Source organism: Miscanthus floridulus, chromosome 9, assembly GCF_019320115.1.
Source record: "Miscanthus floridulus cultivar M001 chromosome 9, ASM1932011v1, whole genome shotgun sequence".
Classification (NCBI taxonomy): Eukaryota; Viridiplantae; Streptophyta; class Magnoliopsida; order Poales; family Poaceae; genus Miscanthus; species Miscanthus floridulus.
Genome location: NC_089588.1, coordinates 100,512,584 through 100,584,672, shown reverse-complemented (window position 1 = coordinate 100,584,672; position 72,089 = coordinate 100,512,584). Strand labels below are relative to the sequence as shown.

At 42.8% G+C, this 72,089-nt stretch overlaps 1 long non-coding RNA gene and 2 pseudogenes across 1 annotated transcript; 2 read left to right on the top strand and 1 right to left on the bottom strand.

Annotated features, from left to right (window-relative positions):
* Positions 1-13,496: 13,496 nt before the first annotated feature.
* Positions 13,497-14,471, bottom strand: LOC136480406 (uncharacterized; annotated as a pseudogene).
* Positions 14,472-35,223: 20,752 nt separating this feature from the next.
* LOC136482470 (uncharacterized) lies at positions 35,224-36,464 on the top strand. Its single transcript, XR_010765081.1, has 3 exons — positions 35,224-35,292; positions 35,553-35,692; positions 36,341-36,464. It is a non-coding gene; the product is annotated as an uncharacterized lncRNA (long non-coding RNA).
* A 15,673-nt stretch (positions 36,465-52,137) lies between these two features.
* LOC136482469 (T-complex protein 1 subunit theta-like) lies at positions 52,138-71,332 on the top strand (annotated as a pseudogene).
* Positions 71,333-72,089: the final 757 nt, after the last annotated feature.

Here is a 72,089-nt window from a genome sequence, read left to right as displayed (position 1 = left end):
AAATTATAGCAAATCCGTACTAGTTGAACTTGCGGACCGTGTTCAGCTCGGCGAGCATGTTCTCTGCCGAGCGGTAACGGACGTCAAGGAGGAGCTTTGATTCTACGAGGGAGAGCGACAACGGTCGTGGAAGACCGTGTTCCCTTCCTCGTAGAATCGGAGCTCTTCCTTGACCAAGTACGGTGCCGTCCGGTGGAGAAATGCTCGTCGAGATGATCACTTAAGCAAGGTCAGCTAGTACGGATGGTTATTTATTCACATGTCCCGATATTGTCGCAGTAGTCTGTCAATCACCGTACCTAAACGTAGTATATATAAATAAAAACTTAGAAAATAGTTAGAAAATTATAGAAAATCCGTACTAGTTGAACTTGCGGACCGTGTTCAGCTCGGCAAGCATGTTCTCTGTCGAGCGGTAACGGACATCAAGGAGGAGCTTTGATTCTATGAGGGAGAGCGACAACGGTCGTGGGAGACCGTGTTCCCTTCCTCGTAGAATCGGAGCTCTTCCTTGACCAAGTACGGTGCCGTCCGGTGGAGAAATGCTCGCCGAGATGATCACGTAAGCAAGTTCAACTAGTACGGATGGTTATTTATTCACATGTCCCGATATCGTCGCAGTAGTCTGTCAATCACCGTACTTTTTATTTTAACTTTTTATGAAATGAAAAACTTAGAAAATAGTTAGAAAATTATAGAAAATCCGTACTAGTTGAACTAGCGGACCGTGTTCATTTCGGCGAGCATGTTCTCTGCCGAGCGGTAACGGACGTCAAGGAGGAGCTTTGATTCTACGAGGGAGAGCGGCAACGGTTGTGGAAGACCGTGTTCCCTTCCTCGTAGAATTGGAGCTCTTCCGTGGCCAAGTACGGTGCCGTCCGGTGGAGAAATGCTCGCCGAGATGATCACGTAAGCAAGGTCAACTAGTACGGATGGTTATTTATTCACATGTCCCGATATCGTCACAGTAGTCTGTTATGTGTGTACACTCCCATTCTTCTGTTAATTTACGGAAATATCATGTGAATTACTTACCTGCCGCAGTAAAAGACGAGAACACAATGACCATTAAAAATATCATTGTTTAGAGATCTAGATAATTTTATAGTTTGTTAATTTTATTTATTTATAAAAGGAGAAATTTATAGTGTATTAAAAAATGAGTATAGAGAGTAGATGGCAACTGCTTCCGGGTCCTCGGCCTCTCATGGGTTTCCAAAGCGACTTAGGCCGGGCCTTCCTCTCATTCCATGTGGCAAGTGTCGTGATGAGACGAAGATTGTGATGGAGTACCGAGTGAAGAAGGAGGGTCCCAACAAGGATCGTATCTTCTACAAGTGTCCGGATCGCAATGTGAGTTATTTTATCGTATTTAATGATTATGGTTAGTTTATACCTATTTTCATGATGGTTGTGATTAAAGTTCTAATTTTTTGTTTTAATTTCAGTGGGATGGCAGTGGACGATGTTCAAGCTTCTACTGGGAGGAAGAGTATGTTGAACTCGTGCAAAAATATCTTGCACAACAGGCAGATACGGCGGTTAATGAGGCAGTGATCCAGCCGAAGAAGCCCAAAGATGTTGCACAATCGGGGGATCTGTCTGTTTTAGTTGAGATTGGTCGCGAAATCCTTGTGCTCCTGAAATGTATTTTAGCTTTAGTTCTTTTAGTGGTAGTTGGGATTGTCTACATTGTAGCGATGCTTTCATAAATTTGTATCTTTTGTGGTGGCACGCATGTTGTATAAATAATTAATTATGATCTAGGTTTTAATATGATATTTATGTCATGTAATGCAGATGAGCCGTCGTTGGATGTATAATGCTGATCGCCGCTCCCAAGAGTTCATTGACGGCGTGCATTCTTTGTTACGTGCGGCCGAGGCAAACAAACACGACGGTTTCATGTGCTGCCCATGTGCCATATGTAAGAATACGGTGGAATATCCTTACTCAAGGACTCTTCATTCACACTTGTTCAAGTTGGGTTTCATGCCAAACTATATTTGTTGGACAAAGCACAGAGAAACCGGTGTTGTAATGGAAGAAGGTGAAGAAGAACAATGGGACGACAATGATATTATTCTTGATGGTGCGTGCTTCAATGATACTGCAATGGGAGAAGCTGAAGAAGAGGTAGCCGCAGAAGATGAGCCGGCTGATGATCTTTGTCAGGTCATTCGTGATGCACAAAGAGAATGTGAAAGTGAAAAGGAGAAGATCAAGTTCGAGCGGATGCTAGAAGATCACAAGAAATTGTTGTACCCAACTTGTGATGCAGGGCAGAAAAAGTTGGGAACCACACTAGAATTGCTGCAATGGAAGGCAAAGAATGGTGTATCTGACAAGGGATTTGGAGAGTTACTAAAAATCCAAAAGAAGATGCTTCCGAAGTACAATGAATTGCCCGCCACTACCTACGAAGCAAAACAAGTTGTCTGTCCTATGGGGCTAGAAATAGAGAAGATACATGCATGTCCTATTGACTGCATCCTGTACCGTGGCAAAGAGTACGAGAAATTGGATGCATGCCCGGTATGCCATGCGTCGTGGTATAAGATCAGGCGAGATGACCCTGGTGATGTTGAGGGCGAACGTCCGCGTAAGAAAATCCCTGCCAAGGTTATGTGGTATGCTCCTATAATACCACGCTTGAAACGTCTGTTCAGAAACAAAGAACATGCAAAATTGTTACGATGGCACAAAGAAGACCGTAAGGTAGACAATATGTTGAGACACCCTGCTGATGGGTCCCAGTGGAGAGCAATCGACAGAGAATTCCCGGAGTTTGCAAATGACGCAAGAAACTTAAGGTTTGCTTTAAGTACAGATGGTATCAATCCTTTTGGAGAGCAGAACAGTAGTCATAGCACTTGGCCTGTTACTCTAAGTATCTACAACATTCCTCCTTGGTTATGCATGAAGCGGAATTTCATTATGATGCCTGTGCTCATCCAAGGCCCGAAGCAACCTGGCAATGACATCGATGTGTACCTGAGACCACTTATTGACGAACTTCTCATTTTGTGGAATAAAGAAGGTGTATGTGTGTGGGATGAGTACAAACAGGAACACTTTGATCTGCAAGCATTGTTGTTCGTAACAATCAATGATTGGCCTGCTCTAAGTAATCTTTCAGGACAGTCAAACAAGGGATATAATGCATGCACACAATGCTTCGGTGATATTAGAGGTGTATTCTTGAAAAAATGTCGAAAGGTCGTGTACCTTGGCCATCGTCGATTTCTTCCTGCAAATCACCCCGTAAGAAAGAAAGGCAAGCATTTTAAAGGGAAGGCAGACCACCTGACCAAGCCTCACAACCGAACCGGTGAGGATGTACTCGATATGGTCAATGATGTGAAAGTCGTCTTTGGAAAAGGACATGGAAGCCAACCTATTCCGAAAGACGCTAACGGTCACGCACCCATGTGGAAGAAGAAGTCCATATTTTGGGACCTACCCTATTGGCAAGTCCTGGAGGTCCGTAGCTCGATCGACGTGATGCACCTGACGAAGAATCTTTGTGTGAACCTGCTAGGCTTTATGGGTGTGTATGGAAAGCCTAAGGACACATTTGAAGCACGACAGGACCTGCGTTGTTTGAGAGAAAGAGACAACCTGCATCCAGAGAAGATAGATGATGGACGCCATTACTTACGTCCTGCTAGCTACACTCTAAGCAAAGAGGAGAAGGAAATCATGTTTGAATGCTTAAACAACATCAAGGTACCATCTGGATTCTCCTCGAATATAAAGGGTATTATAAATGTGCCAGAGAAGAAATTCTGTAACTTAAAGTCCCATGACTGTCACGTTCTCATGACGCAATTATTTCCAGTTGCATTAAGAGGAATTCTACCTCCAAATGTACGTCTAGCCACCATGAAGCTATGTTCATTCCTCAATGCAATTTCTCAGAAGGCAATTGATCCAACTGATCTAGCTAAACTACAGAATGATGTGGTTCAATGTCTCGTCAGCTTTGAGTTGGTGTTCCCTCCTTCCTTCTTTGATATTATGACACACCTCCTAGTTCACCTAGTCAAGGAGATTTTCACTCTCGGTCCTGTGTTCCTACACAACATATTTCCCTTAGAGAGATTCATGGGAGTCCTGAAGAAATATGTTCACAACCGTGCTCGCCCAGAAGGAAGCATCGCCAAGGGCTATGGAACAGAAGAGGTCATTGAGTTCTGTGTTGACTTTATTCCCGACCTTGACTCGATTGGTGTTCCTGAATCGAGACATCAGGGGAGACTAAGCGGAAAGGGGACACTAGGGAGGAAAACATATATTGGTACGGATGATGATTATTTCAATAAAGCGCACTACACAGTTCTACAGAACTCCTCTTTGGTAGATCCGTATATTGAGACACACAAGGATCTCTTACGATCCGAGTTTCCAGGGAAGACTGAAGCTTGGATTACGCATAAGCACATGGAAACTTTCGGCGGTTGGTTGCGAAAAAAATGTCAAGGTGATGAGAGCATCCATGAGCAACTGTATTTATTGGCTATGCAACCATCATGGCATATCGTCACATACAAAGGGTACGAGATAAATGGGAACATATTCTACACAGTAGCCCAAGATAAAAGGAGTACCAACCAAAACGTTAAAATGATGTGAAAACAAATTTCCTGTCCAAAACCAATAGTTTTAATAATTTTAATTAAACACTACATTTTTGCATTAACGAAATAATAAATATTAGTTACATTATGTTTTATAATTCTAACAAAAAATAAAAAAGTTACGTTATAGATTTTTCCTATGTGCAATAAACAAAAAGAAAATTCATATTTTTAACAAAATAATTTTATGCCTTTTATTTAATTTACTATGTATTTAACAAAAACTATTGCATTTCTATTGTATTTAACAAGACTATTGCTTAAAACAGGCGGGAAACGAAACTGCAGGCCACCTTTACTCCCGGGTGGGAAGCCCGCCCGGGAGTAAAGGTGGGCTGCAGTTTCGTGGCCCGCCAAAAAAAATCCTTTACTCCCGGTTGGTAATAAGCACCGGGAGTAAAGGGTTTTTACTCCCGGTTGGTGGCTGGCACCGGGAGTAATTCTCCCTGATATATAACCTCCAGCGCCTGGCGCAGATCGATCCGCTCGTCTTCTTCCTCGTCGAACACCGCCGCCCTCTTCTTCCTTGCGCCGCCTCCACCGCGTCCGTTCGCCTTCCGTGACACCGGCGCCGCCCTCTTCTTCCTCGTGCGGCCTCCACCGCGTGCGCCCGTGCCCCTCCTCCGCGCGCGCCCGTGGCCCTCCACCGCGCCCTCCTCCGCGCCCGAGGCCCCTCCACCGCGCCCGTGGCCCCACCGCGCCCGAGGCCCTCCACTGCTGAGCTCGAGGTGATATGTTCGTCAATCTCTTTGTACATTCGCCCGATCCCTCCACTGCCGAGTTATAGATCACGTCGAAAACTACAACTTTGGTGTAAGCCATGTCAACGCTCGAGGTCGATTGAAAATTCCAAATTTTGAATCACAAAATCTAGGAACTAAAAATGAATATTTGGAACTCTATGCAGCGAGCGAGGCCAAAGAGAAAAAGATGGAGTTGTCAAGCTCACATCTCAAAACCATATCTTAACGCAAGTTTTGAATATTTGGATATTATATGGATAAATTAGCAAGTTTAGAGTGTCAAAAACTGCATTTTATGGTACTAAAATACATTTTAAGATCACTGGGACCTGAACTCATGACAAGTTTAATTAAGGACCACCAATGAAATTACTTTAGAAATTAATTAGATCGATGTAAATCCATGGCTTGTATAATAAACACGCTATATATTATTTGGAAACCATTGTCGTTGTCACTAAAGCTGAAAATGATCCAGCCCATCAACCGTCATATATTCATCACTATATGATATGCCATTATTCCAAGATGCAGTTTCAATAGAAGAATTTTTTCTATCTTCATAGATCAATGTTTGTTAATGAAATTTTATCCAAATATATTCATGTAGGGTCTTTTTTTTTGAAGGATTTGTTGTAGGATATATAATGGTCAAATTGGAACTCAATTTTGATACCCAGTTTGTAAACTAAGCGTTTTTTAGTTTATAAAAAATATCACATGTGATGATGTAAGCAGTTTTGGTTGGACTTGCATGCATGGCTACAGACAAATGAAGGAAAACTTCAACGTTTCTTCATTTGTGAACTTTGAATATACAGATATAATATATTAATGTTGCTAAAGTAATATGAGCATTACATATTTTTTCCGGGAAGACTATCTTCAAACTTTATATCATAGCATCAGAGATCACCTGTAGAAGAAGAAAATAAATTCTTATCATTTTGGAAATAGTAATGGTTATATTAGCAATAAGACACATATACTTACATTTCATAATGACTTATACTTACATTATCAACATAGAATTTTCTCATATGATGAATGACTACATGGTTCACATGGTACATAGGATCACAACATCACGCCGCCCTCGTTCGTCCATGCGTTTCTATGTATACGGCGGAGCACCGCCGTCCTCGTTCACCCATGTGTACAGACATATATACGGTGGAGTGGAGCACCGCCACTCTTGTCACACCGCCCTTTCTCGTGGCCTAGTTGATCAACATTCGTATTATCGTTATCATTAATGCTAAACAATCACACCAGGGCGAACCGCGCTGTTGATGTCACCGACGTGGTTCGCCCTAGTCACCGACGCAATTTGCCCTCGGCCGTTTATGTATAGCCCTAATTCGCCCTAGTACCGACGTAGTTCGTCCTAGTGTGGCGAATTGCGTCCGTGACCGAGGGGCAAGATTTAATAATGCATATTGTTCGTAGATTTTACGCATGTAAGCAAAGATTTGACGTACTATATATTGGTTTTGTTTTTTGAAGCTAGATGGCCGACCCGAGAAACATGGATGAGGAGGAGTTGATGATGAATTTGATCAACACTGGCACTCAAGTTGCCGGCGATGATGGTGCTAAAAATAACGTGCAAGAGGATGCAGATGACGGGAGTCAGTACTTAGCTCTTGAACAAAATGAGCAACAACAGATTGGCCAAGTATATATTTTTTATTATTAGCTATATATATTATCATATGTCTTATGTGTGCTCATGACATTAAAAATAATGTTTATGTTTTGTAGCCCTCTGGATCGACATCAACAACTACAACGAAGAGTAAAAATGTTCTAGGTCCCAAAAAGCCATTGGAGGGCCGCTGCATCATCTCGGAGTTCAATGTGGATACAGGAGAACCGGGGGGCCGAATAAAATGAAATTTGTGCACCACTGTGGTTACCTTGTACGGGACTGGCTCCCGATTAGTACCCATGAATGGAAGAAGAAGACCAATGCTCCTCATATCAGTTTTGTCTCCGATCATGACAAGGCGTTAATTTGGAATGATGTCTTGGTACATTTCACGCTCCAAACAGATGGTTATGATGATATAATAGATGGTGATGAATTGAAGGAGCGAGTTAGGGATTGGGCAATGAAGAAGATGGCCACCCAGTTTCAGACTTGGAAGAAACACCTATACACGACGTATGTCAAGAAGAACATAGCACCAGATTTTACTGTCCCAGGCCCGATCTCAAAGCAGAGGCCCTATTGGGATGAGTTTGTACAGTACAAGACTTCGGAAGAGGGTGTGAGTCGGGTGATAAAGAACCAACGTAATGCCCAACAGAAGACATACCACCATACCTTGGGATCAGGTGGCTACCTGACTGCCATTAAGAAGTGGAACAAAATGGAAGCAGACCTTCTTGCCAAGGGTATCAGACCAGAATCACTCGAGTGGGGAGAACGTGCAAAGAATTGGTTTTTCGGTCATAGGGGAACACTAGACCAGGAGACAGGGAAGTGCGTTTATGGCGCAAGATTGTAAGAAGCAGCAGAAAGATTGTTTTATGCTCAGAGAGCTACTGCTAGTGGTGCGTTCAGGCCCAACAGAGAGAAGGATGAGCTGACATACGCCATCGGGACTATTGAACATGGTGGCCGAACTAGAGGCAAAGGAAGTGTCTCGTGGGAGCATGGATTCCCTCAGGACAGACCTTCCTACAGAAGTCGCCAGAGAAAGAAGGAAGAAGAGGCACAGCGGCTCCAGAGGTTGGAGGAAGCGGTGCGTGAAGCACAGGAGCGGGAAAAAAACCTTGAAGCGAGAATGCAGGAGGAAATCAGAAGGCAAGTGCAAATAGCAATGAGTGCAAGCAAGCAGGCATCAGAGCCAGGAATCAACATTAGCCAATCTGTTCAGTTGAAAAGCAGCTGCGCTTCCACGGAGATTCCAAATCAAGGGGACACAGGACTGCGCTTCCCTGTGGATGACGTCACTGAACCTTGTACAACGTGTGAGCTACACATTCCGAAGGAGAATTCCACAATCAAGGTGGCTATCGGTCTTGTTAATCCTATCGACCGAACCAAGACACCAAGGATTCATGGGAATATAATCCAAGAAGGATATGCTACCATCTCGGTAGATAAAGCTGAAAAAGGTTTTAGTGATTTGCCTCTTGACATTCCTGGAGGTGATGGCGAGAAGACTCTAGGAGAAGCAGAGAAGACATTCATTCTATGGCGCAAGCGCTACATCATCATTCCAGGGATGTCGGCTCCACCTCCTCCTGAACTACCTCACCATAGGTACGTGCGGATGAAAACACTACATCATTAATTTGTATTGGCTTAAATAATTAACAATCTGCTCATAATAATATGTCATTCCTTTTTTTGTAGCAGATCCTCCCCCAACCTAAATCCCCCCGCTAGTTGTTGGTAATGAATATGGTTCGAATTTAGGATTAATGCATCAGGCAAACATACCTCCGGATGTCGATTTGGATCACCTTGGTGAATTTCTTGATGAGACTGGTCTCGACCTTTACCAGATGTTTGGTGATGGAAACATTGAGAGTGCGGCGGAGGTTGATATTTGGAAGAAAAAATTTGTACTAGGCCAGAGTCTATACAACCCTCAAGCCTTATCTGATCTGGGGACGCAAATGTACCTGCTAAATAAGTGGTACATGCAGGCGTCTACCAGTGGAGACTTCTGCGTTGGTGTCAGAATTAGAGACGAACATTGGTTCCGTGGCGATGATGTTATGTATGTTGACTTTGCAGAATTTCATCAACTATGCCACCTGACCTCTTTGGACAAAGTTATCATTAGCTGCTATTGCCTGTAAGTAATAATTCTTTTGATCTATTATTAAACTCATCATATGTGTGTATATGTATATAAATTATCCTAACAAGTACTATATATATGCAGATTTACAATGACAGAGCTCAGAAAGGAAGGCTGCAATGAAATTGGTTTTGTTGACCCCCATATAATATTCAAAGACCCAATTACTCCAAAGACTAATTGGAAGTCTGAGTCAGAGAGTAACCTCATGAACTTCTTAGTGAACCAACGCCACAAGAAGGATATACTCTTTCCCTATAACTTCAAGTGAGTGTTAATCATATCGATCATATCCTTAATGGCTCATATGTTGATTCTAGTTAATTAATGAGTGTTATGCGTTATATCCTATAAACACATGCAGCAATCACTGGATATTGATGGACATCGATTTGGTGAAAAGTCACTTGATAATCTATGACTCGATGAGAAAACCACAACAAGACTACCAAGATATGATAGATATTATCTAGAGGTAATTTCGGGATCTCTAGCAACTATATATACACACAAACATGATGATTAACTATATCTGATGACGTGGCAAATTTTTTATTGGGCAGTGTTTGGAAAACCTTTATTAAGAAGCAACACATGGAAAAATGCAAAGCGCCACTGAATGTAATCCCTTTGAAAGTAAGTCCCCTGAATCGCATCATCTTTATTAATTAAACATATAGCTTTCACCGGATCACCAGATTGGATGACAAATCTTTTTCTCGTAAAGTGGTGTCTGAGGCAGGAACAGAGGAACAACTACTGTGGTTACTATGTTTGCAAGTTTATCAAGGTGCTCTCCCAAAGAACTCCTACAGAGAGACTCAAAGTACGTTAAAAATACACTATATATTCATTTAATTATTATTATTGATTGTGTTACTATGTCTTTATATATATATATGTACATATATTAATTTATTTTCCTTTAATTCAAACCCGTAGACTCGATGGTTGGAGGAAAAGGTCATACGGCAAGACCAAATCAAAGCAATTCAAGAGTCTATAGCTGGATTTTTTAATGAGCAGGTCATCGATTCCAAGGGCGAGTTCTACTTCGACCCAACACTGCCATTGAAGCCAAGCTAGAGGATGAGAGAAAACTTGTTATGTCACAACAACTGTAATGCAATCTTTTGTAATATATGCACATGAAATAATATAATGTAAAATACACATATGCATGCATGCATGTAAATATATATATGATGCATGCATGCATATATATATATATATATATATATATATATATATATATATATATATATATATATATATATATATATATATATATATATATATATATTTCTATGCTTGAATTGTGTGATTTAATACGTTCATTGTGCTTGAACCGAAACATACTATATGCGCGTATAAATGTATAATTAACAGCGTACAATACGACTTCGAAAACCTATTTTGAAAAGAAAACAAAAAAATGAAAGAAAAGAAAAAAGAAAAAAACCTTTAGTCCCGGTTCGTATTACCAACCGGGACTAAAGGTGCCGGCCATCGTGGCATGTCAGGAGGCACCTTTAGTCCCGGTTGGTGTTACCCACCGGGACTAAAGGTCCTCCTTTAGTCCCAGTTCCTGACCCGGGACTAAAGGACCCCCCCTTTAGTCCCGGATGCTTGCTCCCAGGTGGGGAACCGGGACTAGAGGGGGTTCCCCACCGGGAGTAAAGCTCGGTTCTCTACCAGTGATAATTATTTCATGACCGTACGCAACTAAAACAGACAAATCATTCGTCTGTTGAATATCAATAAGCTTCTCCTGCTGGCTCACTGCCTCATCATCAGCAGCCGCTACCTCAAGCGCACCCAAATTTTGCACGTATGTAGCATAATCTTCCTCCCAGTACCAACCATCGCATCCATTGCCCTCCCACTGAAATTAAAGCCAAAAAATATTTAGTCAAAAATATTCAAGAAAAACAGGTCAATTAGCCATAATAATCAAATGCGTAAGAAACTCACATCGCGATCCGGGCACTTGTAGAAAACACGACCCTTGTTGGGTCCCTGTCTCTTGACTCGGTACTCCATCACAATCTTCTGCTTACACTTGCCGCAGATAATGAGAGGGAGTTCTGGCCTTAGTCGTTTCGAAACTGAACGAGAGGCCGAGGATCCGGTACCAGTTGTCATCTACTTTCTATACTTATTTTTGCAAACTAGTGTAAATTTCACATTTTCTAAAATAATATATTTAAACAAAACTAAAATTATTTATTTATCTAACTAAACCATGAAATATGTACTATGTATAATAGTAACATTTGTAGATGACATTTGTAGGTCTAAAGTTATTAAATACTCATCAAATTATAGCTCAAAAACATGTTTCAATAAATAACCATCCGTACTAGTTGACCTTGCTTACGTGATCATCTCGACGAGTATTTCTCCACCGGACGGCACCGTACTTGGCCAAGGAAGAGCTCCGATTCTACGAGGAAGGGAAAACGGTCTTCCACGACCGTTGCCGCTCTCCCTTGTAGAATCAAAGCTCCTCCTTGACGTCCGTTACCGCTCGGCAGAGAACATGCTCGACGAGATGAACACGGTCCGCAAGTTCAACTAGTACGGATTTTCTATAATTTTCTAAGTATTTTCTAAGTTTTTTCATTTCATGGAAAATTTAATTCTAAAAAATAAAAGGCATGATTTCTAAGTATTTCATTTCATGGAAAAAATAATTCTAAGTGACCTGCTCGATATCGGCGAGCTCGCGGGCGTTTAGGTTGCCGAGGATAGTAACATTTGTAGATGACATTTGTAGGTCCGAAGTTATCAAATATCCATCAAATTATAGCTCAAAAACATGTTTCAATAAATAACCATCCGTACTAGTTGACCTTGCTTACGTGATCATCTCGGCGAGCATTTCTCCACCGGACGGCACCGTACTTGGCCAAGGAAGAGCTCCGATTCTACGAGGAAGGGAACACGGTCTTCCACGACCGTTGCCGCTCTCCCTCATAAAATCAAAGCTCCTCCTTGATGTCCGTTACCGCTCGGCAGAGAACATGCTCGCCGAGCTGAACACGGTCCGCAAGTTCAACTAGTACGGATTTTCTACAATTTTCTAACTATTTTCTAAGTTTTTCATTTCATGGAAAAATTAATTCTAAGATCACGTAAGCCGCCGGGGACGAGGATGGCGCGTGCTCCAGCGAGGACGAGCGAGGCGTGATTTTGATGAACTAATTTAACTTTTGTTTATCCAAACATATATACAAATCATCGTGTGATTTTGAGCTAAAAATGACATAAAATCATAATAAAGTCCAACATATAAAGTTACACATGCATCTACATCGCAAAATGAGATAAGCTACTGATAAAACATAAGAGGATTAAGTTTGTTACCTCCAAAATCAAAGAGCAACACCAATGGAGGGGGAAAGAGCAAGAACAACAGCAAGCTGAAGAACAGAGGCAGTGAGTTTGAATGGAATGGCTCGGGCTCGGGGAGGAAGAAATGAGCTGGTCTATAGGCCGAGATAATTAGTCCCGGTTAGGGGGCCAAACCGGGACTAAAGATTAATCTTTATTCCCGGGACATCACCGAAATCGGGACTAAACGCTTTAGTTCCGGCTGGTATTAGCAACCGGGACTAAAGGTGTTGGTAATACCAGCCGTGACTAAAGATCCCTGCCCCGCGGACGACCGTTGGGCAGGAACCTTTAGTCCCGGGGGCAAAAAATGCCGAGGCTAATGTTAAATTGGGGCATCGTTCTAAAGTCTGTTCTCTAGTAGTGGTTGTTACTGCGAGTGAAAGGTCTCTTCAGAAGCCTGTCTACCATTGCACCTTCTCAATTTAGCTTCTGCCTGGACACATGCTCTCTTCTGTCGTGCACCATTGGATGTGCACTGAGCTGCGCTTGCACGTCAGGAGAGAGACAATCTCCTGCTATGCACCCATCTCAATGCATATCCAGCTGTGCACGGTAGGAGAGCGAGCACGCTTGAAGCAACAACATTCTGAAAGCTGAAATTGTAAAGAGTAAAATTAACTATCTTCTCTAGTTGAACCTAGGAATTAATTTTTGTAGGAATTTTGGTGAGAGGAATCAAACAAAAATCTTGCAAATTCCCTGGGATTGTGTGCATATATAGCTATACCCTGATGGGGGTCCAATCAGTTCATAGTCTAAACCCTCACGGACTGCTCGAAGAACGCCCTGACCACTAGCGTCTCGGGGTGGCCGTCGGCAACAAGCAGTGGCCCTCAGCATCACGAGGAGCTCGGGCGAGCTTCTTGTATACCTTCGGGTCGATCTCCATGTACTTACTTGGTGTCATTAATCCGGCGAGGCACGCCGATGCACGAATCCTCGGCCTCGACGACGACGTCGGTAGCCTCCCGGAGCAGCTCGAGCGCGGCGCCATAGCCATACAAAGAGTACCCAATCACGGAGCGTGTGGCGAGCGGTAGCGCGGAGCTCGTGATGAACCGCGCGAGTTCTGGCGGCGGCAGCTCGACCGACAAGTTGGGCGCCTCGAACCAGCTGAACAGTTCGGGCGTGCCCACGTGTGGTCGTCGGAGTGTTGCGGCGCGCCCCCACCCTGCTCGACGATGGTCTCCACGACGGCACAGCCGACTCGGCCTGAGCCCATTTTGCGGCCGAAGGCCCGGAACACGCCGTGCACGGAAACACACCCAGCCGGTCCGCGTGCTCTGCCGGGCGATCCCAAGGCGCAGCAGCGTTGTAAGTGCATTTTGCTCGACGCGGCCGGTGTCCACTGGCGCGCGCAGCGAGGTGCCTCCCAGTGCAGCAGCGTGAAGCACGCGTATAGGAGCTGGACGAGGCCCGGGTTGTGACGCACCGCGGCGTCGTCCTTGGGTGACCACGTCGGCGCCCGGTGCGGCGCGTCGCTCATCGTTTGCGTTTCTCGTAGCTCGGCCGGAACGACGGCGATCTCGGACAGTATTCAGCCGACCGCAGACCTTCTCTTGGATGTCCCTAAGGACAGCCATGTCCTCGTCTCTAAACCTTCGTGCGCCCATCATGAGATGCATGGAGGTGGGCGCGTCGAGGTTGCAGGCTGGGGAGCCGCCGAGGGGCAGGAGCTCCTTAATGGCGCGGCCATCCCACCAGTCCCTCTCGCTCTCGAGGTTGTCGACGACGACAAGGTAGGGTATGTCGCGGGTGAGCTCCTTCTTGATCTTTGCAATTGCTGCTCCCTCGACCTCGGTCTCGTGGAGGCTTCTGGCCCGCTCTGTCATCGTCGTCTGTAAGACATTGTCGCCGACGACGCCCATGTGGTCTGTAAGACATCGTCGCCTCTAATGAACTATAAGCTGGACTATCGACCATACTGTTTGGATCAGTTAGAGCTTTTTTTAGCAGCTAATAACTTATCCTAATCTATCTAAAAAGGGCCTACGTCAAGAAGGCTAATGCATTCAAGACTTTATTGTGCAAGCATCCAATGGGCAGATTAGTATATCACTCTAATACGAAGTTAGTTTTTTTTATGAGAAACGTCAGGGGGGGGACCCTAGTTCTATATGTATGCAATTTTGTTTACTAAAATGACAAGCTACATACGAGTAGAAAAATGATGAAAATATAGCAGAGAAATGAAAAGAAAAAAGAGAAAGCCAAGAATATTGTAGATATTATTCTAGCTAAACGAACTAACTTTATTTTGCTCGATGCATAAGCAAGGCAAAAGTTTTGCTAAAGATTGCATGGATTAAAGATAAATTAATGCAATAATTCTTTCATTTTGTATACTTCATGTCTAGTTAAGTAAAGGGAAATCAACTAGAGACAGTTACAAACACATACCTTAGGGATGTAGATACCAGAAGAGATAATGTGAGATCCAATTCTAACAAACCCATAAATAATACGAAAATCCCTTCTTAAAATTCAAGTGTCGTTATATGTATTTCCATGGTCTTCCTTTGATCACCCACTGTGCCTTCTTGAACTGTGCAAATGTTTACAGATACTTTAAGAGTTGTGGCTCATGGTTGTTAGCCAGAAAATACTAAGCTTAAAATTTTGGTTGCAAGCTTTTTAGGCAAATATACGTACAAATATTGTAGAACTAAGTAAATAGAAGGCATTCTTGAATTGACACAAGTATGGGGTTGTTTTTCTTATTGGCATGGGTTAATTTCTGCCCAAAAATTGGGCATTCATCCATCACAGACATATGCTGCATCAATGATGTGCAGCTCCACTACCAATGGTACTAACCTTTGTGGCTACCATTAGCGCCTGTTGTTGTGAATGAGCAAAAGGGCACACATAATCGACACTTGATGGTGTGGTCGTGGGATAGTGAAGTTGAGACCAATGCATATTAGAGGTTCACCCATTTAAACCAGTGATCCCCACATCATGCAAAAATAACGTGAAAATTTGATTCCACTACCAACAGCTACAAAAATTTGTCTTCGTTCTGTTCAAGTTATTAGACCGAAGATGAAAGGATGAGATTGCATTGAAGAAAAAAGTTGTCTTTGGCAGTTTGGCCACAAAGTTCAATAAAATTGACTTATGTACGCTTGTTGCAATTGTCCATGTTTATGCATGTGAATTTTTTCTTAATTTAGAGTGCATTCATGATGAAAATCCAAAAAGGTACACTGATAAATTAATGTTTTAGTATTCATTTGATTGTCCATTTAGAGTTCACTCATTGACCCTTTTATCCCCACATGGCGCATATAACAAGGACTTATAAGTATATTTTTTTTATGACTTCTGAAGCTTGCCTTCAAGATTTGCACAATCAATGTTAAATGCATATTGGTTCTTATCTTTTATACACTTTATTAATAGATAAAAAGTATTAAATAGCGAATCCAAGTAGCTAGTTAGAAAGATATACCTCATATATGTGGATATTAGGAATCAACACCATGAGATAAGATTGATTCTAACAACTTCATAAGTCATAAAAAATTCTCCATAAAATTGGAGTCCCACATGATTTGGCCATAGCCTTCCTAAAACAACCGTACACCCCTTGCTGAACAATAAAAGAGTTAGCTACTTTTAGATTCACGAAACTTTGTAAGGATAAAACATAACAAACTTGATTTTTTTTCCTGAATAACATGAAAATTTATCACTCATCTATTGAGGCTAAAATTTGTTAGCAAATTGGCAGAAAGGAGTAATTTGAACAAATTATCAAAAGAACACATGCAAGAAGGATAGGTTCCTTAGAACATAGACAATACCTTAGCATAGATAGTCACATACTTCTTCCATCATATGACCCGATCTTGCTATCCTCTTTTGTATAGGTTGTCTCCAGCACTTGGGATGATATTCAATAGACAAATTCAAACCTATTTAGCCTTCCAAATCATCATGTTACCAGAACATAAGATACATACAATTAGTAATTTTATACCTATTTGGATATATAAATACATATTGAGTATTTCTGTTGCTCAATAAAAAAGTTGTTCACAAATCAATTCAATGTAATAGGGATATATGATCATCTACAATGCACTCCATAGCCTAAATCTTGTCGTTCTACTTTTGATGAGCATACCTTCATATCCTAGCCTTATCCAAAAAGAGACTAGATAAAAAGTACAAATTTGCATGCTTTCCAATATAGGGAGCAGAGGAGAGAGGACTTGATTTGGCTCTCCTGCTTGGGAAAGGTTCACTAGCTACCCCTTCATCTTTGAAGCATGGTTTGCTTCAGTTAGCCTAACAAATCTCAATGTCGTTCACTATGCCAGTAGATTGAATCGGTCCATCAAAGTCAATGCGCAACAATACCTAATTTGGTGATAGTATAGATTAAGGTTAGTCCACATGTCCCTAGCCGAGTCCAAGTTGCCTAAATAATAGCTTCCATCCTTCAAAATAATCTCGCATGCCCAAATCAAGAGTCCCTATTAGAAATTGAGCTTGTTTACCTAACACATCATTATTTGGGAGATGAACTAAAGGGTGGAAATGAAAGCAATACAAAACAAGACAAGAATAGAGTGCACAAAACCAAAGAACAAAGGAAATATTGTATTTCATTGCTAGGAGAACAAAGGAGAATTGGATGAATCAACCATAGATATGTACATGTGCCTGGATCTCACCATCCTACTTTTAATGAACATATAGATCCAAGACAAATCAAAAGGGAACTAGATATAAAATCATAGATCTTTACCAATTGATTTACAATATAAATAAAGAACACAAAGGGGAATGAAAATATAGAATTATGATAGAACAATTTCACTCAATATTGATCCTCACTACAAATCTGTGTTTCTAGTGGATATAGTTTGCATAGATGCTTGATCCTAAAAAAATAAAAACCCAAGACATTGAAACAAAAAGGATTTAGGTGTAACTTCCCTATGCGCAAGTCTTCATGGTGTACAACAGCGTTGCCAACCATTTTGGGGGCCATCGTTGCCTTGCGCGTAATGCGATGCGGCCACACATGCTAGTCACAGATAGCCCACAACCTCGTATCAAAGCATTCAATGTTGTGGCCAAGCCTATGAATTGAGTTGAAGCATTCGCAATTAGAGCCACCACACACACAAATCTAGATGTAGAGCCGCCGGGGGAGGAGGCCGTGCACCACTACCGGATCCGCCCTCTCCCGCCATGGCCTGCCAGATCCGATGGCGGAGGCCACCACTAGGGGAGGAGGTTGCTCCCTCCACTGGATCCGTCCTCTCCCGACATGGCCGCCAGATCTGATGGGGAGGTCACTGCTGGGGGAGAAGGTCACGCGCCGCCACTGGATTCGCCATCGCACTGACAATCCAGCCGCTCCACCACCAGATCCGGCCATGCCACCAACGAATCTACCACTGGGAGCAGCGGGCGGCCACCGCTGGTCGTGCGAGCTCCGCCTGCTGGGCTTTGGGACACGAGATCCATCACCGGCCGAGAGAGAGGGAGGGGAGAGAGAGGAGGGAGGGGAGGGGAGGCGCATCGGCCCACTACATGGGGGAAGAGGGGGGCCATCGCATGGGGTAGGAGCGGTGCAAGCCGGAGGAGAGATGTAAAACCCTCGGTGTTACGCCCTAAACCAACTACTAAATCATGGCACGAGCATCGTGTTTGTGTAATAATACATGTGATAGAAGGTGTTGATAAATTTCTTGTAGCCTAAAATAATAAATAAAAATGTTAAATCAATGTTGATGCAATAGCTCATGTATATCTGAAAGCATCTAGGCCCCTAGATTGGATTTCGGTGATTAATGACAATATAAGATTACTATGACTAACGTGTGTTTTGCAGAGGCAAATAAGTTAGGTCATGGTAATGGAGATCGATTGGGCGATCAAGGTTGTCATGCCCCTACGATGGAAATTGTTTCGGTTTTCAAAGGATGGACGACAAGGTTAAGGATGACTAGTTCTAAGTGTCTATTGGAGTTGGAGTGACACTTAGAGTAGTTTAGGACTTTGTTTTTTCTTTGGCCGTACTATTAAGGGGGGTATGGATGGGTAGCTTGACCTAGGTGAGTCTATTGAGTTAGGTGTGGTGCACACTTGTTAATTCTAGCACTAGGTAGCTCCTACAAAGCCCTTTGATCCGATGGAGCAAACTTCATTCACAATTGATCGAGAGTTGGAAGTGAATGGAGGGTCAAACACTGACCGGACGCTGGCTCCGGTGCCACCAGACGCTGGCCGCAAGGTCCAGTCAGTTCATTTGACTGAGGTGAACCAGTCTGGTGTGACCGGACGCTGGAGTGGTCAAGTGACCGGACGCTGAGAGGCAGCGTTCGGTCAACTCCAGTAAGGTTCCAGAGAAGAGAATCTACGACCGGACGCGTCTGGTCATTACTGACCGGACCCTAGAGGTTTAGCGTCTGGTCGAGTACAGTAAGCATCCAGTGAGGGACAAATGCGACCGGACACGTCTGGTCAGTGGTGATCGGACCCTGCCAGCGTCCGGTCAACACTTAAACACTGGTCAGCGGGTTGAACTGACCGGAGCGTCCGGTCAACACGACTGGAGCGTCTGGTCACCCCGCAGAAGCTCATAACGGTTCGTTTTTCAGGCTGCCTTATAAATAGAAGCTCCACTCGTGTGTGGAGTTACTTTTGCTCATTCCAACAGCTGAGAAACATGTTTGTGAGTGCCAAGAAGAGCAAGGTCCTAGTGAGGTGATTGAGATTCGTGAATCCAAGAGAGTAGCCTTATTAGTGAATCAAGAGTAGCAAAGTGTGCATCCACCGTTCTCATTAGGCTTCGAGTGGTCAAGTGAGAGTTTGTGCTTGTTACTCTTGGTGATCGCCATCACCTAGACGGCTTGGTGGTGATTGGGAGCTTGATGATCACCCGGCGGAGCTTGTGGGTGACCCAACTCAAGTTGTGAGCGGTTTTGGGTGATTCGCCGTGACGGAGTGTCGAAGAATCAACCCGTAGAGAGCACTTGATCCTTGCGCGGATCAAGGGGGAGCTACACCCTTGCGCGGGTGCTCCAACGAGGACTAGTGGGGAGTGGCGACTCTCCGATACCTCGGCAAAACATCGCCGCGTTCCCCTCTCTCTATTTACTTTGAGCATTTACTTTGAGCATTTACTTTGAGCATTTACTTTGAGCAATTCAATACTTGTCTTTACATTCATAGAATTGCCATACTAGAGTAAGTTTGGAACAAATGTTGCAAGTCCATTGTGCGTTAAATTAATAGAAACACTTTTCTAGGCACAAGGGGTTAATTAGGCTAACCGCATGATTTAATTATTGCAAGAAAATTTAGAATTAGCCCAATTCACCCCCCCTCTTGGGCATCTTGATCCTTTCAATTGGTATCAGAGCCTCGTGCTCATGTTTTTAAGCTTAACCGCTTAGAGCAAGATGTCTCACGGGGATGGACCTCCTCCTATCTTTGAGGGAGATGATTTTCCATATTGGAAAATTCGCATGGAGGCATACCTAGAAGCTCTAGACGTAGGAATACTTAGAGCCGCCTCTCATGGGTTCCCAAGACCTAGGAATCCCGCACAACTTCAAGGCGATGAAGTAACTATGAAAAATGGAATGCAAAGGCTTGCAACACCATCTTTAGAGGCCTTTGCAAAGATGTGTTCAACCGTGTAAGGAACCACAAAGACGCCCATGCACTATGGTCGGATATTTGTGCGCTCCATGAGGGAACTAAGAGTGAGCATGAGGAACTGCTATCATCTTGTTATTAAAAAGCTAAATTCATTTGAGATGCTTCCTAAAGAATGTGCTAATGAGATGTATTCATGTTTGAATGTTCTTGTAGAGGAAGTCAATGGGCTTGGACTAACTCAAATGTCACCATCCGATGTTGTGAGAAAAATCTTGAGTGTCCTCCCCATTGACAAATATGGCCATATTGTGACCGTGCTACACCAAGGTGATCTTTCCACCGCTACACCGACACAAATCTTGGGAAAGATCAATGCTCATGAGATGTACATGCACATCACACCTCAAGATGGTTCATCCTCTACAAAGAAGAAAGAAAAAGACTTAGCATTCAAAGCTAGCCAAGAGAAGGGCAAAGCAAGACTTGAGTATGAGAGCTCAAGTGATGAAGAAGATGATGATGAAAGCCTTGCTCTCATGGTAAAGAAGACCGCCAAGATGCTAAAGAAGCTAAACAAGAATGGCATCAAGTTTGATGGCAAGAAGAAGAAGTTCTTCACTAGCTCAAGAAGGAAGCCAATCTCCGAAATGGATTGCTTCAATTGTGGTGAGCTTGGTCATCTAGCACATCAATGCACAAAGCCCGAAGAAAGACAAGTACAAGAGCAAGTACAAGGGCAAGAAAGATGACTCAAGCAATGAAGAAGAAGATGAGAAGAAGAAGAACAAGCCATACAAGAAGAGAGATGGCAAGAAGAGGGAATTCCACAAGAAGAAGAAGAGTGGAAAGGCTTACATTGTCGGTGATTGGCTCACGGACATTGATTCATCTAGTGGATCCATCCGATGATGATAGTGACAATGAGAAGGTGGCCGCCATTGCTATTGATATTTCATCTTCACCGCCACCACCACCATCATCCTCTACACACCTATGCCTTATGGCCAAGGGTGAACGCAAGGTATCTAATGATGATGATAGTAGTGGTGATGAGCATGCTAGTGATGATGATAGTGATAGCGATAGTGATGATGATGACTCACCTTCTTATGATGATCTTGTTAAAATACTAAGAAAATATACTAAGATCATTAGAAAGAGAGGAGCTAAAATTGAAAAACTAGATGCTAAGAATGATTCACTTTTAGCAAAACTGTGATACAATGGAAAAGGCTAATGATTGAGCTTAGAGAAACTAATGATGCTATATCATCCAAACTCAAGGAGCTCAAATCTTCTAAGAAAGAGCTTAAAGATAAACATGATAAACTTGAGTGGGTGCACAATGAGCTCATCACTAGCCACAACAAGCTAAAAGATGAGTATACAACTCTTAAGATCAATCATGATACTCTTGTTATTGCTCAAGAATTTTTACCAAATGAGCCACATGATGCTACTAACCATGTTGTTAAGATTGATATAGCTACATCATGTGATGATTTGATTGATGAGAGCATTGAGCAAGGATCTAGTGGCAAAGGCAAGCAAGTGGTTGAGTGCAATGACTATGATGAATATGTCAAGCTCAAGAACACAAATGAGAAGCTCATGAAAGATCTTGAAGAGATGAAAAGCCACAACACCATTGTGCTAGAAACTCTTGAATCATGACAAAGAGTTGATCCTTGAGAATGAGAAGCTCAAAGAAGAAAACAAGAAGCTCAAGGAAGAGAAGAAAGATGATGCTCTAAAGGAAGAAAATAAGAAGCTCAAGTTGGAGAAAGAGCATCTCAAGATTGGGTTGAGCAAGTTTGCTAGAGGCAAGCACCTCCAAAGTGAGCTACTCATGAACACCATCATGAAGATGGATAGAAGTGGCATTGGATATGTGGCAAGTGTAGAGAAGAAGAAGGCTCAAGTTCAACAACAACAATCAAAGCCAAAGCCAAAGCCAAAGAGATGTTTTGAATGTGGACAAGAAGGCCACTTTGCTCATGAGTGCCAAACTCCACTGCCACAACCCTTGCCCAAGCATGCTAGACCCTTTGCCTTCAATGCTCACTACATGCTTAGAAAGGACTCTAGTGGAAAGATGAAAGTCATGTTCTTAGGACCCCCTAACAAGAATAGGCCTAAGAAGATTTGGGTGGCTAAGTCACTTGTTGAGAAGGTGAAGGGCCCTCAACAAGTTTGGATTCCTAAAGCTTGAATCTCTTGTGTGTAGGTGAACTACAAGACCGGTGGAAGTCATTGGGTTATTGATAGTGGTTGCACTCAACATATGACCGGTGATCCTCGTATGTTCACCTCACTAGATGAAGAGGTAGATGGACAAGAGAAAATAACATTTGGAGATAACTCAAAGGGCAAGGTTAAAGGATTGGGCAAAGTGGCAATATCAAATGATCATTCCATCTCAAATGTGCTCTATGTTGCTTCATTGAGCTTCAACTTGCTATCCGTTGGACAATTGTGTGATCTTGACTTCCAATGCTTGTTCACCGAGAAGGAGGTTGTTGTATCCAAGGTTGATGATAATCAAGTGATATTCAATGGATTTAGATACAACAACTTATATCTAGTGGACTTCACCTCCGAAGATGCAAATTTGAAGACTTGCCTATTCACCAAAACAACACTTAGGTGGCTATGGCATAGAAGACTTGCTCATGTTGGTATGAGTTCACTCAAGAAGCTTATGAAGAATGATTTAGGTGAGAGGGTTGAAGGATGTGAAGTTTGAAAAGGACAAGCTTTGTAGTGCATGTCAAGCCGGCAAGCAAGTTGCAAATACCCATCCAACAAAAGCTTTCATGTCAACCACAAGAGTGCTAGAACTCCTACACATGGATTTATTTGGACCTACAACATACAAGAGTTTGGGAGGGAATCTCTATTGTCTTGTGATAGTTGATGACTATTCAAGGTATACATGGGTATTCTTCCTTCATGACAAATCCGAAGTTGCATCGTGCTTCAAGAAGTTTGCCAAGAGAGCTCAAAATGAATTTGAAGTGAAGCTCAAGAAGATAAGAAGTGACAATGGAAAAGAATTTGACAACACAAACATTGAAGCTTATTGTGATGAAGTTGGGATCAAGCATGAAGTCTCCGCAACTTATACTCCTCAATAAAATGGTGTAGTTGAGAGGAAGAACCGGACTTTGATCACTCTTGCAAGGACAATGCTAGATGAGTACAACACCCCCGAAGCTCTATGGGTGGAAGCAATCAACACCGCATGCTATGCATCAAACCGCCTATTCCTTCAAAAGTTCCTTGGCAAGACACCTTATGAGTTGCTCAATGGGAAGAAGCCGAACGTCTCCTTCTTTAGGGTGTTTGGTTGCAAATGCTACATCTACAAGAAGCGGCAACACCTAGGGAAGTTTCAAAGACGTTGTGATATTGGTTTTCTTGTTGGTTACTCATCAAAGTCCAAAGCATATAGAGTATTTAATCATGCCACCGGCTTGGTTGAAGAAACATATGATGTGGAATTTGATGAATCTAACAGCTCCCAAGGAGCACATGAGAATCTTGATGATGTAGGTGATGAACCATTGAGGGAGGCTATGAAGAATATTCTGGTGGGAGACATCAAGCCAAAGATGATGAAGATGATGTACAAGTCATTGATCAACCTTCTTCATCAAGTGTGCCACAAGATGGTGAAAAAGATGGGAGAGTAGAAAATAAAGATACTCATATCTCCCATGAGCAAATGGTGGTACAAGCACAAGATGTTGATGCTCCACAACCTCCTCCTCAAGTGGTCAATAGAAGAAATACACCTCTCCTACAAGATCATCCACAAGATCTCATCATAGGGAGTCCATCAAAGGGTGTAATGACTCGATCTCAAAAACTTACTTCATTTATTGCTCATCACTCTTTTGTCTCTTGCTATGAGCCTACCAAGGTAGAAGAAGCTCTAAAGATCCGGATTGGATCAATGCCATGCATGAAGAGTTGAACAACTTCACTCGCAATGAAGTTTGGACTCTTGAAGAGCGACCAAAAGGAGCAAGAGTCATTGGAACAAAGTGGGTGTTCCGCAACAAGCAAGATGATCAAGGTGTTGTTGTGAGGAACAAGGCAAGACTAGTTGCAAAGGGGTTCTCTCAAGTTGAAGGTTTGGATTTTGGAGAGACCTTTGCACCGGTTGCAAGATTAGAAGCCATCCGTATCCTACTTGCATATGCATCACATCATGAATGAAACTATATCAAATGGATGTGAAAAGTGCATTTTTAAATGGCTTTATTAATGAACTAGTCTATGTTGATCAACCTCCCTGGGTTTGAAGACCCTAGATATCCTAATCATGTTTATAGGTTGTCCAAGGCGCTATATGGGCTTAAGCAAGCCCCAAGAGCTTGGTATGAGTGCCTTCGGGACTTCCTCATTGAGAAGGGCTTTCACCATTGGGAAGGTCGACACCACACTATTCACCAAGAAGCTTGATGGGCATATCTTCATTTGTCAAGTGTATGTTGATGATATCATCTTTGGATCATCAAATGAAGACTCATGCAAAGAATTTGGTGAATTGATGTCGAAGGAGTTCGAGATGTCAATGATTGGAGAGCTTACATTCTTTCTTGGTTTTCAAGTCAAGCAAATGAAAGAAGGCATCTTCATCTCTCAAGAGAAATACACAAAAGATCTTCTCAAGAGATTCAAGATGGATGAATGTAAGCCAATCAAGACACCAATGCCTACCAATGGACATCTCGACCTAGATGAGGGAGGATAACCCGGTTGATCAAACTCTCTACCGTTCTATGATTGGTAGCTTGTTATATTTAACCGCATCTAGGCCCGACATCATGTTTAGTGTGTGTATGTGTGCTAGATTTCAAGCTAATCCTAAGGAAACACATTTAATTGCCGTAAAAAGAATCCTTAGGTATCTTAAGCACACACCAAGCATTGGCCTTTGGTATCCCAAAGGAGCTATATTTGAATTGGTTGGCTATTCCGACTCGGATTATGCCGGTTGCAAAGTTGATAGAAAAAGCACATCCGGAGGGTGCCATTTGCTTGGTAGATCACTTGTGTCTTGGTCCTCCAAGAAACAAAATAGTGTGGCTTTGTCCACCGCCGAAGCGGAATACATTGCCGTGGGTGCTTGTTGTGCACAAATATTATACATGAAACAAACTTTGCTAGACTATGGTGTAGTTCTAGAAAAAGTACCTCTTTTGTGCGACAATGAAAGTGCGGTAAAACTTACAAACAACCCGGTTCAACACTCTCGCACCAAGCACATAGATATCCGCCATCACTTTCTAAGAGATCAGTGTTGCTAAAAATGATATATCACTAGAAGGTGTAAGAACCGAAGATCAATTAGCGGATATCTTCACTAAACCACTAGATGAGGACTACTTTTTGTAGATTGCGGAATGAGTTCAATGTACTTGATTTTAGTAACTTCACTAAAAGATGAGCTTGTGTTGTCCCTTGCATTCATTGTAATATACAACATGTTTATTTTTGGCAATGCATATAGGGCTTGTCTAACATGGTTAAGATAACCGCCGGAAAGCGTGTGAAGAAGCTTAACCTTGGATCAAACTTGACAAGCAACTAGATTTACTTACAAGTATTGCATATGCATGAATGTTGTTTTGTCATTTTGTTCCATTTGCCCTCTTATTGCCTATTTTCTTAAAAAGAATTATAGCCTAAGGCAAAATATTTTGAAAAATATGAGGGTTTGAGAGAGGTCACTCACATCAGTCCCAATTGGTGTTTATTTGGATCTTATTCATGATTGGGACTTGATTGGGAATAGGCAGCGTGAAGGAACATTGAAGATTTGCTAGAAAAGAGTGACCGGACGCTGCACCGGACCCTGTTGTCCAGCGTCCGGTCAGTTCACAGGAGGTGAACTGCTGCTGAAGGAGTGACCGGACTTTGTGTTTCCACGTCCGGTCAGAAGACAACTCAGTGTCCGGTCATTTGAAGAAGAAACAGGCTGAGTTGACCGGACCCTGCCTGCATCCGGTCATGGACCACCGGACTTGTCCGGTCGTGATTCCAGAGGAATTGGACCTCTCTGGAATCGACCGGACGCTGGGTGGTAGCGTCCGGTCGCTACCACCGGAGCATCCAGTCAGTGGATCTCGTGCGGCATCAGGACTCTTTTCGGTTTCCTTTCTTGTCGCGTTGGGGGACCTATTTAATCTAATCGGCCATACCTGCTAACCTATTCCACCGCCTAGCCCTAATCGCCGACGAAGCTTCACGGCCCGCCACGTCCACGAGCTTCCCGTGCGCCTCCCGTGCGCCCGACGCCGCCAGCCAGCGATCCAGCTCCACCGCGCTGATCTACCACGCCAGCAGTGCTCGAGCTAGCCTTCAAGCGCCACCGCAACCACAGTTCCCGTGCCCTACCTGGCCTCCGCCGCCATGGTTGCACCATCCAAGCCCGTACCTGCCGTGCCCTAGCCCTGCCTCCTTGTTGGTAAGGCCATAGCATCCTCTTTGCTTGATCTTGAACCTTTCAATTTTCAATGCATTGACCTAAATCATCCAAGGCCATCGGTTCATCGAAGTGCTTCGCAAACCCTAACCCTAGCTGGTTCCGAGGTTCCCCACGTGACGTCTCTTCTTTTCTCGGATCACCGGTTCATCAGGTAGAAAGCCCATCACTTCAATTTTGTACCTACATTGCTTGCTTCCTAGGGTTTTCGTATCTTTTAGATATATCGTATTTACTTGTATATCCATCTATTCCATCGTGCAGCGAGTCGGTGCCGTTGTGGTTCCTGTGGCAGTTGTCAGACAACTTGGGGCCAAGCTCGTGACTACGGATCGAGGCCAAGCCTCGGGAGTGTTAGTTTGACAGTTGATCTTAGTCAGTGGCAGTTCATCTTCTTGTCAGATCAGATGGCTTGCACCAAGAACATTGGTGGTGGTCCAGGAGATGACGATCGGAGGCCCCCGCCTCGCTAGCCTATAGGACCAAAAGGCAAGGCGACGAAGCAGGTTACATCTAAGAAGCGCAAGTACCCCCAACGCAGAGACAGCAAGAGCAGCAGCAATCGCTGAGGCCGCAGAGCGTGCCAAGAGAGGCGGTGCTCGTAGTGGTGTTGTCATTGTAGATCAGCAGCTTACACTAGCACAGAGGGTAGCAGTTGAGGAGGCTGAGCGTCGTCATGGTGGTCCACCTGGGACTGTCATGATGGCAGGACGTCATCTGGCTATTGAGGAGCCATAGCCTCAGGGGGAGTCCCAGCAGGAGCCACAGCAGCAGCCCCCACCAGCAGAGCTTCAGCCAGCTCAAGAGACTCAGGAGGGCCAGTAGGCCAAGGAGGCCAAGGAGACCGAGCAGGCACCCCAGCTACACCGCTCTGGTCGTACCCGTGTTCCAGTCTCACCGAGGCCGCCGACACAGCGGAGGGGATCGCGTCCACCACCTAGACCACAGGGTCTGCCTCTAGTGGTACATCTTGACTTGAGGGCCGCCACGGCCAGGCAGGTTCGGCAGCTGAAATTTGTAGAGTTTGAGGTGTGGTTTTCCTCCGAGGAGGGATGAGAGAGCAGCAGAGGGTTTCTACACGCCACTGCAGGAGGATTTCTACAATGCTTATCTCAATAGTGGGGCAGTGTTTAGATCTCAGAGAGTCTGCAGTATTGAGGCTATTGTAGCAGCAGCCGGAGAGCATATCCGCCCTTACTTATCATATTTGTTGGGGCTGACAGATCTGATTGGCCGAACTGGACTGTATGTACCATCTTGGGTTTGGCAGTTTTATGCTTGCTCTACGTTGACCCACAGCATAACTTCATACACTTTGCATTCAACGGCAGAGACTATAGGGTGATGAGTTTCAGGGCCAGGGAGATACTAAGGCTACAGGAGCAGCCTGTCAAGTTACATGAGGTATGTTATGGACAGTAGGAGCCTCCCAGGCGTCCTCATGGAGGTTTAGTGCCCCCTACTGATCTTGTGCGACATTGCTTCAAGGAGCCATTTGGTGAGGGGTCGAGGAGGAACCCCAGTGACCTTACTCCTATAGCTCATGTGCTAGAGGCTATCATTAGGAGGACACTACTTCCTAGGTTGGGAATACAGAGAGGGTCTGACTCGCCTACAGCTTTGGCTCCTCAATGCCCTAATGCAGTAGACCGTGTTCGACATTTGGGACCTCCTTCTATCAAAGATGGACGATACTATAGCTGAGGGTTTCAAGGTCATAGGCTACTTCCTTATGCACACTGGATCACATTTCTTATGCTCAAGGCTATGCAAGTTAGGACCCCAGAGATGGTTGCTGAGTACCGAGGTGCCACCACAGAGTTTCCTGCTTATAACATGGCATAGAGGATCAGGCATAGCACACCACAAGCACCCACTCAGCCTCACCATCACCCAGATATACCAGAGTCAGCAGCTCAGCAGGACGAGATTATCAGAGGCATAGCCGCTACTAAGGAGGAGCAGCTTGAGGCTCAGCAGGAGGTGACCGAGTCTAGTGAGAGTTCGGATGACGACTACCGACCTATTCCTTAGATGCCTCCACGCAGACACGATGCAGAGGCCGGCAGTTCCAGCTCAGCTCCACCTGCACCACAGACGGATCCCGCTTTGATTGCTATTCTTGAGCGGATGCAGCAGGATCAGGCACGATAGGCTCAGGAGACAGCTACAAACTTTGCACAGTTTTAGGCTCGATAGGATGAGTTCCCAAGCCAGCAGTAGCTCCTCCAGCAGCAGCAGCAGCAGATGCATCAGCAGCAGTTACTTATGCAGCAGCAGCTCCATGGGATTCATGCAGCATGTAGTGACAGCTCTTGGGGCCCCACAGCCACAGTTTTTTGCCCCCAGCTTTGCTCAGGCCTTGCCCACCACTACGACTACTACCAGCAATACAGCCCAGTGGGCCTCAGAGTCAGGGATAGGCCTCCAGCTTATTTTGCTTCACCTCTAGTACAGGTTGTCCCAGCTGGTTAGCCTCACCAGTGGTTAGCCTCGCCAGTTCACATCCCACTCTCAGACGGGTTTCCACACCGGCCCAGTCAGCCTCGGCTATTTGTGCCTCGACACGTTAGTCTCCAGGAATCTTGAGCCATCTTTCAGCGAGTTGACCGGGATGCCCACACTGCCACATATGCATGCCGCGGTCCTTTCTTACTATAGCTCCCGTCGCATTTGTGCCGACACAGAGGCTTCCTAGCTCAGTCGCATCATCAGATCCTATAGATGTACCAGTAGTGTCACAGGCAGCACCTGCCCCAGCTCAGACCCAGACCGCTTCAGAGACACTTCCAGCCATAGAGGGTCAGTCTGTACAGAGCTCAGGGTCAGATGATGATGGAGCCCAGTTCTAGCTTGCCCCTCGTACCTCAGCGCCCGGCTCGTCCACTGCAGCCCCGCCGACCGACCCTTAGGTTTTAGTGTTTGACGCCAAAGGGGGAGAGGGTTCGAGTATGTAGACTCAGGGGGAGCGACATTTAGGGGGAGCTAGTTATCTATTATTAGCTTATTATATACATTTGGAGTCTTATTTGTGTGATACACTATTACTATCATGCATTTGTGTGTTTACTTTCATGCATACTATTATATCTATGTGATAGTGACATCTACGTGATTGTGATTAATGACATGTGTGCTCTCTACTTTGGATTCCTTTATATGTCATATCACTTGTGTTACGCTCATTTGCCTTGCTTCCACGTTTATACTCCGATGCAAATGAGCTTTATTACTTGTACTCATGCTTATTTCATATCTTTTGAGTACATTGTGTTGGCTTGGGTCATATAAGCTTGCCTAACCCTTTTGTTCTTATTGACAAAAGCTTATATGAACCAAGCATATCAAAAACCTCACTCTTTTACATACTCGAGGTGGTATTGTCATCGATCACCAAAAAGGGGGAGATTGAAAGCATCTAGGCCCCTAGATTGGATTTCGGTGATTAATGACAATATAAGATTACTATGACTAACGTGTGTTTTGCAGAGGCAAATAAGTTAGGTCATGGTAATGGAGATCGATTGGGCGATCAAGGTTGTCATGCCCCTACGATGGAAATCGATTTGGTTTTCAAAGGATGGACGACAAGGTTAAGGATGACTAGTTCTAAGTGTCTATTGGAGTTGGAGTGACACTTAGAGTAGTTTAGAGCTTTGTTTTTTTCCTTTGGCTGTACTATTAAGGGGGGTATGGATGGGTAGCTTGACCTAGGTGAGTCTATTGAGTTCGGTGTGGTGCACACTTGTTAATTCTAGCACTAGGTAGCTCCTACAAAGCCCTTTGATCCGATGGAGCAAACTTCATTCATAATTGATCGAGAGTTGGAAGTGAATGGAGGGTCAAACACTGACCGGACGCTGGCTCCGGTGCCACTGGACGCTGGCCGCAGGGTCCGGTCAGTTCATTTGACTGAGGTGAACTAGTCTGGTGTGACCGGACGCTGGAGTGGTCAAGTGACCGAACGCTGAGAGGCAGCATCCGGTCGACTCCAGTAAGGTTCCAGAGAAGAGAATCTACGACCAGACGCGTCCGGTCATTACTGACCAAACCCTAGAGGTTCAGCGTCCGGTCGAGTACAGTAAGCATCCATTCAGGGAGAAATGCGACCGGACACATCCGGTCAGTGGTGATCGGACCCTGCCAGCGTCCGGTCAACACTTAAACACTGGTCCGCGGGTTGAACTGACGGGAGCGTCTGGTCAACATGACCGGAGCATCCGGTCACCCCGCAGAAGCTCATAACGGTTCGTTTTTCAGGCTGCCTTATAAATAGAAGCTCCACTCATGTGTGGAGTTACTTTTGCTCATTCCAACAGCTGAGAAACACATTTGTGAGTGCCAAGAAGACCAAGGTCCTAGTGAGGTGATTGAGATTCGTGAATCCAAGAGAGTAGCCTCATTAGTGAATCAAGAGTAGCAAAGTGTGCATCCACCATTCTCATTAGGCTTTGAGTGGTCAAGTGAGAGTTCGTGCTTGTTACTCTTGGTGATCGCCATCACCTAGACGGCTTGGTGATGATTGGGAGCTTGGTGATCACCCGGCGGAGCTTGTGGGTGACCCAACTCAAGTTGTGAGCGGTTTTGGGTGATTCGCCATGACGGAGTGTCGAAGAATCAACCCGTAGAGAGCACTTGATCCTTGCGTGGATCAAGGGGGAGCTACACCCTTGCGCGGGTGCTCCAACGAGGACTAGTGGGGAGTGGCGACTCTCCGATACCTCGGCAAAACATCGCCGTGTTCCTCTCTCTCTATTTACTTTGAGCATTTACTTTGAGCAATTCAATACTTGTCTTTACATTCATAGAATTGCCATGCTAGAGTAAGTTTGGAACATACGTTGCAAGTCCGTTGTGCGTTAGATTAATAGAAACACTTTTCTAGGCACAAGGGGTTAATTGGGCTTACCGTAGGATTTAATTATTGCAAGAAAAATTAGAATTAGCCCAATTCACCCCCCCCCCTCTTGGGCATCTTGATCCTTTCAATATCAAGTAGGGTTTAAAACCAATTTTTATTAAGCAAAATACTATAGAACATGTGTGTGATACTTAAATAAAGTTGGAAGTGCAAACTTTGTAGATGGCAATGAAATACTTGCTGTTGAAAAATAGTATTGCTTAGTAATATTTTCAATAGCTTAAAAATGCAATTTGAAATAAAGTTCAACTCACAAAAACTTAGAAAAATTTCAAGCTTGTGTACACCTGGACATTGCTAAGTTTAGCAATTTATTTAGAGAGATTGGGTCAGAGGGTGATGCGGTGTTTTAGCTCGGCTGAGCACCTCATGTATCAGTTTGATCGTGGTGAAGTTGGTTTTGGTTTATAGACAATGGTTTAGTGGTAGTCGTTGCTTTAAAATCTGTGCCTCTGGGCTGGGCGCAGTCACCAGGCCACGGGGACGTGTCATCGTGGCGTTGGCCGGCCTGGTCGCCCTGACCCAACCATGATGAGCCATCGTTGCTGTGGCTTGCCCAGCTGAGCGGCGCTGCCCCTACCCCATATGCTACTGCGCCGCCAACCCACCTCACGCCGCGACGCAGCCACTGCTGCTGCTGTCGCATCACGTCATGCTCGCGCCTGTCCACTACATCGCACTACGTCGCCTGCCGCTACACCACGCTGCGTCACTGGCCCACTTTGACGCTGCACGCACGTGGCCGTGTCACCGTCACCTTGCCATTGATGGCACTGCGGCATGCGGGGCATGCTGGTCGTCAGTGTACATGTCTGTCGGCTAGTGCCTGGTTGTAGGCTACGCTGGTCGCGCCAACCGCATCCCACCAAGGCATGTCCTTGCTGAGTCGCTGGCTGCCCCTTCCCCATTGCTCCCTAACTCTCTGTCTATGTTCTCGTCTCCCTACCGCCATCGAATCGCACAGGCACCGTAGCTATGAGGGGTCACCTCTCATCAATCCCTCTTGTTCGTGCCTTTGCCCTCACGTCCCCTCTCCTATCGTCCCCACCCCGCCTTGATTACGGCTAGGCCGAGCTCCAATTTTGGAGCTTTGCTCCTGCCATCGTGCCATTAAGGCCTAGCCCGCCTCACCGTGGCTAGCTCCAACCTCGCCATCTCTCATCGAATTGACCGCACCACTCGCCCCGCCTAGAACGCCTCTTTGTTGTGCACACCCAAGTTGAAGCCCTATAGCTGCCTTCATGCCACTGACATGGCCGTGTCGCTGCGGTTCATCGTTGAGCCTGCCGTGCTCACGCGGACAGACTTGCTCGAGGCATCTTCGGCCAGGCCACTGCCACGGGTAGGATAGAGGTGCATCACTGATGCTTACCCATCACTTCTATTATCTATTGCACGCTATAGCTCACCGAAAGGTGATTGCCACCGCTGCAGGTCGCCCGCCACCAAGGAGAGCCCGCTGTGCTTCACCTCCATTCGTACAACCATCGCCCATCATCGTGCGTCGACCCATAGGTGAGCATCGGTCCCATCACTACACCACAACACCATATCACCGTCAGACATCTGACGCTAAAACTTTTTTTTATCGATGGATGATCTAAAGCTAAAGATAACTCATAGACAATCTGATGCTAATTCTCCATTTAGAGATTAACTGTCTATCGCTATAGGTAATCACCTTTAATGTCATACTATCTGTCACTGAAAACAGTTATAGTATCAATCCGTATGTCGCTAAAAAAGGGCCCCACCTTGCTCATGCGCCCACTTACATTGAGCTCGTGTGCCCACTTACAGAAACCCTAGACCCTTCTCTTCCAAATCCCAAATCTAGAGAAAGAGGCGCCACCCCGGTCACGCCCCAGCTCCCACCCATTCCCACCCTCTCCTCCCTCCCACCCCAGCTTGCTCCCTCCCCGGATCCCACCGCGCTCCTCCCTACGCCCCACCGGTGGCCGGCCCCTCCCTCTCCTTCCCCGGCGTCACCCTCTCTTCCCCGGTGGCCAGTCCCTCCCTCTCCTTCCCCGCTGCCCCCTCTCTCTCCCCGGATCCAGCCAGCCCCTCCCTCTCCTTCCCCGCCGCCCCCCTCTCTCTCCCTGGACCGGATCCGGTGCCACCGCCTCCCTCCCCTCCCTCTCCTTCCCCGCCACATCCCTCCCTCCCCTCTCCTTCCCCGGCGTCACCCTCTCTTCCCCGGTAGCCAGCCCCTCCCTCTCCTTCCCCGCTGCCCCCTCTCTCTCCCCAGATCCGGCCGGCCCCTCCCTCTCCTTCCTCGCTGTCCCCTCTCTCTCCCCAGACCAGATCCAACGCTGTTGCCCTCCCTCCCTCCCTCTCCTTCCCCGCTGCCTCCCTCCCTCTCGGATTTCCCCGGATCTGGCCACCCCGCCGCCCCTCCCCTCCAGATCTGGCCCCGCTGCCTCCCACCATGCCCACCCACCACGCCCACCACGCCCACCCACCACGCCCCATCGCGCTCCTCCCCGTGCCCCACCACGCTCCTCCCTGTGCCCCACCGTGCCCACCGCGCCATGGACGGTGGCGGGAGGCACTCGGCGTGGTGGCCCGGCACAGCGACCCCAGGCGCGATAGCGATGGCACAGACGGGGATCCTTGGGACTAGAATCTCCTACATATCGTGGACATTCTTAAATTGAGTTCATATATAATTAAACTATATTTTTTTCATTTTAGTAGTTTCAACATTGAGGAAATAACTAGATAACTCGAAGTATCAGATTGCACACCCAGTGTCTATGTGGGACTGATATACTAACCATTGTGGTCACTCAGTACAAGAAATGCCAAACCATTCGTCTTCCAATTTAACAAATGTATTTACAGCAAACTAACTGATGAAAGTCTATGCTCATAGTTTTTCTAGACCAGATTTCTATCAACCAGCAACCCCCTAGTGTATACCATTCTTCAGCACTAATCTCAAGTGTTGTTAAATATGTGGACCATGGGCTGCGTGTGCTTTTCCTTTATGTTACCCTAGTACTACAGCCATCAATTTTACATAGATGAAATTTGAAAGTTCATGTCGATCGGTCACTTTGTGTTAGTGTTACTCATGCAGCTACTTTGCTATGTAGTTTAGTATCCAATTTTTTATGCCCCGTACTAAAGGTCACAGCTTTTCATCTTCTGTTAGCCGTTTAGTCCATGTAGTGTTAGTCAGGCAGTTGCTTTGCTACTATCAAGGACAAAAATGACCTCTCTGAATAGTGAATACATTGTGTTCATAACCTGACCATGCTAATCTCATTCTCATATACTAACATTATTTGGTTCATGGTTGTTGACCTGTGGTGCTAGGCTCAAATTACTAAACTTTAGCTTTTGTTGTTTCTCTGTTCTTGACTTATATTTGGATGAAGCCATTTCTCTTTAGTACTATCATCTTGAGGAACTAATTGGAATGGTTGTCCTCCCACAGTACGTGATGGTTGTTCTCAAGGGTTCGATGCCTATGGCATTTGGAGGTACCCAAGAGCCCGCAGCTTACGGTGAGCTGGTTTCCATTGGAGGCCTGAACCCTAATGTGAATAAGAAACTGAGTGCTGGCATTGCTTCTATCCTAGAGTCAAAGCTGTCCGTACCCTAGTCGCGCTTCTACCTCAAGTTCTATGACTCAAAGGTAAGCAACCACTATTCCTTATTGATTGCTCATTCATGGGTCTTCATAACCATCATCATGTTCTCATTGGAATTTTGCTGTTTGTTAGGCCCATCTGGCACAAGAACATGCTCAATGTTTGCATGCTTTGCATCAAGAATAGATCATGTAAATAACCATATCTGACTGGTTCATTGTGTTTATATTATTAAACACACACTGACTACTAGATAACATTTGGTTGGGTTCCTGGTTGACACTTGGGTTGGATTGGATTGCAGCTCATGTTGTCAGGAATAATAGAATGATGGACATCTGTTTTTGGCCACACCAGCAATCTCAAACCATTTGTAGAATTGCAAAGAGTGCTGATTGACAGTTTGTAGGGAAACAAGCAGGTCGACATCAACATTCAGTAAAGGTGTAGCTCTCAACTTGTAATTAAATTCTAAGCCAATGCATATACAGGTTCCACATTACTGAATTCTGAGCAAATGCATATACATGTCCCACATTACTGAATTCATATGAATACTCCCTGCTACTATGATCTGTACTAGTTAGATTTCATGAGCTCTGTTTCTTCTGCTCTTGTGTAAACTATAGACCTATAGACCAACTGCACATGGGACCTTTACATTTTATTAATACATGAGCAATGGACTGTAGATTAGTATAACTTTATTACCAAATACCAATACTGCCCCTTCCTTTTTTGTGCTTATTCACTACTAATTGCATTTGACTCTTTCTTATGTAGTGCCATTTAATTTGCTTGCAAGCAAATATCAAGTACAGATTTATCATTTTCTTCCCTTAGTTTCAGTAGCAGCATATTATCTTAAATTTCTGTACTTGAAATCCGCTGGTGGCTAGAATTTGGAAAGACAATGACCTGTATGCTTTCAAGATAAAGTTTCGAGTTTACACACCACCAGCTGCACTCTCAACTCTGAACTGTATTCTTTGAAAACAAAGCCACATGAACTGTTAGAATGATTAAATTAGAATGCTACCTACACATCAGGGATTGGTTCTTCATTCTCACATCTTGTATAAATTTTATCAGGTTGCTTGTTTACAACAATCTCTAGAGTTTGAGCATCACCTGGACGATGTGAAAGATCAGTTCTGGATGGTTGACACTTGATAGCGAAGTGGGGTCCATGTCTTGCAACCTACAAGGTCGATGCAGAGGTAATCTGCAATTTTCTTAAGAGACCCAGAACCTACTATATCCATAGATGTGTCTTTTCTTGTTCGCGACCTACTATATCTAGTCAACTACAAATGATCCCATAAGAGGAATGCCATCTTGTTAGCTTTGTTGCTCGTCAAGGTTGGTTGTCAGAAGCTAGTCTGGTCACCTTATGTAGTTTGGCTGTGGCACGACATAACAAGAAGTCTGATACTCTGTGAGTTACTTCTAAGATCTGTTACATCCCAACAACCTGTATCATATGCATTCTGTACCGTCTTCAGAGACCCACTTGTACTTGGTGCCATCGAGCTAGTAGTTTCTTTCTTATGTTCTTTGTTAGTATATGGCCATGATAAGTTGCAATTCGGTACATTTGGATTCCGCGAATCCAAAATTCGGATCCATGTTGCTTCTCTCTTCAACAGATCGTTCTTATGTATAGAAGCAGTGGAAGATGATGCCCTACCGATCAGAAGGCAAAACATCTTATCTAACTCAAAGCAACCTGGCATTAGTTGAGCAAATATACTATGCTTTTCATCTAGTCAACTACTTAGACGAAATCAATAATATTTATATCCTGTAGTGAAAGAGTATAGACTTGTTGATTGTGCAGGTTTATAATTTTTACAGGCATGTAACTTTGCTTCTTTTGAAAGCAGTGTTTATATGCATCTAAAATGGAGTGATTCCTACTTTTGTGATAATACATCATACTGAAGCATAGTAACTTTATCTGATCATGGATCTATGTTTCAGGTTCAAGAATGAATCTATTTGTATGAGAAATGTGCACAATGATGTTACTTTTGTATTAATTTGCAACCAAATGGCCTTTTATTTTTTTTTAAATGCATTTAAATGATCTCGTCAAACCATCAGTCGCTAAAAACATTTGTAACTTCAAATTGTTTGTCGCTATAGAGTACTGGCAGGCTATCTGATGCTAAAGAGTAGCAGCAGACTATCTGTCGCTAAAAAAATCAGGGCAACAGACTGTCTGACGCTAAAAGTACTTCAAATTTTTAGCGACAGGACTTACAGCGTCTGCAAAAGTCTGTCGCTATAACTTTTTAGCGTCAGATTGTCTGTTGCTGTAGCCGCTTTTAGCGTCACACCGTCCATCGCTAATCTTGGTGTTGTGGTATAATGCATAGCTAGGTCTACAAGGGTCCCGGTTGGCCGGCATAACAGGGCCGTATCAGTCCATGCCATGTCGGCGAGCTTAGGGTCGCGGGGACCTCCCTGATGCGAAGATAGCTTCTCTCGGGGTCTTTCGTGCATAAGTTCAGACTGAGTAAATATGACAAATAGTTGCTACGAGAATAGTAGGAAGCTCGAGGGGTGTTTTCGCTAAAACACCAGCGCACGCGCGGGCTCCCCGCCGTCGGCCACCTCCGCGCGTGGGCCGCGCCCCATGTGGGCCGTGTTGGGCCAGTTTAGTTTGTCTTTTTAGTAAACAATTAGAAATGGTTTTATATTTTTATTTAAGAAGCAATTTTGTGTAGTTAATCTAAAATCATGTTGGTGTCTAAAAATTATGAAACAAATTTTGTTAGGTTTCTAAAATTGTTATCTATCTACTAGTATATTTTGTTCACATAGTTTTGTAATATTTCCAGGAGTTATATAATTAATTTGAGATGCTTAATATTATAAGATATAAACTTGAAGGAATTTTTATAATAAATTGGTGATAGAGTTGGCTCTGAAAATTTCACAGTAAATTCCTAACATTATTAGGTGCTCACTGTAATTTTTATAGCTCCATAATAACCAATTTGCTAGGGTAGCTAAATGAGCTCTAGTTCGAAAATATATATTTAATCAAGAAAATGCCGAAACACCTTAAGAGTTTAGAACTAAAACACTTGTTGGGAAACAAAGCCTTACTTGACAACATGGAACGTAGCCTAGTATGTTAGTCGTTAGAGCTAGCTCGCAGCTTGAGAGGCGTAGTCGTATTTTAAGAGTTGCGGTTACCATTGATTAATTGCGTCTCTGCGTTGCATCCACGTATGTCATAATAGGAACAACAATGGATCATGGAAATGACTGAGGTAGCAGAAAAGATGGTGCCTTGATGATTGTGTCACCATTATGGAATGCTATCTTTTGGTTATATCTTACCCAGGCAAGCCCCAGTGCATAACCCCTATTATTTTGCACTTTATTTTATGCTTGTGCATTAAGTTTTAAGGACTTGAATGAAACCCACTTGCATATATATATCCTTTTCCTATGAGCCCTACTAGTATGTCAGGATCGTGTAGATTGCTATGCTATAGGATCGGGTCGAAGTCGAGTGATTACCTGTCACTCGCGAGAGATAGGAAAGATATTATGATTGTTATTATATTACTGTCACATGGAATATATATGAATGATAATTGGAGCTGGGTGGAATGGTACTTTTATCTATACTTGGTTAGGCATTCGAGTGAGGCTCTGATTGCACTTGTTCTGCCTGTGTTGATTGAGGAACATCCATTGTTGTGGATGGTAGTCAGGTCACAAACTTATTATCCTAAGCACATACTTACTTATGGGAGCGGGAAGGCTCGTTGCTCTCTTGTCGTGGGTTCTGGCTCTCTCTGGACCGACTGATTGGAGGCGGGAATGGTGGAGGTCCAAGCACCACACTAAGTTTGGGACTCAGAAGTGGGGGCTTGGAGTCTAAGTTTGGACGGGGACCTAGACCCCCTGACAGGAGAGTGGTGGGTTAGTCTTACTTGTGTCTGGGGTACAAGCGGGGCGTGTGTTTCGGGGTACCCAACTGGGATACATTGGTTCACGAATCGCCATGTGATACGGTACGACTTGGCTATGGTCTAGCACTGTAGTAAGAACTAGAATATGAAAGATGGTAAAATTGTTCTGATTGCTTACCACCTGCCTAAAAGTAGCATAGGTGCTTATACAGAATGGTTAGTTAATGAACTAATGATGACTGCTAATGAAATTGAATATAAGAACGCACATTTAGTAATGCTTCCTGCAGATGCAATAACCCACAAGCCAAATAAGCCTTGCATATCCTTGGAGTCTTTTATTTTTCCCCTGTTGGGTAAGACTTGCTGAGTACAATTGAGTACTCAGGGTTTTAATCCCCCTATTGCAGGTGATCGGAGGATACTTAGAGCTGACTCTTGTGTGTGGAAACCTCCTGGTGGGCTCAGAGAGGATTTCTTTCACGCTTCGGCCGTAGTGCTTATTTATAACCCTCACAAAAAGTTTTTTATAAGAAAAGATATAAAATCTGCTAGCATCTCTTGTATAAAAATGTCCACTATGTTAATGCTCCACCATGTCATTAAATTAATCCTGCCTCCTCTGTAACTCTAATAACATTGTTATATTCCGCTGTTATAATCAATTGAGGTAATATTTTGTTACTGTAATAAAGTGATGTAAGAAATGACTTAAGAGAATGTTGTAAGCTTTATTCAATCATTTATGATCCTGATGAAAAAATGTAGATTTTCGAGTTCTCCCTTTGGGTGTGCTCGATGGAACTACGTAGTTTAGTGTCCTCTCTTGGGTACTTAGTGTCTAATGGAAGACAAGTACTCCTGGGAGGCATTAGATTAGGCGGTTCTGCCACAGGTGGTATTAGAGCATAAATGAGGAAATAAAGCTTCAAAACTCCTTTTCTAAACTAAAATTTGACAACCTATTTTTTGCAAAAAGTTAGGGCATTTAACTACGAAGTATATAAGTAGCCCTATTGCTATAGTTGAACATCCGGAATAGGTTTAACTAGGTTCTCTCTGGTGGACTGCCTCTCGCATAGTATACGGTCTTTAAGTCAGTCGCGCTAGTAATGCCTTAGTCATCGTGACCGTATTGCTGGTAGATGCGCCCTTCAAAGATGTCATGCGTGTCGTATTGTGCATGACTGACCCATCCTTGTTCTAGAGTTATTACTGCACTGTGACTTCATGCTCCGCATTCGCCTATGGTTCACGCTTGCCGTGACCCACATCTCCCCATAACCTTTTCTACGCTCTTGTCGGACCCTTACCCTGCAACCGTACTAGTCATTAATGGCCTCGGACATCGCTCGCCTTGAACGCGCGAAAAATTCGATCGATTCATTTGTAGTGGCCCGCGTTGGAACTAAGGGTGGACTACGCTAGGACCACTGACCGCTCTGCCATTATAAGCAGAGCCTAACCTAGCCATTGGTACCACCACCCGGTGCACTCCAGCTCACCTAGCTTTCCTTTTGAGCAAGCTTTTCGCTCAATCCTTCCTTACAACCACCCACCAAGAATGGCAGGAGCCTGGGTTAGCTATTACTGCCTGAACACTGAGAGTTTTCCCAAAATCTTGTATGACACCTTGCAAAAACTCAGGGTCAAGGATCGTCTTGAGTATGAGGGCCGTGAGTATGAAAAGCATGGCACTAAGTGGTGTGAAGTTACCGTCTATATTGGAAAGAGTGAGGCGTTTCCCGACATCACTAAAGCCTGGAATGTGACCACAACCGGGTTTTGCTTCGTCGACACCTACCAAGTTATGGCCCGCAAAGCCTTGTGGCACCTTTGCTAGATCTATGAAGAGCCCATTGCTCATACCCCCATGAGGTTCTTTCCACCTTTGGATAAAGAATCGACGGGTATGAAGGGATCGCATGAGGCTTTGTAAGGGTGGGATGCATAAGAAGATAGTCCAACCATGGTGCACTTGACCATGTACCTACTTGCTCTAGATGAGCAGTATGAGCCGACAAGCCTCGGAGCTAAGGAAGTGCCTCTGGTGAGCCAAGGAAGCTGAGATGTTCTCTAGGATGCTCCAGATGCAGCTTGCTGAAGCGCAAGCCAGTGTGGCAGCCACAAAGAGTTGGGAGGCTGCCATGTCAGGAAGTCCTAATGGAGGCCGAAGATTGGCATCCCATTAGTTGGGAGAGGCCTACCTTGTCACCAGGACCAAGTGGAGGACACTGGCCGCTAAAAGGCAGGATCCCTCGACCTTGAAAGGAATCCCTGTCCACCCGCTGGAAGAAGGAGAACCGGTGTTGCAGTACCGCTAGCAGCCCCACCCTCAGAAGTGTTAGAAGTAGAGCCCTTGCTTTCCCTCACTCAGCCACTGCCTAGAGAGGAGGCAGATCCATAGTCTGGATGGTAAAAGAATGCGTCGAGCCTAGGGATGAAGATGTGTTCTAACAAAGTAGATTAGTTGCCCTAGGAAGATGTGCCTATAGTTAGTGGTGTCCTTCATCGCTGTCCTCTAGTATTGTAATCTTTCTGTTGTATTTCATCCATAGTTGTTGAGATTGTCTGATTGTAGGGAAGGTGAACGATGTGTCGAGAAAGGGAGAGTGAATGCCTATATGTTGTACCAGTATAAGGACGTTTGGAATGTGCATTTTATTTCCGTCGTTGTGCTTGTTGCGTCCATCTATCCTTAGGTCTCGTTAGATGTGCTAAGGGTTTTCAAGGGCGATGTTAAGTGGGTTACAAGAGAGCCACCATTTAGATGCCAGCAGACCGACCATGATGGGATAATGTAGGACACTGTATCAACTAATTGCGGATGTCCAGTAGAGCACTTGAATCTCTTAAATCAAATCTGTAGTGGGATTTGAATTCCTTGTCCCTTGTTGCGAAAGGAACCCTTGTTGTCTGAATCTTCCTTTGCAATATTCTTCTGATTCTGTGGTCTATGACCCCACCGCCTTCATTGCGTGTAAGTTGGTAATAGTTGCCTGGTTAATAGCTTATGGTGCCACGACGAAACTGAGGGCCCCTGTGGAACAGCTGCCACATGGTGACACTGCTCGGCACGCGCTGGTATCAAGGTTGTTGACCAAGCACCTTTATCCAAGTTACACCATCCGTACCGCTTTTGATACAAAATATTCTTCTTGGAAATATTCGGGTGTTCGAATGGAAATCCACAATGGGTTGATGAAATAGTGTTCCCCAAAGTAAACAAGAGAATGTGGTTTTGGAGGAAGCATGTATGTCGCAATCTCAGTTCATACAAAAGGTTGGCGCATATTGTGTAACAAGGAAGGGAAGGAAAAGAAAAACAACAAGGAAAAGTTAGCCCTCAGGTAGTATTGAGTGATTGGAAAAGCCTGAGTGGATGTCATGTGCTAAGCACTATGTCCAGCTTGCCTGCACTACGCACGCTAAGTCACTATTACCACGTGCCCTATGGACGTCGTCAGTGTCAGGGTCCACTAGCAACCTATCCTCGCGTAACCACGACATTATGTTGCATCCACCGTACTCGTGCACTGTGCGCTTCTCCTTTTCCAGGCATCCGGTTGGCTCTTGATCTTCGCCCTCGTCCCCATACTAGACCCTCCTCCTATTTTCCTCTTTTGGGGACACAGCCGCCACACGCCTTCCTCGTCGAGCGAACCCCCTCTCCTCTCTTTTTTCCTCCCTCCACTCAAGCCCGCGCAGGGAGCGCACCATGGCTAACGTTTTTCCCACCTCATGACAGCCAGTGTTTCTCTTCCATACCACCTCCACTTTTGGTGCACTGCGCCCCACCTCCGTTCACCACTATAAGATGCCCTTGGCGTTTGCTCTCCTTCTTCATCCCCATCCCCTCGAATCCGAAAGCAGAGCTACAGATCCAGTCGTCATTCAAGGAACTAGGTTCGTCAGTCAGAGGTGATTGTGTAATCTGAGAAGAAGAAGGGATCTTAGTTTTCATCGAAGAAGTTCAAGTCTACCATTGGTTAGTTGGTCTTAGGTACGATGTTTGAGTTCTCAGTCTCTTATTTCTGGATCTGTTGGGCATACACCATGTTTTGGAATAATCATTTTCTTATTGTTCCTCCATTGTCCTCAGTCTATCTCGACTTCTGGATTAAGCCTTGGTTATATTAGGTTGCTCTTAACCCTGTATCTCTAAATCCCTGTATGGTTTAGTGTTCGACATAGTGTGATCTTTCGTGTAATTTTAGATCTATCGAAGTGTAATCGTATATTTCCCCTTCTGATTCATGTTTCAAATCTCGGGACAAGATTTTGTTTAAGGGGGGTAGAGCTATAACACCCTTGGTGTTACGCCCTAAACCAACTACTAAATCATGTCATGAGCATCATGTTTGCGTAATAATGCATGTGATAGAAGGTGTTCATAAATTTCTTGTAGCCTAAAATAATCAATAAAAATGTTAAATCAATGTTGATGTAATAGCTCATGTATATCAAGTAGGGTTTAAAACCAATTTTTATTAAGCAAAAATACTATAGAACATGTGTGTGATACTTAAATAAAGTTGGAAGTGCAAACTTTATAGATGACTAATGAAATACTTGTGTTGAAACATAATATTGCTTAGTAATATTTTCAATAGCTTAGAAATGCAATTTGAAATAGAGTTCAACTAAATTTCAAGCTTGTGTACAGCTGGACATTGCTAAGTTTAGCAATTTATTTAGAGAGATTGGGTTAGAGGGTGATGTAGTGTTTTAGCTCGGCTGAGCAACCTCATGTATCAGTTTGATAGTGGCTGAAGTCGGTTTCGGTTTAGACTTAATGGTTTAGTGGTAGTCGCTTGCTTTAAAATCAGTGCACATCACGTTCTCGGGCTAGCCCTCTGGGCTAGGCACGGTCACCAGGCCGCGGGGGCACGCCATCGTGGCGTTGGCGCGCTCTGCGTGCGTACACGCACTGCCACGCTTGGCCGGCCTGGTCGCCCTGACCCGACCGCGAGGAGCCACCGTTGCTGTGGCTTGCCCGGCTAAGCGGCGCTGCCCCTACCCCGCGCGCTGCCGCACCACCGACCCACCTCGCATCGCAACATAGCCGCTGCGGATGTCGCATCACGTTGCGCTCATGCCTACATGCTGCATCGCACTACGTCGCCTGCCGCTGCACCGCGCTGCGTCACCAGCCCGCTTTGACGCTGCGCGCACATGGCCGTGTCACCGTCGCCATGCCATTGATGGCACTGCGGCGCGCGGGCCACATCGGTTGCTAGCGTACGTGTCTGTCAGCTAGTGCCTGGCCACGGGCTACGTCGGTCGCGCCAACCGCATCCCACCAAGGCACGACCTTGCCGTGTTGCTGGCTGCCCCTCCCCCACCGCCCCCTCACTCTCTCTATTCTCATCTCCCTACCGTCGTCGAATCGCACCGGCGCCGCGCAGCTACGAGGGGTCACCACTCACCAATCCCTCTTGTCCAAACCTCCACCCTCACGTCCCCTCTCTAGCTGTCCCCACCTCGCCTTGATTACGACCAGGCCGAGCTCCAATTTTGGAGCTTTGCTCCCGCCACCGCGCCATTAAGGCCCAGCCCGCCTCACCGTGGCCAGCTCCAACCTCGCCATCTCGCATTGAATTGACCGCACCACTAGCCCCGCCTAGAACCCCTCTTTGTCGTGTGTACCCAAGTCGCACCCCTATAGCCGCCTCCATGCCGCTGACACGGCCGTGTCGCTGCGGTTCGCCATCGAGGTCGTCGCGCGCACGCGGCCAGACTTGCTCGGGGCATCTTCGACCAGGCCACCGCCACGGGTAGGATCGTGGTGCGTCACTGATGCTTGCCCATCACTTCTATTATCTGTTGCACGCTGTGGCTCACCGGAACATGGTTGCCACCATTGTAGTTCACCCGTTGCCGGGGAGAGCCCGTTCTGCTTCACCTCCATTCGTGCAACCACCGCCCATCATCGCGCGTTGGCCCATAGGTGAGCATCAGTCCCATAGCTAGGTCTGTAAGGATCCTAGTTGGCTAGCGTAATGGGGCCGTACTGGTCCATGCCGCACCGGTGAGCGTGGGGGTCGCGGGGACCTCCCTAATGCGAATATAGCTTCTCTTGGGGTCTTTCGTGCATAAGTTCTGACTGAGTAAATAGGATGAATGGTGGCTGCAAGAATAGTAGGAAGCTCGGGGGCATTTTCGCTAAAATGACAGCGTGCGCGGGCTCCCCGCCGTGGGCCGCCTCCGTGCGTGGGCTGCGTCCCGTGTGGGCCGCGTTGGGTCAGTTTGGTTCGTCTTTTTAGTAAAGAATTAGAAATGGTTTTGTATTTTTATTTAAGAATCAGTTTTGTGTAATTAATCTGAAATCATGTACGTGTCCAAAAATTGTGAAACAAATTTTGTTAGGTTCCTAAAATTATGATCTATCTGCTAGTATATTTTGTTCACATAGTTTTGTAATATTTCTAGGAGTTATATAATTAATTTGAGATGCTTAATATTATAAGATATAAACTTAAAGGAATTTTTGTGATAAATTGGTGATATAGTTGGCTCTGGAACTTTCACAGTAAATTTCTAACATTATTAGGTGTTCACTGTAATTTTTGTAGCTACATAATAACCAGTTTGCTAGGGTAGGTAAATGAGCCCTAATTCAAAAATATATATTTAATCAATAAAATGCCGAAACACCTTGAGAGTTTAAAACTAAAACACTTGTTGGGAAATAAAGCCTTACTTGACAACGTGGAATGTAGCCTAGTACATTAGTCGTTAGAGCTAGCTCGTAGCTTGAGAGGCATAATCGTATTTTAAGAGTTGCGGTTACTGTTGATTAATTGCGTCTCTGCGTTGCATCCACGTATGTCATAATAGGAACAACGATGGATCGTGGAAATGATCGAAGTAGCGGAAAAGATGGTGCCTTGATGATCATGTCACCAATAGAATGCTAATCCTTGGTTATATCTTGCCTAGACAAGCCCCGGTGCATAACCCCTATTATTCTGCACTTTGTTTTATGCTTGTGCATTAAGTTTTAAGGAGTTGAATGAAAATCCACTTGCATATATATATATCCTTATCCTATGAATCCTACTAGTATGTCAGGATCGTGTAGCTTGCTCTGCTATAGGACCCGGTAGAAGTCAAGTGATTACCTGTCACTCGCGAGAGATAGGAAAGATATTAGTGTTGTTATTATATTACTATCACATGGAATATATATGGAGGATAATTGGAGACCGGGCGGAATGGTACTTTGGATCTGGACTTGGTTAGGCATTCGAGCGAGGATCGGATTGCACTTGCTACGTCTATGTCGATTGAGGATCATTCGTTGTTGTGGATGGTAGTCAGGTCACAAACTTATTATCCTGAGCACATATTTGCTTATGGGAGCGGGAAGGCTCGTTGTTCTCTTGTCGTGGGTTTCGGCTCTTTCTGGACCGACTGATTGGAGATGGGGATGGTAGAGGTCTAAGCACAACACTGAGTCTGAGACTCAGGAGTGGGGGCTTGGAGTCTAAGTTTGGACGGAGACCTGGACCCCTTGACTGGAGAGTGGTGGGTTAGTCTTGCTTGTGCCTGGGGTACAAGCGGGACGTGTGTTTTGGGGTACCCAGCTGGGATACATTGGTTCGTGAATTGCTGTGTGATACGGTATGACTTGGCTATGGTCTAGCACCATAGTAAGAACTGGAATATGAAAGATGGTAAAATGGTTCTGATTGCCTATCATCTGCTTGAAAGTAGCATAGGTGCTTACATAGAATTGTTAGTTAATGAACTAATGATGACTGCTAATGAAATTGAATATAAGAATGCACGTTTAGTAATGCTTCCTGCAGATGCAATAACCCACAAGCCAAATAAGCCTTGCATATCCTTGGAGTCTTTTATTTTTGCCCTATCGTGTAAGTCTTGCTGAGTTCGATTTAGTACTCAGGGTTTTAATCCTCCTGTTGCAGGTGATCGGATGATACTTAGAGCTGACTCTTGTGTGTGGAAACCTCCTGGTGGGCTTAGAGAGGATTTCTTTCACGCTACGACTGTAGTGTTTATTTATAACCCTCATGAAAAGTTTTTTATAAAAAAAAGATGTAAAATCTGCTAGCATCTCTTGTATAAAAATGTCCACTATGTTAATACTTCACCATGTCATTAAATTAACCCTGCTTCCTTTGTAACTCTAATAACATTGTTATATTCCGCTGTTATAATCAATTAAGGTAATATTTTGTTATTGTAATAAAGTGATGTAAGAAATGACTTAAGAGAATGTTGTAAGCTTTATTCTCTCATTTATGATTCTGATGGAAAAATGTGGATTTTCAAGTTCTCCCTTTGGGTGTGCTCGACGGAACTGCGTAGTTTAGTGTCCTCTCTTGGGTACTTAGTGTCTAATGGAAGACAAGTATTCCTGGGAGGCATTAGATTAGGCGGTTCTGCCACAAGAAAGCTGTGAGAGAGGGGCTATGTGGATGAGACCCTAACTCCTCAATTTATATAAGCCTGGTAGAGAGTTGGCTGTGGGCTTTGGCTGGGCCTCTGGAATATTTACAGAGGCGGGCCTTTTAAGAGGTTCGCCTCTGAAAATCGTCTTCATTTTTGGAGATGGACCTCTTAAGTGGCCTGCCTCTGTAAATTGATTTTAGGAGGCGGACACTTTTTGTCCGCCTCTGTAAATCGATTTTAGAGGCGGTCAATTTCTGACTGCCTCCGTAAATAAAAGGTCTGCCTCCGTAAATGCATTTTGCGAGTTGGTTAGTTGTGACCGCCTCCATAAATGAAAACGTCCGTCTCCGAAAATTCTTAGGCATTTTACGAGACGGATGGATTTTGTGACCACCGCCTCTGTTAATGTTTGAGCAGTGTCTTACAAAATCATTTTTGTAGTCGTGATTGCCTTGTCACTCCTGGAGTTTACTGCATGGGAACCATGAGCCCTCAAAGGAGATTGTGAACAAGGGTCAGTTCGATCTTGTGAGAGGTTTTGTGCATACCTCACTAGAGTGGTGAATTGCAACTCTAGTGGATCGAGGTTTTGGAAGCTCATATTGCTTAACAGGCTCAAAATCCAAGTGCTTGTGTTGAAGAGCCAATCCAGTGTGATTGAAAGGCTTGATAGAGGAGCGGTTGCAATCTTTGAGTTTGCCTCAACATAGAGTTGAGATGTCTAGCCAATCACCGAGATGACGGTAAAAATTTTGGTGTCTCCATTGTGGTTTATATACTTGAGCTCATTTACTTGTGTAATTTAGATTTAATTCATCTACTTTCCTAGAATCTATATGTGTTATAAAGCAAAACCCCACTACCATATTTTTCTACAATTTTGTGAAGCCATGTCACACTAAGGGCCCCACTAAGCCACTAAGATCATCCGTTGAGTCTCAGCACCATCCATGCATTGGATATGTCCATCTCTTCCAGCCGTCCAGCTTCTATCGAGCACACACCGGTCCCGCACCACCTCCACCCAGCAGCCCCAACCTATGAGAGGCTCCCTCGCTTCAGCTTCCGATGCCCCCATCATGCATCGCTACGTTACAACGCTGCAGACATGCAGTATCTTCACGATGCCAAGGAGGCGAACCGGCGGCATGCAATTCCTCCCCCACAATCTATTGCTCAACACTGATGCATCTGAAACGGCTCCACAATCTACTCTACTACATCGTTCCCACACCTTCCTTCAAATTCAATTTTCATCAAATGAATTCATTGTCTAACAGTTCCCGAATCTGATTGTTCATATAAATCACCATCCGTTGGTGTTTGATTGTTCAGACTCCGATCCCATCGGGTTTGGAGAAACAATTTGGGCGGTTTGGCCTAGCTACCTGTAAGGCACGTCCGTCGTCCACCCACCCTCTCTCTCCTGTTGCCACTTGCCAGTACTCTCACCTTGGTCTCACCTTGGTACCTTTGTTTCTTTTGCAAGGAGGCAATCCATTTCTAATGTCAGACGATACACGTGGGCATCGATTACCACGCTGTCCTCTACATTTTCTCATCATAACCTTCTCCTGGTTCTTTTGTTTATATTTCTGCATCTTTCTTCTGTCATTAGGTGTTTGATTAGTCATTAGGTTTCTAGCTGATTATTGGTTTCAGCGTTGTACTTCCGATGATATGTTTTGTAATTCTTTTTTTTTTTGCGACGAGATATGTTTTGTAATTCTATAATACTTAAATATATCCGGCAACAAACAATCAGAAGGTATTCACCAGTCACTACCTCTGTCCTTTTGCTATCTGATGAATACGTGAGTCCATATAAACTTATATTTTTTCCTTGATTGGTTAGCTTTTCCATCAGAAGTACAGAAATGGTAGATGCTCAATTGATCTGGATGTGAAAACATGTTTCATTTAATCATTCTCTCAGTTCTTGCTTTCTATTTTCTTTGTTAGCCCAAGTTCTCAGTTGATAAAGGCTAATGTTATTTCCCATCATACCTTAATATCTGAAACTCTCCTAGTTTATGCAAGATTCTGCTACTTAATGCTTTCATCATTATTTCTGAATTTCCCGCGGCAACGCGCGGGGAATTCACCTGGTTTATAATCATTTGCGCGCCACCCTAGGATGACAGACCTTGACTTAGACATAGGGTGTTTATCCACACTTAGTTATTGTGACATTGTTTTTTTGGGTGTAGTAGTTTTAGTCGATTGTATTAATTCCCCACTTTTATCGACTAAGTTTTGCTATAAATTTTAAAACCAACTTAGAATTGGTCGAAGTTAGAAAAATTCATCCAACCATATATCTATACTTCCGTTTGTAGCATATATTAGAGCATGCTCCTTCACCTAGTACAGAGTACATTGAACTCCAAATACATGCACAGATATAAACACACTCAAGTTCACTTGAATTAAAATTATTCATAGGTCTTGTCGAGAGCTACTATTTAAATAAAAATTCGTCCCCATGTATAAAAATGATATGATTTTTCTATGGTGACAAACCCTATGATTAATATGTTGTAGGAAGTTTATATCGATTATTTAAGCATCTTAATGAGTTCAATTGAAAAAAAAAACTCAAAAATAAAAGCTGAATTTTTTTTTATATCTTGTTGATATCTACAATTTCCATACATATTTGATCTCTTATGAGAAAGATATGAACTTTTATAAGGCAACATGTCCCAACATGTGCATAATGTGCTGCTGATATTTTATAATAATTTTAAACATCTTAAGGACATCAAGTGAAAAAACCTAAATTAGAAAGCTGTAGATCTCATTGAGGATTACAATTTTCATGTAAAAAATCATCTTCACCCAATGCTATATGAAAAATATATGAAATTTTAAGGTAGAAGGATAGCCTTGTCACACCAGTTCAATAAAAATGGCATGACAAGTTTTTCATGTATACAATATGTGCCCGTGAACCCTCATGTGTCCTAAGCATGTGGTCCATCTTACCATGTCAATACATGTGTCGCTATAAAATGATGTTGTCACGCCTCATGACCTGGTGCAGCCCAAAATGGTTAGAATTTAAAATAAAAATCGGCCAGGATCATTTTTGTCTAAAACACGTTGTTAGTGGTTATGACTTTTCTCTCTTCGTCTCTCGTGATTAACATAATAGATGAAAGTAGAAGATCACATAGACACAAGATAGAGGAACTATTCTTTATTCTCTGAATATTCATGATTACAACATAGAGCTCTCACATATATATATGGCCATGTCAAGGTCTAAGAGTTTGGTAAGAGCCTGCATACAAATGGACTAGGATTATGATTACTTCTCCTCCTTTCCTTCTAGGTTAGAATTCACATGCTTTACAACACTCCCCTTTGGCGGTTACCATGATATGCTCATGCCTCATTAAAAACTCCCATCCAAAAATCCAACGGAAAAATAGTTCTTAGAGAAAAGAATGTATCACATTCATTAATTGCATTACACACGTTGCCTCATTATAAACCTTCTATGAAAAGCCATCATGTAGAAACTCACATAAGGAAAAAAAAAAGTACAACATTTAACCTTCTTGTCATGTATTCTTCATGAATATATGTCTATCTTCATGATCTATACATAAACTTCAATGTTTAGTAGATATGACCTTCTTAACCTTTTATAATAGTTTTCGTGGTTTACCTTCAAAGTAGATTTAATAAAATACGCCCCTCTCTTAAAGTCATCTTTTGAACTTTGTTGTTCAAAATATCATAAACATATTTTTCACAAATGTGAGTATTACTAATGATATGCAGTACCATAATACTATACCTTTCAAAGACTTAGTTTGCAATTCTTATGTCAATTATAAAATGAGTGAATAAGAACAATATACGTCGTGCATAAATAACCACTTTTTAAGTTGTACAATACAAACAAAACTTATATTTCCTTGATAAGAGATGCTTCCAGAGGATTATGGGGTAAATGAGTTACAATAGTAGATATCTTCTAGATAGTAGCCAATCTCATAGTATAGTTTTGATGCTTGCAAATCTTCTTTACTAGATTTTCAAATTATATGTTATATAATTCTTCAAGATTTTGATCGTACCACTAAATAGTAAATGTAGTCTTTCATTTGGAAATCACCATTATTGAATTCAAATGAAAAATATGTAAACTATAAGGCTGTAGATCTCTTCTACCTCTACAATTTTCATACATATTTTATCTCCATCCAACCTCATATTGAAAAGTTGTGAATCTCTACACGAAAAAGAGTAAATTCCTCCAATTCAAATAGCTTCCTTCAATTTACTTGGCCGAATTCATTTTTCCATATCAGTTTCAATTACTGACAGGAGTATCTTTATGCATTTTTTATTCAAGCAATTATTTTTGCAGAACACAAAATTAAAAAAAACATATATTATAAATAAATAAATAATAAATAAATCCCAAGTCCTTACACACCTCCAGCCCGGCCCAACAAGCCCAGCAGGCTTTACCTACCCGGGCCGACGGGCCACCTAGGGCTTCCTTCCATTCGTCTCCCCACGATTCTAGAATGCCTCGGCCCTTCGTCTCCCAAAGCAGCGCCCACTAGGGTTCGCCCCCGATCCGACTCGCCGCCGGCGCCGTCCCCCGCCGCCAGACCACCGCCCCGGCACCCAGCCAGAGACGACGATGGTGGGGCTCGGCTCGATGGCGGGCTACGGGATCTAGTCGATGCTCAAGGAGGGCCACCGCCACCTCTCCGGGCTCGAGGAGGCTGTGCTCAAGAACATTGACGCCTGCCGCGAGCTCTCCGCCATCACGCGCACCTCCCTCGGCCCCAACGGTGAGTCGTGCTCCGCCTCCGCGTGCGCCTCCGCTTCGTTGGCGTGGGTTGTGGGCTCGAGTTGTGACTACTGGAGTGAGGGGATCTGGAGCGAGGAGAGCGGTCTTCGGTGGCGTAGTGTGAGGCCGCCGGATCGAGCTGCTGGGGGGAGTGGGCAGGGAGTGAGGGGGATCTGGAGCGAGGAGTGGCCTGGTTGTTGGAGCTTATTGGGATAATATACGGTGACAAGGCTGACGAACGTTTGGGTAGAAGTGTGAGGCGTTTGGCACACTGGCGTGCCGTTTGAAATCTCATTTAGCCGTGTACAATGTTTGGATCACGAGCAATTAGTTTGTCTAATACAGTCTTCTGCACTATGTTAATCGCATCAGACTTAATTTTACTTACATAGATGCTGAAACCTTCCAGTGGCCAATTGCTTGATGTTGTAGTTTTACTGGTTTTCTTTGTGTAGGAATGAACAAGATGGTTATCAATCACTTGGACAAGCTGTTTGTCATAAATGATGCTGCCACCATCGTGAATGAGCTAGGTTCAGCACCCGGCTGCTAAGATCCTGGCAGGGCTCAGCAGGAGGAGATTGGGGATGGGGCCAATCTCAACATATCGTTTGCCGGCGAACTGCTTGAGAAAGCTGAGGAGCTCATCAGGATGGGCTTGCATCCGAGTGAGATCATCATTGGCTACACCAAAGCCATCAACAAGGTGACTTGTCCCCCTGACTCCCTTAGGCTTTTGTGACACAACCTCCTCTTTGTGCTTTTGTCTTTGGTATGCAGACAATTCAGATCTTGGAGGATCTTGTTGAGAAAGGCTCAGAGAACATGGATTTAAGAAACAAGGAGGAGGTTGTGTTGAGGATGAGATCTGCTGTCGCGAGCAAGCAGTTTGGCCAGGAGGATATAATGTGCCCTCTTGTGGCTGATGTAAGCTAATCCATACCAGCTTACAGGGAGCTTTGCTTTTTTTTTCCCTCGCACGTCATACTGATACCAACTAATAGTGGGTTTGTTGTATCGTTTATTAGGCCTGCATTCAAGTTTGCCCCAAAAATCCTGCAAACTTTAATGTCGACAATGTTAGAGTGGCTAAGCTGCTTGGAGATGATTTGCACAATTCTTCTGTGGTCCGTTGGATGGTTCTGAAAAATGATGCTGTTGGTAGCATCAAAAGGGTGGAGAAGGCAAAGGTAAGCTCAAAAGGCTACTCTTCATTCACATTGCAACTATGATTTTAATTAAATGGGCAGTTATATGTTATAACATGGTGCTAGAAATTCAATATGCACAGGAATCCTAACCAATTACAGCACAGTACCCATCTTTTTTCTGTATGATGTCTGGCAGTGTTTCTTTCTGAATTCTAAAACCAATCAACATTCAGATTGCAGTATTTGCTGGTGGTGTCGATACCTCAGCAACTGAAACAAAGGGAACCGAGTTGATTCATTCCGCTGAGCAGGTATGTTCTTACTTTGAGGATCTTTTTTGACTTCTGTTAAAGTCGTCCCTACTTTTACTATGCTCATGAAGGTTTGAGTGTTGCAAACTGTTTAGTTGGCTTTGTGTGGTTTACGTTATGTAGACGTGCATCCAACAGTACATTCCTTTTTCATAATTTGTGGATTCATTTCTTATGATATGCTGAACTTAAAAATGGAGCACATGATATTTCTTTGCTTCTGTCGCGCATTGCAAGCTGTAATCTGGAAATATCTGTTGCAATCAATAATACATATGCTTTTGCAGCTAGAAAATTATGCTAAGACCGAGGAAGCTAAAGTGGAGGAGCTTATCAAAGCTGTCGCTGACTCAGGTGCCAAGGTTATTGTCAGTGGAGCTGCAGTGGGTGACATGGCGCTACATTTTTGTGAACGTTACAGGTGAGTTTTTTGCTTTTCGTGTGTGCTGAACTGAATAGGTTATCTCAATTCTCTGTGCTGTATTGATCTTTGTTGAAAATCCCTTCAAGACTGGAGAAATATTGTATATGTTATTTTCCCCAAAATTGAGGACTGTATGGGTGTGTGGCTGTTGACCTTTTTTGATAGCAGTTACTTCTGTTTGCAGACTGATGGTTCTGAAAATCAGCTCGAAGTTTGAACTGAGAAGATTCTGCCGTACTACTGGGGCTATTGAATTTGTAAGTTCTGATTTTTCAGATGTATTTGTTCCTTTGTCATTGTTTACACCAAAATTTAAGAAAAAGAACGCGGGAACTCGAAGCCTCGAGGACTGTGTCATCAAGGAATCGATTAGATGTGAATCGTATCAGCTGATTTAGATGTGATGTCAGAATCGGCTATTTTATGGATGACGTCAGCAGACGGTGTTAATGGGCTATACTTGAATGGCGTCAGGAAGATGTGTCGGACTTTACAAATAAGAAAAATTAGGGTTCAAGTTATTATTAAGTTAGGAAGTTTTCTTTTATTCCAAGAATTGTAACGAGTCCTATTTGAATAGGATTCGTGTTTAGATTCTGGGTATAAATATTAGACCACAGTTATTGTAAAAAACGAACACTCAATCAATACAATCTTTCTGGGTTTCGCTATCGCATTAGGAGTAGGAGTACTGTACATCTCGGCGAGTTTTTCAGCAAACAGGGTTACATCGACTGATCGACTTTCAGCTTGCTTGTGAGTACCGTCACGACTTGTATTGTGCTTGTAAAGCTGCATCAGCGGATTTATATCTTGTGAGACATAATATAAGTTAGTTATTGATCTGTATCGTAGTTTGTAAGGCTGTATCAACTGATTGATCCCTTTCAAATCATAATATAGATCAAGTTATCGATCTTGTGTTAAATAACTTGTTTAATATAATATTAGCAGTTATTGAATCTGCTAAGATTAGTAAGATTTTTTTTGCTGTTTTTTGTTGATTCATCAGTTATCGATCTTGATATAATTAATGTTTTATTAATTATAACAAAATCATCCGATTGAGATAGAGATAGATCGGCATCATATCATCTTAATTGGTTGTCATTTGATCTAGTCACGCTTTAAATCTTATAATTGATGGCTTAGTTTTGTCAGATCGGCTGTTTTATTTCTATTCCAATCAAACATAGTATGCATCTAAAGACATATTTCAATCTTGAATAAACTCACTAATTAATGAGATCTAATCTAATAACACTACCATAGCAGTATCGATTCGGTCAAATCTCACTGGTAAGACTTTAGATTAGAAATTAGCGATTAATGGTTTTGTTCATAATTAAGATATGTACTATGTTTGTTTGCTATGACTACATCGGTTATTTTAGCCGATTTGCCTATACTTTCACGCATATAGCATGTTTTCATTAATCTATCGATATATAGGTGGTTTATAGATTATTTGTTTTTAGTTTATTATCATTATCATAGCTGCATCGATCCGATTGAACCTTACTGTCAATGATAATAGGTTAGATTCAAATTGTTTGTAGATTCATTTATATTAGATAGCCAATTTTTTTTTTGCATGTTATACTCTTTTCATAAACTTATTGGCTCGACGCTTTATATTAATCATGTACCATTTAGACGATGATGCTTTTTAATATTCCATGAGCATCGGTTATTTTGATTCATATCATTATCATTTAATATTAGTTGATAATCTTTGATTTAAAGATCTTCATTTTATGGATACATCGGATATTGACTGTTTAGTCGATAGCATCATTGAATCGGTTATCTAGCCGTATTTTTGGAGCTGTCTAGTGCAATACCGTCATGTTCCACCTTGAATTACTAATAAGATTTTCTCTCATTGTCAATTGCAGGTCAAATTGACCGGCACGTCGTTGGGTTTTCAGAATCGGCTAGTTATGTGTTGAAGCCAAGGAGATCTCTGGTCTTATTCCACTTAGATCATCCGACTTGCTGTGCGTTGATCACATCGACACATTTTTGTGTCAACATACTTTTTGGCACGCCCAGTGGGACCACAATCGTCATGGCGGTTCATAACAAGGATATTCTTATGGTACCTTCTGAAGACTTACCTAATGAGGATAAAGATGTCATTGGTAAGGCTATAGAGGAGTTTCAGAATAAATGTTTGTTGTCATACACCAAAACACGTGATAATAAAGTTATACAGAAATATCTATTGCTGAGAGTTTTGATGTATAGACAGTCAGATACAGACGAAGCTGATGATAGGTGTTTCTTTGTAGAAGCTGTCAACAAATCTGTTCATGATGCAATGCTGAATCATAATACAGCTTTCTTGAATACATTCCACAATACCATGAAGGAGGTGTTTCATGGATTTCCACTTGATCAGGTTGGACCGACTTATTACAATATTCTGCATCCGTCGACTCAGGGGACTAATCAAGCCGGTACTAGCCATCAAGAAGCAGCACTAGCTAAGAGTGATGATGCCTAGGCAATTCAGAATTCATCTGAGCAAATTCAGGGTGCTACTACTAATCAAATGCAATATAATCATAGATCATCAGTGCAGCATGTGCAACAGCCGACAGGGCAAGTTCAGAATCAGATGGTTAATTTTGGTACATCAGGCCAAATACCACGTCGGCTCAAAAGATAGCACCATCGGTTCAAAGGATTCGTAGAGATATAGATCCTAATGTTTTCAATCAGAGATTTCAAACAGTAAATCAGCAAGGGGCCCGACAGATAGATATTCCACAAGGATATCATTATGGTTCAGATTATAATACTCTCAATATGATTCCAAATCCAGGATATCAAGGCACTAGAATTTTAATCTGCAGATGGGTCAGCAATTGCCAAGAAATTCAAACTCAAATGCTGATGAATTGTTAGCTCAGAGTAACCGAAATGATAAAAAATCAGTTTGGTTTAAAATTAAAAGGGCAGACCTTTTCGTACAAACGTCCATATCTAGAGTGGTATGATTTAGTGGCCCTTCCTACAAATTACAGGCTTCTAGAATTTGCCTAAGTTCACTAGTCAAGATAGCACAAGTACAATAGAACATGTCAGTTGATATCTTACTCAGTTGGGTGAAGCCTCTGTTGAAGAAGCGCATCGAGTTCGTTTCTTCTCTTTGTCCCTGTCAGGACCAGCTTTCACTTGGTTTTCATCACTAGCGGTTAATTCTATTGCCAATTGGAGTGATCTTGAAAAGAAAATTTCATACATATTTCTACACTGGGACAGGGGAAAGAAAGATCATAGATTTGACAACTATAAAACAAAGAGCTAATGAATCAAGTGCTGAGTTCCTTCAGAGGTTTCGAGAAACAAGAAACTTATGCTTTTCGTTGAATTTGACTGATAATCAGCTAGCTGCGTTGGCCGTTCAAGGAATATTGCCAACATAGAGAGAAAAGTTGCTTGGGCAAGAATTTGACAATTTAGGTCAATTAGCTCAACGGGTGGCAGCACTTAATAGTCAATTCCAGAATATGCGCAGAGATACCCGATTCCAGAAGAATGTTGTAATCGCTGAAGCTTATAATCTATATTTAGTCGATGATAATGATGAAGAAGAGGAAATTGCCACAGCTGAATGGAATTGGGGTAAAAAGATAGTACTGGTTCCAAATCCTTAGGGAAAAGAAGTTGAAGAAAGTTATGATTTTGATGTTATAAAAGCAGATAAACTTTTTGATTTCTTGCTTGAGAAGAGACAGATTAAACTGTATACCAATCATGTTATATTACCTCCCGATCAGTTGAAGAATAAGAAGTTCTGCAAGTACCATAACACTACTTCTCATACTACTAATGATTGTAGGATTTTTCGGCAGCATATTCAGAGGGCTATTCAACAAGGGAAGCTTAAATTTGATACAGCTCAGAAAATGAAAGTTGATGATAATCCTTTCCCAAAGGATCAAAACATGGTTGATGCTAAGTTGTTCAAAGGGAAAAGCTAAAGTTTTAACATCAGCTAGGGCAAGAGAAACTGGAACAGTTGATCCAGAGATGCAAATATCGGCTGATGAATATAGAGAAATTAAAAGGCGTCGTGACCAACAAAAGAGCCGATATGAGCAGGGAGAAACGTCGAGAGATGGTGCGATGAGACCACGTGTTACATCTTCGAATTCTATTGAATAAATGGCAACTGGCTAGAAGGAGAAAGATTACCAGCGCTGGTTGGAAGAAAAGGAATATCAATGTCAACAAGAAGAAGAGAGATATGAAAGAGAACAAGCTGAGTCACATTGAAATTGCCTTTTCTTCAGACATTGTTGGAACGAAGGTTTGAGATTGCCTACTAGAAATAATTGCACAGAATGTAGCGAACAATATTAGGAGTTTAGGCAATCTCAAGTCAACGCCGGTCTATCCATGATCGAATTGAATATCAACGTAATGATGTGGATCGACGCTTAAAAATAGAAGCATTCATGATCGGCTTGGAAAGCGAGTTGTTGATCAGAACTGGGCCGATTATGAAGAAGAAGATGATGAAGAGTATGTTTGGCAGGAAGGACAGTGGTGTCCAGGAGGTTTAACAAGAAGTCAGAAGAGAAGAGTACAATGCCTAAGGAGCAGAGAATTAGAACAAGCTCAGAAATCTAGTAAACCGCAAGTATGGCGTGCTAAACAAATAGCTGATAAGGGTCAACCATCGGCTAATATTCAAATGGCTTTTCTTTTACCATCTGAATTTAAAGCTCCAGCAGATCAAAAAGTTTATTTGAATTTTGATGAATCAGAGTATGAAGAGATGGTAGCCCAGTTGACATTGATACTAGCAAGCTATATTTGATAAACCATTAAGCATCGGCATTTGAAGGCTTTATATGTGAAAGGTTTTATCGATGGGAAGCCGATGAGTAAAATATTGGTTGATGGAGGTGCTTCTGTTAGTCTGATGCCTTATACTACTTTTCGCAAGCTTGGTAAAGGACCAGAAGATCTGATTGAGACTGACATGATGCTTAAGGATTTTTGGGGGTAATGCGTCCAAGACCAGGGGGCAATAAATGTTGAATTGACAATTGAAGCAAGACTTTGCTCACTACATTCTTTGTCATTGATGGAAAGGGTTCATACAGTTTACTCCTTGGTCATGATTGGATTCATGCCAATTGTTGTGTACCATCGACTATGCATCAATGCTTGATTCAGTGGCATTGAGACAATGTTGAGCTAGTTCATGCTGATGATTCTGTGAGTATAGCAATAGCTGATCCAATGTATTAGGAACTAGAAGATTTTGAGTGTTTTTCTAGCAAGCGATGGGAAGGAGGCTTCATTAGAATCAATGATGAAGGCCAACAGCCGATCCGAGCAGTCGGCTCTAAAAGTTTGTTTTAATGGATAATCCAATAGATGGTACAGATGGTAAACTAGGACATGGCTTTACGTCGGCCGATGAGTTAGAAGAAATAGATATTGGTCCTAGAGATAGGCCTAGGCCGACGTATGTAAGTGCTAAATTGGATCCTGAGTATAAACAAGAATTGATAGATTTGTTAAAGGAATTTAAAGATTGTTTTGCTTGGGAATATTATGAAATGCCTGGCTTAGATCGATCAATTGTTGAACATCGGTTGCCAATCAAAACTGGATATCGGCCATTTAAACAAGCTCCAAGGAGATTTAATCCAAATATTCTTGATGATATTAAGAAGGAGATTGAAAGACTACTAGAAGCAAAATTTATCCGACCTTGCCGATATGCAGAATGGATATCGAGTGTAGTTCCTATGTATAAGAAAAATGGGAAGTTGAGAGATTTGAACAAGGCTACACCTGATGGATGGTTATCCGATGCCAATAGCCGATATGTTGGTACATGCAGCAGCCGTGCACAAGGTAATTAGTTTTGCGGATGGTAATGCAAGTTATAATCAATTTTTTATGGCTAAAGAAGACATAGCAAAAACAACATTTAGGTGCCCCGGTGCAATCAGCTTATTTGAATGGGTTGTGATGACTTTTGGATTGAAGAATGCTGGTGCAACTTATCAGAGGGCAATAATTATATTTTCATAAGTTGATCTGCAAGATTGTCGAAATCTATATTAACGATGTGGTGGTGAAATCCAAAGGGTACAAAGAACATCTAGCTGATCTACGGGAGACTTTGGAGTGTATAAGAAAACATTATTTAAAGATGAATCCTAATAAGTGTGCCTTTGGAGTGTCAGTTGGATAATTTTTGGGTTTTATGGTCCATGAGAGAGGAATTAAGACTGATCAGAAAAGTATGAAAGCAATTGATGAGGCAGTACCTCCAACTAATAAAACAGAATTACAATCTCTGCTTGGTAAGATTAATTTTATCAGAAGGTTTATTTCAAATATGTCAAAAAGGGTTCTGCCATTTTTTCCTTTGTTGAAGTTGAAAAATGATCAAGAATTTAAATGGGGTGACGTACAACAAAAAAGCGTTTGAGGAGATAAAAGAGTATATAAAATCTCCACCTATGTTGGTTCCTCCTCAGCAAGGTAAGCCTTTTAAGTTGTACGTGTCGGCCGATAGCCAAACGATTGGGTCGGCCTTGATGCAAGAGTTTGAAGGAAAGGAACTGGTTGTTTTCTATTTAAGTAGAAGACTTTTGGATCCAGAAACAAGATATTCTCCTATTGAAAAGTTATGCTTATGCTTATATTTCTCCTGCACTAAATTGCGATATTATTTATTATCGGCTGAGTGTACAGTTGTGTCTAAAGCTGATGTGATCAAACACATATTGTCAATGCCGATATTAAATGGGAGAATGGGAAAGTGGATTCTTGCATTATCAGAATTTGACTTGAGGTATGAATCGGCTAAAGCAGTCAAAGGGCAAGTGATGGCCGATTTTATTACTCAACACCATAAACCAAGCATCGGCTATGTGGAACCTATGCCTTGGACATTGTTCTTTGATGGATCATCATGCAAGCAAGGTGGTGGCATTGGTATTGTTATTATTTCACCTCGGGGGGGCAAGTTTTGAGTTTGCCTTTCAAACCAAACCAATGACCACCAATAATCAAGCAGAATATGAAGCTATTCTTAAGGGACTTCAACTTCTTCAGGAAGTAAAGGCCGAGTCAATTGAAATATTTGGAGATTCACAGTTAGTTATTAATCAGTTGATCGGCTTGTATGAATGTAAAGATGATATTCTAAAGGGATACCATGATGAATGTCGAAAGTTACTTGAGGGGTTTCCTCTTACTTCTCTTAGCATATTCCAAGAGCATAGAATCAAGAGGCCAATCGGTTAGCTCAGAATGCGTCAGTCTATCGAGTGTTCCAAGAAATCTTAAGTAGTGAAACCTTGGCTAATGATTAGAGAGTTGAAATAGCTGATTACTTCAAGAATCCATCACAGAAGGTTACCAGAAAATTGAGATATAAATCGACTAAGTATGTTTTGTTAGATAATCAGTTGTATTACAAAACAAGTCGATGGGATTTTGCTTAAATGTTTAAGTCAAGAAGAAGCAAGAGTATTGATGGGAGAAGTGCATGAAGGAATATGCGGAGCTCATCAATCGGCTTATAAAATGAAATGGGTTATTCGTAGATCTGGATATTTCTTAGCCAACAATATTAGAAGATTGTTTTGAATATTACAAGGGGTGTCAGGATTGTCAGCGTTTTGGTAATGTTCAGAAATCGCCTGCATCAGCTATGAACCCAATAATTAAGCCATGGCCATTCCGAGGCTGGGGAATTGAATTTAATTGGCCAGATTTTTTCACCTTCAAGTAGAGGACATAAGTTTATATTGGTAGCAACAGATTATTTTACCAAGTGGGTTGAGGCAATTCCTTTGAAAATAGTAACTTCAAAGAATATGGTTGATTTTGTCAGGGAGCATATTGTTTATCGTTTGGGATTCCTCAAACCATTACTTCTGATCAAGGGACAATGTTCACATCAGAAGAATTCAGAGATTTTGCTGTCAGTATGGGAATGAAATTACTAAATTCTTCTCCTTATTATGCTCAAGCTAATGGCCAGGCAGAGGCATCCAATCAAATTTTGATTAAGTTGATTAAAAAAAAATTGAAGAGCAACCAAGGAAGTGGTACCTGACACTTAATGAAGCATTGTGGGCATATAGGATGGCTTGCCATGGATCGATTAAATCATCACCTTATGAGTTAGTATATGGGCATAATGCAGTTCTTCCTTGGGAGATTCAGACTGGATCAAGACGTGTTACATTGCAAAATGATTTGACAGCCAAAGTCTATAAAAACCTTATGATGGATGATTTGGAGGACTTAAGTTGTCATCGGCTGCATGCTCTTGAAAATATGGAGGCCAATAAATTATGGGTTGCAAGGCATTATAATAAAAAGGTCAAGAACAAATAGTTTTGCGAAGGAGAGTTAGTTTGGAAAGTAAGATTGTCGATTGGGTCTAAAGACAGCAGGTTTAGCAAATGGTCGCCTAATTGGGAAGGTCCTTATCGAATTAAACGTTGTGCGTCTGGCAATGCTTATATTTTGGAAATGCTAGAAGGGGAAGAGGAGTTTAATAGAGCAATCAATGGAAAATTCCTAAAGAAGTATTATCCTAGCGTTTGGATTAATACTTGATAGCCGATTTGTTTAGTCATCGGCTCTAATAGCCGGTACCAGGAGGGTATCATCTTTAGTTCAAAAGGGAAAATAAACTGAAGAGGTAAAAGCCAATACGATATGTATCGCCTATAGAGCAAAAACACACACAAGGACAATCATGATCTATACTATGGTAGTTTCAGAGATGAATTCATAAGAAAAAGGCAAAAAACTTTATTCATTCATTGTTTGCTCCTAGTATAGACTAATTGAACACTTTGTTCACAACAACTTGGGCTGGTGTGATATCCACAATGGCCGACGTGGCGTCATCAAAGTCCTCAATTAGCTCCTTGTGCATGTCGGGATCATCGGCCATTGGGAAGCCTGGCTCCATGGTGCGGAGGTCATGCCCGATCTAGACTTGCACCGTGGCCAGAGCCACTGCTGCGTCATGACGAACACCATGGAGGGCAATCTCCTAGGCGTGTGCTGGGATGTCATGCAGACGGTTGATGAGCAGAGGGCCCCGGGCGTTGATGGACGACGTAGCTACGTTCGCCGCCAGTTGGAGGTTTTCCAACTGTACCGTCAGGGCTAGCAATCAAAGAGGCAAGAAGATTATCAAGAAAGGGGCTATGAAGATATAGAAATGAGGGTTTTCTTGGAATTAGGCTTACCCGCCACCATGGCGTCAGACTCGGCCAACCTTGTCCGAGCAACGTTGGTTTCCTCCTCTGTGGCGAGGAGGGCGGCCTGGGAGGCCTCGAGATGGAACTCAAGCTGACTGTTTTCCCGAGTTGCCTTGAAATAACGATCCTTGGTAGCTCTCCACTCCTGGAGAAAGCGTTGGGCATCATCGCCGGTGTACGAGTTAGAGGAGTTCAATGACGAGTCTGGCGTGGGGATGGTGGTAGGTGCAGCATTGGAGGGCCGTCTGGCCCTAGGAGGAGGAAGGAGTTTGTTATTCAAGACAAATCTATGGACAAGTTAGAGGATGATTCATGGCCATGAGCAGAGGGCATTTGGTATTACCTCATGCGGAGGAGGCGCTGGTTCATTGGCATCTCCTCCTCCGGGATCTCCTCCACTGCACGCTTGTCGCGGTTATCTTCTTCGGCCATGGGTGCTGGTTTAGATCTTGAGAGGAGGAGAACAGGAAACCGCTATAGGGTTCTTGAAGGTAGAAGGACACAAGAGAATGAGAACAGATGCAGGTGTAGATGTGTTTGAGGCCGAAGCCCTCGACTGGTATTTATAGCCACGAAGGTGAGACGATAGATATCTTGGGACGTGTGAAAGCAACCCCAATTGATGGAAGGGGAAGCGCCGCTTCACTAATACCGAGGGGAACGTGGCGTTGATGACTGAGAAGGAATTCAAAGGGTTTTGTGACAAAAGTCGTTTTTAGATTCAGTTAAGTCAGAGTAAAGTCAGAAATCGGAAATTGGCTAATTCAAATCGGCTCTTCTAGCCGAACCAAAAAGTATAGTTATCATCAGGTTTATATGCTACAGATACTAAAATGTAAATTACAAGTTAAGAGCATCATGAATTGCTCGTAGTGCTTTCAGCCGAATAGCATCAACTTCTATAATTTGTTGTTTATCTTCTTCAACTGATCCGGGAATGCTCGTAAGACTGCTGCGAATAGCTTTGCCTTCTTTGACCTTGGTTAGCATTTCTTGCTTCTTCTGTTTGCTAGCATTGGGGATCTAAGTCAAGTTGGACTCATGACGTTCGATGGTGGCTTTCACACTTTCTAGTTCTTTTTCAAGCTCAGCACGTCTTACTCTCAGCTGATTTAGTTCTGTTTCAATTTTAGAAGAAGAATTCTTCAAATTATCGATCAGTTGTGCTAATTCTTTGGCTTCCTGTTTGTTAGAATTCTTTTTGGCCATCAAAGCTTCACGGTCAATCAGATTTCTTTGGCCTTTTTCACCTTGGGAGCTTGGTCTTTGATATTGGATATAGGTATCAAGGCCTCAGCAAGATTTGGGGTCAAATTATCCTTGATGGCCAAGAAGATTCTTCTCATTGGGTCTGCATCCTGGACCAAATCGGCTACATTCCTCTCGAGCATTGGCAGCATATCTTTTAGCCGATTTTTGGTCTCGTCTGATAAAGCCTCTTGGGAAGAAATGGCTGATGAGCTAATCTCATTTTATCTATGTATTCTTCAAAGTTGAAGGAGCAGCTCAGAGCTAAGAGAATTAACTGCCTACATGTAAACAAAAGGAATCTTATTAGAAATGGCAAATGGGTTGACAATGAGATGAATGGTGAGGGGAACATAGTACCTTTTCTAGAAGAGACTCTGTCTGAGAAGAAGGAACAGCCGAAGAATGTGCCAACATCTTTTTCAACATTAGGTTGAATCGGCTTTGGACTTTCGATGCTAGTGTCTACAGGCATCAAGAGGTTTTTTTGGTTTATATTTGTTATAGAAGGACAAGAATGAGCATATGAATTTCTTACCATCGACTGTTTGCTGAGTTGGAGAATCAACGGTTTGGGTATCAGTATCAACAGGATCATCTTCAACCGTTGGATTATTAGACCTTTGCTCTTGTGTAGATGTTTTCTCAGGTGGTGTCTGATAAAGGAGAATAATCAGATAAGAGTGAGGATTACATAAGATTAAAAGGCTTGAGGAGATACCTTGGTAGCATCAGGAGGTGAAGTAGAGAGGTTCTCATCTTCTGCTGTTTTGGGTCTATCAGAAGCATCAGTTATTTCAATTATAATCGGCTCCTTAGGGGGATTCACCGATGAGAGGTTGGTAGACGCCGATTCAAGTGCCTGGGACAATAATTCGGCACCCAAGGCAGATTGAGATGCAATGGTCGATGGTTGCAAGAAAGGAATTGAATTAGAAGTTGAATATCATTTTAAAAGAGAAGATAAGTTAATTTACCTGAGCAACTGGTGACTTTGTTCTTCAAAGTCTCTTCCCAGTGGTGGTTTCCTGAGTTATACTTTTGGTTGCCTCACGTTTTGAAGACTGATATGTAAGTATTGTTGGGGTAGCTGGGGTTTTCATCAATTGTTTTAGAGTGGGTGTAGTTGATCCCATTCTTGAGGCTGGACATGGTGGATAATATTCTATGGGATGCCCTTTCCTGTCCACACTTAGCGGATCAAATTTGGTATCATGCAAAAGAATTTGTTAGATGAATTGATAGGAGAACTTGTTAGATAATCCTTCTAAAGAAAAGTAGTAAGTTACCTCACTATCAGAAACAAATTCTTCCTCTAGGGCCAAACAGTTGGGATCAATTGGACTGCAGAAAGAGGTGAGAGTGCCATTCTTGCCACCAGGAATCAAACAAATTTGAGGAGAAGGTAGCTCTTGTCCATTCATGCAGGCAAAGAGAAGGAAGGTCTGATCCTAGTTGAAAAAACTCTAGAAGCTTCCATCATCTCACTGATACCTTCTCTTGGCTTCAGAGTGTTCCTAAAGAATAGCCGAGGAGGTAGTTGACCAAGGCCGAATTGACGGGCCACAAAAGAAGGATTATAGAATTCATAAGTTGGGAGATTATCTAGGAGAAAAGAACTAGTAGACATTTTGCCATGGCCATGGTGAAATTCGGCTTGGCAGTACACAGGGTTTGATAATACAACTAAAAATTAGCAGCAACTGTTTCATCTGAGCAACCTGATTCAAACCAAAATTTGACTGGTAGAACTAGTTCGTTGTCTTCATCTTCATCATAAGGCAGCCAAGTCAAGATGTTTGCATCAAACCCTTTGTAAAATTTATTGAAAAGGTGGCCTACATCAATAGCAATTGTTATGGCTGATGCAGCTTCACCATAATTCATACACTGTCGAGTTCTTTCTTCTTTTCCTTTATAATCTTCAGCAAAGTTGTTAGAAGGGAAACTCATATTTCTGAGATTGGGTCTTACAATCTTATGCATGTACAGATTCAGCCATAATTGTATCAACTACCAAGGACCACTAATGGTATGCACTGGTTTATTTTTCAGCAATTGGGCAGCTACTTGGTGCATCAGATGATAAGCAGATCCCAGCAGATATTTTCCAAGGGGGATTTCATTACCAGTTGCTAAACGCTCTACCAAGTATTTATGATTATAGGTTGGACCACAGGATGACCCACAAAAGATGAATTTTTTCAGCCACATATTCAAAAAAGCTACATGTTCTCTATCATCAATAGTCGATCCATCCCCAATATGATTTAAAATATAACTTGCCTATCATGTGCAGTCTGATATTTTGGCTAATTTATTGGATTCCGGCACTTAAGAAATCATAAGGTTGCATTGACCATGTTATTCTAAGGCCAGTTAACATGTAGATGTCAGCCAAAGTGATGGTCATTGGACCATGACCAAAAACAAAAGCATTCAAAGCGTTGGACCAAAAGTAAGATGTAGAAATTAGAAGTGAGTCATTCCTCTCTATTCCATACAGTGAGAGTGTTAGGCATTGATTCAAGTCATAAATTTCCCAATCTCTAGCCTTTTTCTTTGATACCCTATGGAACCAATCCCTCCATCCCTTAGGCATTTTTGGCCAGTTTCTAAAGGGAGTTTTGGTATTCCAAGAAGACAAATCTACTACAGATTGTTTGAAGGGGATTCAGTTAGTTTCTTGATTGATAAAATCAGATGGATCAGGGTCACCCATGGGTCCAAGATAATAGGCATTAGGAACAAAAGCTAATGGAATCAAAATTTCGTTCATCATTTCCTAGAAACCAGTTGGGATAAATTTAAGAAAAAAGGAAAATACAGAGTAGCGGCTAATACTTAAAAGATAGAAATCTGAAGGCATACCTTAGGAATGTGGTTGCTGGTCGCCATTGCAGCCGAAATGGGTCTGAATCTGAGGAAGGTTGTAGAAAGATGGCTTGAAACAGCAGCTTGGCAGAGCAGAAGATTAGCTAGGGTTAAGGCTTTGGAGTTGGCGGTTTTGACTGTTTAAGAGAAAAGGGGAAAGTAAGTAGGTCGAGCTAGATGAAAATTATACTGTTGGGGTATTATATAGAATTTAGCCCGAGAGATCAGGAGCCACGTGTTTATTTTGGAAGGAGCGGTTGCAACACAGTGAACAGATAAATAGGAATTTTAGAATAAAATCATTTTTATCCCAAAATTGGGAAGCATGTGTTTATACCAAAATTTGGGAAGAAGAACGCGTGAACTCGAAGCCTCCAGGATTATGTCATCAAGGAATTGATTAGATGTGAATCAGTTTCAGCTGATTTAGATGTGATGTTAGAATCGGCTATTTTATGGATGACGTCAGCAGACGGTGTCAATGGGCTATACTCGAATGGTGCCAGAAAGATGTGTCGGACTCTACAAATAAGGAAAATTAGAGTCCAAGTTATTATTAAGTTAGGAAGTTTTCTTTTATTCCAAGAATTATAATGAGTTATATTTGAGTAGGATTTATGTTTAGGTTCTGGGTATAAATATTAGACCCTAATTATTGTAAAAAACCGAACACACAATCAATGCAATCTTTTTGGCTTTCACTATCGTATTAGGAGTAGGAGTACTGTAGATCTTGACGAGTTCTTTACCAAACAGGGATGCATCGACTGATCGACCTTCAGCTTGCTTGTGAGTACCATTACGACTTGTATTATACTTGTAAAACTAGATCAGCTGATTGATATTTTATGAGCCATAATATAAGTTAGTTATCAATCTGTATCGTAGTTTGTAAGGCTGCATCGGCTGATTGATCCCTTATGAATCATAATATAGATCAAAGTTATCGATCTTGTGTTAAATAACTTGTTGTTTAATATAATATCACCCGTTATCGAATCTGCTAAGATTAGTAAGATTTTTCTTGCTGTTTTTTTTGTTGATTCACCAGTTATCGATCTTGCTATAATTAATGTTTTATTAATTATAATAAAATCATCGGATTGAGATAGAGATAGATCGACATCATATCATCTTAATTGGTCGTCCTTTGATCTGGTCACACTTTAAATCTTATAATTGATGAATTGATGGCTTAATTCCGCTAGATCAGTTGTTTTATTTCTATTCCAATCAAACATATCCAAAGATATGTTTCAATCTTGAATAAACTCACTAGTTAATGAGATCTAATCTAATGACACTATCATAGCTGCATCGATCCGGTAGAATCTCACTGGTAAGACTTTAGATTAGAAATTATCGATTAGTGATTTTATTCATGGTCAAGATATGTACTCTGTTTGTTTGCTATGACTGCATCAGCTATTTTAGACGATTTACCTATACTTTCACGCATATAGCATGTTTTCATGAATCTGTCGATATATAGATAGTTTTATAGATTCTTTGGCTTTAGTTTATTATCATTATCATAGCTACATCGATCCGATCGAACATCACTGTCGATGATAATAGATTAGATTCAAACTGTTTGTAGATTCATTTATACTAGACAATCGATTTGTTCGCATGTTATATTCTTTTCATCAAACTTATTGGCTCGACGCTTTATATCAATCATGTTCCATTTAGCCGATGATGCTTTCTGATGTTCCATGAGAATCAATTATTTTTATTCATGTCATTATCATTTAATATTAGCCGATAATACTTGATTTAAAGATCTTCATTTTATGGACGCGCCGGATATCGACTATTTAGTCGATAGCCTCATTGAATCGGCTATCTAGCCGTATATTTGGAGCTGTCTGGTGCAACACCGATATGTTCCACCTTAAATTACTGATAAGATTTTCTCTCCTTGTCAATTGCAAGTCAAATTGACTGGCACATCGTTGGGTTTTCAGAATCGGCTGGTTTTGTGTTGAAGCTGAGCAGATCTCTGGTCTCGTTCCACTCAGATCATCCGGCTTGCTGTGTGTTGATCATATCGCCACATTTTTGTGTCAACATTGTTCCTTTGTCATACTAGTATACTTATTCTGATTTTGGATTTTTTTTCTTTTGAAATATAGTTGAAACTTAGCCAACCCAATGCGGACGAACTAGGATATGCAGACTCTCTTTCCGTTGAAGAAATTGGTGGTACTCGAGTATGCTCTACCCCCATTGTGCTTTTACAGAAGATATATCTTTATTCTTCCTCGCCAACATTCATTTTATTTTGTTTTTTATTTATAAGGTTACTGCCGTCAAGAATGAAGAAGGTGGAAATTCAGTGGCTACTGTTGTCTTGAGATGTATACTAGATGATCTTGAAAGAGCTGTTGATGATGGCGTCAATACGTACAAGGTATATGTGTGGTATCTATAGTAGATGTAGCCTAACGTTTTCATTGTATTGTAACATCCATGTCTTAGCTAATCTATCCGAGTTCTCACTGTTTTTGTTTATACTAGTCAATGTGCAGGGACGGTAGGATAACTCCTGGTGCTGCTGCAACGACAGAAATAGAGTTGGCAAAGAGGTTGAAAGAGTTCTCATTGAAGGAAACAGGGTAAGTTTGTTTTTACCATGATAGTTAATAACTTTTCATGTATAGGGTAAGAGTACATCTGCTTTCAATATGAGCAGGGTTAACCCTTTGTAAAAAAACAATCAATTTATGTTTACCCCAATCATTTGTTGGTTGCTGTTAATAATTGTACAGGTTGGACCAGTATGCCATTGCAAAATTTGCTGAAAGCTTTGAAATGGTTCCAAGAACCCCTGGCAGAAAATGCTGGACTCAGGCACAATGGAGATAATATCCTCTCTCTATGCCGAGCATATGCTAGTGGCAATGTGAAAGTTGGCATTGACCTGGAGGAAGGTGCCTGCAAGGACATCTCGACCTTAAAAATATGGGGACCTCTATGTCACAAAGTAAGTCGATCAGATGTAGGAATCATGTGTAAGCTGGTTTCAGAATGTTTTCGATCTTTTGTGGTAATTGAACATGTGCTCATTGGATCTGGAAAATGCTTGCACCATTGTTGGTCTACATACGCGTGTCCTCAAATTGTGGCATGGGTTCGCACATCTTGTGTGGCAGTTTAAGCTGCTTATGATGAGCCCTTAGCAGATTTCTCACTTCGCTTCTTTTGCTGTACAGGTTTTTTGCGCTAAAATACTCTGCTGATGCTGCATGCACCGTGCTACGGGTTGACCAGGTATGACTGCTAAGCTTGCGTTCTAAATCCTTTTCGATGCTTGCATTTCATGGGTCCACATGGTAATATTTGAATAAATATGAACTGTCCAGATCATCATGGCCAAGCCGGCAGGAGGTCCAAGAAGAGATGCCCAGCCTGGTGGTGGCGGGATGGACGAGGATTAGTTTTGATTGTGATTGTTTTCTTTGTATCACATATGCGAGAACATCCTATCTTATGTCTAGGCTTTGGTCCTTGGAAGGGTTGCACGGTTGTGCTGATATCACATGGGGAATTTGCATGTTCTTTCCTGGAATATTGCAGTGCCAATGTATCAAATGATCCATTCCAGGGTTCGTTCCTTCAGTTCATCACACCAACTGAGCTCATGTAAGAGTCTTAGCTGAAAGGGTGAAAGTGTTCTTCATGGATATTGTTTTGGGCAACGTTGACTGCAGTCCTTTGCTCCCATGGTGAGCATTCTTGTATGTGTGGCTAGACAGATTGGCAAATGGAACAAGTCTAGGATGGTAGTTGGTGGAGGACCAACCATTTCCATCCATCACTACGAATTGAAAGCAGCATACGCCAACATCAACCAATACGCCAACATCAACCATTTCCATCCATCACTACAGTGTACCCCTGTTTGATTTTGATGGTCCCCTTATTTTTTCAACTATGTGATTTTGTCATTACTTTTTCAAACTTAAGTAGAGTTTGCCCCTGTTCATTAGCACTTATGTTGTAGATTCAGCTATAAAATGATTATTAGCTTGTACTGCTTGCGCATTTGCCACTATATTTCTGATTATGTTGCCCTAAGGAACCCCCGAAAGGGCTGCCGTCCGATGGGTGGTATTGCCCATTTTTTTATCAAACATTTTGATAGATGTCAAAAGAATCTTGACAATAAAACCTTGCGTACATTTCAAATTTGAGCATGATGAGTTTATGACTTAAGTTTTGCACATGCATTAAAGCATGGCAGCCAACATAAAAGTCCAGCAAATGTGGCTAGATCACCACAAGGTTATGAAATGTTCAGATAACGTCGAGGCATACTAAGTCTAATGCTATAATAATATGAGGTTGTTTAGTCGCATGGCTTATTCCTAACCTAGCAAG